Consider the following 72089-nt stretch of genomic DNA (forward strand, 5'->3'; position numbering starts at 1 on the left):
GTTGAATAGATACATAAATGTGAGGTAAATTTTACCCAATTTATTTCAGTATTTCATAGCTTTTTATTTCAGTTATTTTATACTCAATATATGGAATTAAATCTACCCCGAACAAGTCAATGCAAATTGTTACCTCAGATTTATTGGGTAAATTCTATAGGTTACTTTTTTCAGTGCATGATTACTGGGGTGAGGGCCACAGGATGGTAATCATTCAGGCTGGTGACGGGAGACTTCTTCGGCACTGGGATTATTGTTGCAGATTTTAGGCAGGGCGGGATGACTGCCTGAGCCAGGGAGAGGTTAAAGATCCTGGTGAAGGTAGGGGCGAGCTGGTGGGCGCACGCTCTGAGCACCTTACCAGGTACACCATCTGGGCTGGCAGCTTTCTTGGGGTTCACCGCCAGGAGCACCCGTCTGACATCGTGCTCCTGTACAATGAAAGGAGTGGTGCAGGAACTGTGTGGTGGTGGGGGCAGGGCAGGTGCAGATGAGTGCTGCTGAGATGTTTCAAAGAGAGCAAAGAAGCGATTTAGCTCCTCTGCTAGCGGCGCACTCCAGTCTCCTGTTGGCGCATCACAGTCTCTGAAGTTTGTGATGTCCTGAATGCCCTGCCACACCTCCCGTGTGTTGTTGCTGGACAGGTGGGACTCTATGCGCAGCCTGTGGTCCGCCTTGGCTTTATTTATTCCTCTTTTCAGATCAGCTCGAGCGGCTCTGTACAGAGCTCTATCACCTGACCTGAAGGCAGCATTGCGAGCCCTGAGGAGTGAGCGGACCTGGCTGGTCATCCAGGGTTTCTGGTTTGGGAAGGCCCGGATGTTTTTATCCACCGTCACATTCCCGATGCAGAACTAGATATAGTCCAGCACCGTTCCTGTGAATGTCTCCAGCTCCTGGTGTTCGAATAAGTCCCAGTCTGTCTGTTTAAAGCAGTCCTGTAGTTTGGAGAGTGCATTGTCAGGCCAGGTTGTGATAGTCCTTGTGGTGGGCCTGGCTCTGCGTCTGAGGGGGGTGTAGGCTGGGGAGAGCAGGAGGGAAAGATGGTCTGACTGGCCGAGGTGGGGGAGGGGTATGGCTCTGTACGCATGCTTGATGTTGGAGTAAACATGATCCAGAGTGTTCTCCCCTCTAGTAGAACACTTAATAAGAGATTTGGCGTAACTCGAAGGAACAGATTTCAGGTTCTCAGTGACATCGGTAATAGAAAGGAAATGGATGTAGAGACCATCTGGGAAGCTGGAAAAGAAAGTTGCCAGGATGCATGTGAGAACATCATACCTCATCAAAGAAGAAAAGAAAAGACCTGGATATCAACAGAGACATGTGGAATTTGATTGCCAAAAGAAGACGACTGAAAGAAAGGAACAGGAGTCTGAAATCAGAGAGGCTGATGGGGAAGTATGCATCTGAATATTCTGAAGTACACAAGGAAGTCACTTTTTACGCCACAAAAATGAATATCTCTTATCGGCATGCATTATTCTGTTCATGAAGGGTGCCATTAATTCTGGAGCTTTGTATTAAAGCAGGAAACAAATATGAACAACAGGACAAAACTGCGGTGTGTGTTCAGGGTATAAAGAATCAACGAGAGTCACAATAACACACGATAACCTGAAGGAGTGAAAAACATGTGAGACTGAAGAAATAATGTTGATTAATAATATTATATCAGCACAAGTGACTCAGGGGAAATGAACTGCACCTCCTCCGGTTGATGTTTCCATGTAGAAAGTGTTCACAGCCTGTTTCAGCTCCTCCTTTAGCTCACTGTGTGAACAAATAACATCCATGTCACCGTTTCTGCCTTTATGAGATCAGGAGCTCAGTGGGTGAATATTAACTGCAGATGAAAGGGTTAAAGGTCACTCGGGTTCTGCAGAGCTTTAACACTGACTGCGTTGCTCTTTTATTCAACTGTAAAGAATGAATATAGAAGTTAATAGTGTGGACTGATTTGTCTTTAATCATCAACAACAACAACAAAACTTATTTATTCTGGTTTCTGTGTGAGTGTCATGTGACCAGACTTTTTCGTGTCTGAAAGCATCATCACTCGAGTAAATTCAGTATCAGTGCCGGTATAATATCTGTGTAAATATTGGAATCATGATTGATGAATATCAAATGCAGGATTAAAATGAACTCGACTCCAACTCCACTCTATCCAAAGTAATATTACAGAGGAAACTCCAGGTCATTTTTAACTCGCTATATAGTTTAACGGGATAGTTCTGTATTTTCACGGCCCCAAATTAAAGGAACTTAATGTTAGCTATACATAGAATTGTGTAGGAATTTAATCTAATTTTTAAAATATTCTTACAAAAAAAGCCAACTTCAGATATATTTCCTCCTTAAATAATGTTTCCTCGCAGTCTTATTGTCAGAAGGCCAAAGGTCTTTCCACATCCAGCGCGACAAGAATAAACAACACAAAAGTGTGACAAAACTGTTGTTGAATTTAACGCAACATTAATATTGACATTAAATGTGACGCGATTATATGAACATTTCCCAAAAACAATCATGTGACGATGGAGACGTTGAGTGATGATGAGCTGGTGCTCATTCTTTTACAAAAGAACAAAATGGTGAACATTGTATCCTGAGATGTAGATGAGAACATCTGACTGCTTGTTTGAGGAGATCCTGAGACTGATATCAAGCTTCACCACATCACAAAGTACGCTACGGACCATGGACTGAACACCCACCCTTTTCATTGCCGAACTCATATTGTTTTTTTTTCCCAGATGTTGTCTTTAAAGTCGTTTTCGTCATCATTTTTGTTGCCCTTGTCAAACAGCACTGGGTTTTGAGACACAAACTGAATGAGACACTTCGCCAAGCCTGTAGCAGTGTGACGATGTTTCCACAACCTGCGCCCTGATTGGCTGAATGCGCTCCTTTTGCTGATTAAATAATAGAAAACTTGAACCTGCTGCGAAAAAAATAAACGTCACTTTGTCACACGTGAAAGTTCGCCTTTGATGTGAAAGTGTTCGTTTATGTGATAGTTGTTTGAAAAAAAGTGTCCACAGAGTCCACACCACATTCACTCAGCCTCTACACGCTGGGTTCAGGCTGGTTTCTTCGAGATCAACTGTGAGATTGTGTGATCCAAAATAAAATATTAATGATAATGATGTGATGTTTTTTAAATAAAAATGAACAGGTTTTCTTTTATATATCTAGATTAAGTCCAATAAAGATGTAATATGAGTCATTTATGTAGGAGATTTAATATTATAAATGTGACTATGATATAAAAATATAGATCAGAACATTATTTTGAAAAAAAAAACATCTGCATTATCGTAAACAACTGCTATAATTGTTCTAATTTTTTGATTTTCACAGATAATTTTCCAGCTTTACAGTTTTATTAATATTAGATTGATGATCATTGTATCACTTCCACAAACTTATATTGTAATCTCAGAGGAAATGAAAATGAATCGCAGTAATGTGTTGTTCTTCTGTCTGTATCTCATTATATTATCGGTCTACTGACTTTCAATTATAGCAAAACATCAAGTGTATAATATTATTAAATTATTAACATTTCCTCAAATATTTTTCTCTGTGAATGTTGTTGTGGCAGTGGGGGCGTGGTCAAGCGTCGGTCTGTGACCGGAGGGCGGAGTCAGGGAAGGTAAGTGGCAGAATCACTACACCTGATGTCAATTAACCTGTGTTTGTGTGTCTTCCCAGCGACCACGCCCTATATAAGGAGAGAGAGAGCAGAGGAAGTGAGCTCTCCAACCAGACGGTTGATGAGTGTGTGCATGTGTCTGAGTGTCTGGGAGAGTAAAACGCTGAAAAGTGTTGTAATAAAGAGTTTTTGGAAACTCAGTTCTGGCCTGCCGTGCTTCTGTGCTCCACCCACCTGCGCAAAGTTCGACAGTTGTTTTTACTCTAAATCACCAGGTTTGATAATGGAGCTAACAAGCAACGGAAAGTTAGCAAAACAGATTAGCATTGTTCAAAGTGTACATCACCGACATCCTGTTCCAAGCCAACAGCCTCAGACCCTTGTAGTCTGCCCTGATAAATATACCGAGCTTAGTGCAAAGCTTTTCTGATTCACTGCTTCTTGTATTTACAGTTTTGATCGCTGAACTGTAATGGAGTGATAATCTCTCAACATTATCTCAACATTATTACAATCATCCTCTGCATTGGGTTCCAGGGGCTCAGTCACATTCACACCGGAGTCAGCAGGAGATTCCAACTCCCATGAGTTGGAACATTTTTTACTGAGCTTTTACTTCATTTTATTATTTTATTTCTACTATTGTTTAATTCTTATTTTTTTCTCTCTTCTTCCCCCTTTATTTTATGTAATTTTATTTTCTATTGTTTACTGTTTTGCCTTTACCTCTGTAAAGCACATTGAACTGCAACTGTGTATGAAATGCGCTATATAAATAAACTTGCCTTGCCTTGCCATGAGCACACTTCGCATCCAAACATGGCCGACACGGAATCGAATTCCCAAGCTCTTACACGCTCAGCTTCCCGGTGCTTCTGATTGTTCACACCAGTGTCCCATGACCACAAACACCACAGAGACTTCAAATAGACCACATACACAATCACACATGTTGTGAAGCAATTCATACTGTGTCTCTTTCAGCATTTCCTCAATGATAGAAATCAATGATGTCATCAGCATCACACTCTTCTGTCCTCAACCACCAATGGCAGCCATCGCAGAGCTGCTGGGCACATGCGAATGGCTGGTTCACCCCCTCCACAGTGAATGTGCAGAACCACTGATGGTGCTACTCTGGGGTGTGGCCAACCCGATGCATAATGGCTTGTTTCAGGTCGGGGTACTCCAGCATGTTGGCGGTGGGCAACTGCTGTGCCGCAAACTGGGCTTTCCCACACAAGAGCAGCAGCAGCTGAGCTGCTCGCTGCTCCTCCAGCTACCCCAAGCTTCAGGAGCTCATTCAGACCGCTCCAAGAAGGCCCCCAGATCATCCTGAGGCCCCATCTTGGTGAGCGTGATGTGGGGAAAGCCTGCAGCTGCTGTGGAACTGGCTGCTGGAGTAGTTGTTGATGCATTCAGTCTCCGGAGCACCTGCCAATCCTCACGCTGGACATGAAAAAGCACCTGGAACCATGGCTCCTGCTCCATGTGCATGGTGATAAGCAATGGTGTTGGATTTGGTGAGCAGTGGTAAGAGCATGGATGAGGTCTGCAAACGGAAGGACTCCAGGATGGTGCTTCAGCATCCAGGGGCGGAGCTAAGGGGTGGCCGGGGGGGCGTGGCCTCCACTGGGCACGCCTTGGCCACGCCCTGGCCACCCCAGGGCCGGACAATAAAATTTATAAAAACCGATATGTCCCATGAAACGTTAGTTCCGCCCGCTGGATTTTTGTTCCGCCTATTTGGTTTCTGCGGGGATGCATATTACCGTAGCACATAAACATTTTGCATGTTCAAGCAGCAAGTGGTATCAGATAGTCATGCTCTAGTCCGACAACACAACAACCTATGACCTACGTGAACGTGCGATTAATTTGGGATGTAAGTTATTCATCTCTTATACTCTCTTCAAGTTCTCACTTTGTAGACATACAGTTACAATTCTGTCCTCAGACAATTCAGAGTTTCCAGAAATCTCCCGAGTTTCCAGAAATCTCCACTTTGTCCAGGGTTTTCGAAAGTATCCGTTTTCAATGACTGAAACCTTCGTTTACAGTACATGTAAATGCAACCGTATAGATAAATATGTCTTTATAGATATCCGGCTACAGTGGGATTTGTGCTGTGTGCACACATAGATAGATACTAGATAGATAGAAAGCAAAACGTCGGTGGTTTTCACTTGTACGACTCAAAAGAGAAAATTACGTCGGCAAGTTAGCTGTCTGTGAATCACTTTGCTCACTCTAACCGCAGAATACAACTTTTAAAATTAATGTTTGCCTGTTACATGAAAATATAGAGATGTTGTGTGTTACTGGTGGGCAGGGGCGCCGCCAGAAATTTTGGGCCCCATGAAAGATTAGAATTTTGGGCCCCCCCAACTTTGCCCACCCTCATCACAATTGCACTATTGTCATTATTTGACTTTTGATAGCCCATGGACCTTGAGTTTGTGACTTTGTTATTACATTTTATGTATTAACCTACCAGGGACTAGATGAAAACTGGTCAGTGACTAATTCTGGTGCATTTACAATCACAAATGAAAATTCAAGATTTTGCCACATGCCTTCTTGTGCTAGGACAATTGGTAGTGAAATGTGTGATGTGATTGCTAATAAATCATAGAAAAAGTTTTCTACCCAGCATCAAAATACCTATGGAAATCCCATGGATTGTTATGTGTTAGGTAGAAAGCTGTGTGTACTGTTCTGCAAAAAGGGAATATGTTTGATCAACAGTGGCGATCCTAGAGGGATTTACTCCCCGGGCGAAACCCCCTGCCGCCCCCCCGCCCGTCTTTTTTTTTTTCGGGGTTTTTTTTGGGGGGGACCTTTTTTTTTCGCGCCCGTCCTCGTGCCCCCCCCCCCCCCCCCCCCCCCGCGTTGGGCTCTGTATTAGCCAACAGAATGTTAACAGCTTTACATGGTCGTTTAAACATTTCTCGTCGTGTGTTGAACGTCGCGGACACGGCCCGTTATAAATTTGCTGTTACCAGAATGGCAATGATCAAGTCGTAATGTATTACTTAAGACTCTGTGTAATGTCATAGTAGTGTAGTACTATGGTAGTAAAGTCTTTTTGATGACTAGTACAACATTCCGCTGGCGGGATTGTACATATTATGGGGCTACAACAAGTTAGGCACACACACACGCACACACACACTGATGACGTCACCTGCGCAACTTTGGTATTGGGCTTCCCCATCCAAAATGTTCACCCCCCCGCCCATCTTGTTTTTTTTGGGGGGTTTTTTTTGGGGGGGGACCTTTTTTATGGGGGGGACCGTTTTTTTTTTTGTCTCGCCCGCGCTTGTGCCGCCCCCCACCCCCCCGCGATGCCGCCCTGGGCGGCTGCCTGGTCGGACCGCCCCCAGGACCGCCCCTGTTGATCAATTACGTACGTATTTCTTCATATGTTGTAACCTCTATCCCTCTTTTATGTGTGCTGCGCTTTCTCCAGCTCCTCAATTTGAAACCAATTGTTGAGAACGTGTGAACATTCCACACACGTAACCATGTCAAACACTTGACTGGTGTCCGTTATTAGCAACACTTTAATCTAGCAAACTGTATATGGCGCTCGCTCATTAAAAACTTCAATCCTAAAGCATTTATGGGTTGTATTGCTGCTTACCTCCTTCTCCAAAGGGGGGTTCAGTGGTTTGGTAGGGCGGAGGTCCCCCTGAGGCTGAATCTGTGCATATTTAGGGCACCCCATTAGTTATGAAACTGGTTATTAGCACTAGTTATTAGCACCAGCATAACGTAATATTTCATCTTGTTTATCACACAAGTCAGTTCAGTTATTAAAATGGAAAAAATGTCACTGTACAAACTGTAAAAGTGTTCTCTTGATAGGCTAATCCAACCACGTTCATACTGTTCATTTACCATTTGCTAATATTTTGAACACACATGTGAGCGATAGCTACCTTTCTTTGGGAAAAACTCGGTGACCAGTTGCCTGCCTCTCCGGTCCCTCTCAGCTTTCAGCTGCCTTTCTTTATGTTTTGACAGCCACTCTTCATATTTAGCGATCATAGACTGTACGCACTCCACTGCTGGCTGGCTGGCTGCTGCACCGCGACACAGCAGCAAGTAGCGTTGCACTGATCAGCACACAGATTTAACGCATCGCGCTTCTACCAGAACTGGACCGTACCATTTCGCAAAAGGGGGAGGGTTAAATGACAATATGTTTTAGAACTCAAGAAATAGACAACCTTGTTCAATTAGCTCATTTTACCAGATGGAATATTGCATTATTGTTATTTCAAAAGTCTTATTAAAATCATTAAAAGCATATTATCAGCCCCTTAAAGGGCCCCATGGCAGTGCTGGGCCCCTAGAATTGTTCTAACCTTTCCCCCCCTGGTGGCGCCCATGCTGGTGGGAGTACACATTGATTAATAATTGTCACACTCATACATACACAACACTCATGCATTCTCTCAACACACACACACTCTCCCCCTACCCCTCTCTCTCTCACACACACACTCTCCCCCTACCCCTCTCATGCACCACATTTCTATATTTACATGTAACACACTCACTCATACACAACACTTATGCACACTCTTAACACACTGTCTATCTCACTCTCACACACTCTCTCACACACACAATTTGTGCACTACATTTCTATATTTACATGTAACATTCATACACTCTCAACACAGACACACAACTCATGCACTAAATTTTTATATTTAAATGTAACACTCATGCACTGTCTTAACACTCTCTCTCTCTCTCTCTCTCTCACTCATATATGAACACATACTTCACTCTCTTAACACCAGGGGCGCAGATAGGATTTTTGAACTGGGGGGGACTGAGCTGTCAGCAAATGATTCCATTTCGTGTATGCATGTGTATAAAAAAACGTTCAAAAGTTTGGGGTCACTTTGAAATGTCCTTATTTTTGAAAGAAAAGCACTGCTCTTTTCAATGAAGATCACTTTAAACTAATCAGAAATCCACTCTATACATTGCTAATGTGGTAAATGACTATTCTAGCTGCAAATGTCTGGTTTTTGGTGCAATATCTCCATAGGTGTATAGAGGCCCATTTCCAGCAACTCTCACTCCAGTGTTCTAATGGTACAATGTGTTTGCTCATTGCCTCAGAAGGCTAATGGATGATTAGAAAACCCTTGTACAATCATGTTAGCACAGCTGAAAACAGTTGAGCTCTTTAGAGAAGCTATAAAACTGACCTTCCTTTGAGCAGATTGAGTTTCTGGAGCATCACATTTGTGGGGTCGATTAAATGCTCAAAATGGCCAGAAAAATGTCTCGACTATATTTTCTATTCATTTTACAACTTATGGTGGTAAATAAAACTGTGACTTTTCATGGAAAACACAAAATTGTCTGGGTGACCCCAAACTTTTGAACGGTAGTGTGTATACATGTTATTTCACCTCCCTCACTGCCATCACCAGGAACTACCTGCAGGCCAGGACAATGATAACATTTTAACATAGCCTATGGAAATCCAAAGTTTACACATTATCATCACGCACAGAAATTGCAAAACTAGTTTTAAAACCGCTAAGTTCCAACTGTTAAACATAGCGAGAGGCTGGGCTACGTGTGTGTGTGTGTAAAGTGTAACCGGTGCATCCTGACTTTCTAACTATGCCTGTGTGTTGCGTGAGCGGCAGTCAGTCAACAACTCTTTGCAAAGTTTCCTTATGAAACAATATGCTCGCTGAAATTATGGCAGGGAACGCCAGAGTAAACATTAAAACTGCCTTCTGAGCACTGTATCTACAGGCTACCACCGAAAGAAGGAGGCTACCAGAAAGGCATCTCTACTCCGTACGATTTTACTTTCACTACGACATTACTTTGAACAGACTATCAAAAAATTGCAAGGTGATATGATAAAGTAAGGCACAGTTTACTTACAGTCGTTTTTTTTTTTTTTGAAAAAACGATGCAATCGTTTTCTGCCTTTTGGCACCCTTCATCATGCCGTGTTGGGGTCCTGAACTAGGAGGAGCTGTCCCCGATATGCCTGTCAAACTTGTTGTGGGTAACCATAGCAACCAAGCTCAAGCTCGCAACCTGTGCAGTCTGCGCAGTTGCAACTACGTCTGTACTGCTGTGCACCTCAATAAACCGAATGGTAATTAGTCTTTTGATTTTTCCGTGAGGTTTGCGTTATGCAAAGAAAGACAGCATAGACGTTTTTTCCTCCCTATAAGTGGGGGGGACCGAACGAGGTGAATTTAAATCTGGGTGGGACGAATCCCCCCCGTCCCCCCCTCTATCTGCGCCCGTGCTTAACACACACTATGTCTTTCTCATACTCACTATAAGATACAACTCATGCACTCCCAACACACACCCTCTCTTACACACACACACACACACACACACACCACTCATGCATGATGCACTACATTTCTATATTTACATGTCACACACTCACTGGTATACACAACACTCATGCACTCTGAACACACACTCACCCTCACACCACCCATGCACTACATTTCTATATTCACATATAACACACACAACACTCATGCACTCTGAACATACGCTCTCTCTCTCTCACACACACAACTTATGCACTTCATTTCTGTATTTACATGTAACATATCTTCACACACACGCACACACAATCCGTATACTACAGCTCATCTATATCTACATGCAGCGCACATACTTCCCCCTCTCTCTCTCTCTCTCTCACACACACACACACACACACACTTTGTAACTCAACACATTTAGTTTGTACAGTACTTACAATGGACAATATCACATGTTGTAAGTGTTTACATATGTTGTATGTATGAGTTAAGTCTCATCTCATCTCATTATCTCTAGCCGCTTTATCCTTCTACAGGGTCGCAGGCAAGCTGGAGCCTATCCCAGCTGACTACGGGCGAAAGGCGGGGTACACCCTGGACAAGTCGCCAGGTCATCACAGGGCTGACACATAGACACAGGCAACCATTCACACTCACATTCACACCTACGGTCAATTTAGAGTCACCAGTTAACCTAACCTGCATGTCTTTGGACTGTGGGGAAAACCGGAGCACCCGGAGGAAACCCACGCGGACACGGGGAGAACATGCAAACTCCACACAGAAAGGCCCTCGCCGGCCCCGGGGCTCGAACCCAGGACCTTCTTGCTGTGAGGCGACAGCGCTAACCACTACACCACCGTGCCGCCTGTATGAGTTAAGTATACAAGTATTTTCCTTTTCCTGAGCAAAGCACTCTTTATTCAAGCCTGACTAATATCCTTACTACTTCCCAGGTGCCTGGGACAGGTGATCTTTTAGTTTTTACTTCTGCATTTTAGTAGTGATCGTTAAAATCCTGATGCTTAACTAGAGTAAACAAGTTGGATGGTTTCTTTGTTTTGCAGATGCTTTATGTTCCATGAATAAATTAATACATTAATTTCTGACCTCTTGGCTCACATGTGTTTTGTTCATGAGTTAGGCACCAGATATGCCACCAGATACATCAGAATACAGGAAATCAAATCTAGCTACCGTAATTCCTCAATTTATAGCCGGGCCCCTAATAGCAGCCGGCCTCGTTTTGTAACCGGGTCTTATGAAAAATAACAAATATAGACACTGGCCCCGTTTAGTAGCCGGCCCCTTTTAGTAGCCGGTGCGTTTTACGACAGACGTGAACGGGCGTACGGCAAACACAGAACTGCAAACATGGCGCCGAAACGCAAGTTCACTGTGGCATTTAAACTGGAAGTACTGAAATATGCTGAAGAAAATTCAGGAGAACAGACAGCTAGGCATTTTAACATCGATGCCAGGCAGGTGAGGGCATGGAAAAAGCAGAAGGAAGCACTCACCGATGCAGTGAGACTAATTTCTCCGAAGAGAGCCAGACTACAAGGCGGGGGGAGGCGACCTGTCAGTGAGGAGATGGAGGCTACTCTGAGGTGCTGGGTACACGAACGAAGACGGGTTTTAAAGCTCATCTGAAGCAGTCGTATGACGCATGGTTGGCAGAGGAGGGTAATAAAACTTTTACCAAGGGAGGGAATATGAGGGCAGCAGACAAACGGACCATCGTGAGCTGGGTCTGAGCAGCGTGGGCGTCGCTGGATGCAGACCTCATCAAGCGGTCGTTCAAGGTGAGTGTAGTGTGTGTGCAGTGTGTGCCCTTCATTGATAATCATCTGCGGAAGCATACCGTTAATTATGAATGCAACCTAGTTTAAAAACGTGTTTCTTGTGTTCTCTTATAAGGTGTGTGGCATCACTGTGGCTGCAGATGGGACTGAGGATGATATGGTCCACTGTTTGAAGGCAGGGCAATCGTGTGCAGCTGGGAAAGACGTGCTACAGCAGGCCAGAGTGACTGAGGCAGTGGTGGCTATGGAGGAGGAGGAAGATGAGGGAGAGACTTTTGAGAATGAAAACTTGATAGAGGAGGATGGGAGTGATGATGAGGTGGAGAGAAATGAAAACGTTGAAGAGTAGCATCACATTGAGGCCTGATTTTTGTGAAGAGTTCGTTTGCTGGTTCATTAAGGCATTGATACAGGCATTGTCTCTGTGTGTGTGTGTGGCCTGTCTGTCTCTCATGGTATTTTCTTCTTTGTCTTTGAATCTTCGTGTTCAGAGGATGGGATTGAGTTGGTTTCTCTTGTCAATGTTTAGCAAATACGCTTTTTTTTTTAATATTAATTATATTGCAATGTGTTCTGTTGTAATGCAATAACTATTGAATGTAAAATGGGCGAATACTGGTGGATTCTGTTGTAAACCACAAAAAATGAACACTTTAAAGACATGTATGAATTAAAAACAAATGAAATTGTATGAATTAAATAAGTATGAATTAATAAATGTATAAAAACTGAGTTTCGTTTTTTTTTTTTTTTCAAATGACAGTATCGTTGGGATTTTAAAAAGAAAATTAGAAGCCTCCTTCAAATAGTAGCCTGCCCCTATTAATAGCCTGGTCCAAACTAATTTTTTGTTAATAGTAGCCCCGGCTACTATTTGAGGAATTACGGTAATTCAAAATTTCCCAGGGGAGGACCCCTGGACCCCCCCCCCCTTTTATTTAGTCACAGCATGGCCTCCCCCTGGATATCCTTGGCCCCCCTTTGGCCACCCCATGTAAAAAATCCTGGCTACACCACTGTCAGCATCGGTCCCAGGTTTTGGCACCAGTGTGACACATCAGGGGGTTGAGAGACTAACGTGATGGAGCCAAGTTGCCTACATACTTTTACTGCTTTATTCACTTCACTATCAGCGTTCGCTTGTCAGCTATTTTATCGCTTCCCAGTCTCACTCTGAGACACACACAGACACACAGGTACACACAAACAGCTCTGTGCTGGATCTTAAATGCATTCTCTCCCCTCTCGGATCTTTCTCCCCTCTCCTCTTTTAAGGTATGTATACTATTTTCATTTTACTTTATGGGAAAGCATCCACATCACAATATTTGTGATTTATTTTATTTATTAGTCTTAATGAGTCATAAATTTATGAAAACAGAACAATTGTTAAATGGATGTACCGACTGATTTACTTTTAGTATGGAGGTCCTTAGATTATTAATAGATTCCTTGGAAAATGTATGCAAGTTTTGCACAGACCAGTGTACAAGCTTACACATACAGTCGTGAAAAAAATAAGTCCATCAAATGGAAATTAGAAACTTTTCTCAAAATATTTAAACAAGCAAACATTTCACTCTTTTGATACAGTGCCTCCAGATAAAGGTGATATACTTGAACAAAACAGCAGGAAAAATAAGCTCTTTCAATCATTTATTGAATAGAATTATCGATAGATTTATTCAATAACATATAAATAGATGTAATATTCTTCTGTGGAGAAAGTAAGTACACCCTTGGCTTCAAAATCTAGTAGTGCCCCCTTTAACAGAAATAACTTTTTGAAGGTGTTTCTCCAAATCGTCCAACAGTCTCTGATATCAGATTGCTGAAATGTTTGACCTCTGTTCCATGCAAAATTCCTTCAGTTGCAAGACGTTTTAGGGTTTTCTTGTATGTTCTGCCCTTTTCAAATCTCCCCACAAGATTTCAATGGGGTGCAAATCTGGGCTTTGGCTAGGTCATTCCATAACCCTCCATTTTTTCTTTTTCAGCAGTTCCTTGGTTGATTTGCTCGTGTGCTTAGGATCGTTACCTTGTTGAAAGGTCTACCTCTGGTTCAACTTCAACTTTTGGACAGATGGCCTCACATTATCTTCAAGCACTCTTTGATGGGATTCAGAATTTATAGTTAAATCCATGAATGCACACTTCCCAGTCCCTGAGGCAGTGAAGAAACACCAAACCATACCACCATGCTTCACAAATGGTATGAGGTTTTCTGCTGAAAAGCTCTTTGGTCTGTGTCACATGTGCACTCTTACTGTGGTCAAACATCTCTACTATTGATTCGTCTGTCCAGAGCATGTGAGACCAAAAGGCCTTGTCTTTTCCTCTATGTCTGTTAGCAAACTGTAGTCTTCTTTTAATGTTCCTTTTGGACAGCAAAGGCTTTTTCCTGGCATGCCTCCCATCCAGGTCAAATTTGTCCAATCTCTTTCTGATTGTAGATGTGTGCACTTTCACACCAACAGGTGCAAGAGTTACCTTGAGATCCAGTTTTGAAATTTTGGGATTCCTCGAGACTTTGTTGAGCATTAAATGGTCTGCTCTTGGGCTGAATTTGCTGAGGCGGCCAGTCCTGGACAAATTGGCAGTTGATTTAAATCAACACCACTTGTAGATGATTTTCCTTACAGTGGAATTATTAATTTCTCATCGAGATATTTTTCAATCCCTTGCCAGATTCATAGGTACCGGCAACACTTTTCTGAGGTCCTTCGGGAACTTTTTAGATCTTGGCATGATGAAACCGCACACTTAAAAAGCAAAGAGAATACCAGACCCTAGATGGCAGGTTTAAATAAGACAGGTTCCACCTGCACATCCAGCTGCAGGAGGTTCTAATCAACGGCACTTAATCTGGAACACCTGGTTCTAATTTTATGGACTTGAAAGTATGATAAATGTAAGGGTGTACATACTTTTTTCTAGGGTGTCCTGACTTTTTTATTTATATATTTTATATTTAAATTAAGAAAATGTGGATAAAATGTTGATTTTATGTGTTGTTTATTGGAGTATATCATGTTTATCTACAAGCATTGTATCAAAGAGGGTGAAATATTTGCTTGTTTAATGTGTTGAGAAAAGTCAACAATTTCACAGTTTCCATGGGATGTACTTATTTTTTTCACATGGCTGTACAGAATGTTATATTGTGCAGTTTGGAGGTTTATATTTTGCCTCAGAAAAAACTGTGTCCAAGAAATGGTTAACAGAGGAACGTTCATGAACTCTGTCTTTGCGCTCCTCCTCTCTCTCTCTCTCTCTCTCTCCGTCATACACACACAACCAGGAAATGACTTCGCATTTCAGAGGAAAAGAAACTTAGAGACTCTCTCTCTCTCTGTCTCGCAGTGCGTGAGTTCAGGAAAATGGCCGAGGCCAGTATTTCAGTAGATCAGGACCAGTTCATCTGTCCAGTTTGTCTAGATCTACTGAAGGATCCAGTGACGATCCACTGTGGTCACAGTTTCTGTAAGGTGTGTATTAATGACTGCTGGGATCAGGATGAGAAGAGCGGAGTTTATCGCTGTCCTCAGTGCAGAGACACTTTCACACCAAGGCCTGTTCTACACAGAAACAACATGCTGTCTGAAGTGGTGGAGAAACTGAAGAAGACTGAAGTCCAAGCTGCTTCTCCTGCTCACTGTTACGCTGGACCTGGAGATGTAGAGTGTGATTTCTGCACCGGGAGAAAACACAAAGCCGTCAAGTCCTGTCTGATGTGTCTGGCCGCCTTTTGTGAAACTCATCTGAAACCTCACTACGAAGTTCCTGGATTGAAAAAGCACAAGTTAGTCGAAGCTTCTGGAAATCTACAAGAGAAGATCTGCTCTCAGCATGATAAAGTGCTGGAGATCTACTGTCGTACTGACCAAAGCTTCATCTGTTATCTCTGTACGATGCATGAACACAGAGGTCATGACACAGTCGCAGCTGCAGCGGAAAGAACTGAAAAACAGGTGAGAATGTTTTAGAAACATTTTCAGAACGAATTCATCCTAATTTTACTCGTGTCTACAATCAGATGTTTTAATCTGGTTACAAATTAATCGAAGGTTTAAAAATGTTACGATTGTTTGTTCATCAGAAAGATTTGCCAATGAACTAAAAGATTTTTAAAGTGTAATATAACATCATTAAAGGTAGACTGCCTTTCAGATTTTTTTAATTTAGGCCATAAATAGAATTTTCCCTGACACCCAATTATGTTTTGTTAGTGGACAAAAAGCTACTGAACTCGAATCACAGACTTCAAATTTTATTACTTTTTTCCCTAAAAGAACAATTCATGAATTTAGAGCCCTGTGGCCCTAAATTCTCTGCCATTTTTTTCTTGCCTCACCGTGAGCTAAACCAAGATACTACGTCACGCATGACATGGTGGGGTTTCGCCATTCGCAACACATTGTGGGATACAAATTTGCAACCTGAGATAACAATAGAACATGTGACTGCGCGCTTGAAACATGGAAGACCGACTACAGTAACAGGAAGTGAGAAGAAAAGACTGTATTGGGAAGGAAAGGAAACGCCGGACCAAACTAATTGCGTTTAACACCTTTTGATTTAATTACAGCATTCAGTCTTTTGGGGTTCACACCTGCCATCAATTAAAATGACTCTGATTAACCCCAAATAAAGTTCAGACATTTACTCAGTTGCATCCTGCAGTAAAAGCCAGGATTCACAGACAGCTTACAAAGCATCAAAGGGATCTCATTGTTGAAAGGTATCAGTCAGGAGAAGGGGACAAAAACATTTCCACACCATTAGATATACCATGGAGCACAGTGAAGACAGTTATCAAGAAGTGGAGATAATATGGGACAACAGTCAGTGCGTTTACATGCACATCCAAATCGAGCTGCTGTCGGTAATCGAGCTAAGGGTCCCAGCAGGGGTGCCAGAGGAATCCAATCCTACATGCACACAAGGAAATCGAGCTATTGTGTGAGGTACATTGTGCACCCAAGCCACAGGTGGCGCTACACGCCCCATCGTGTTGGTCCACTTCCGGTTGTCGTCATGAAGAAGAGCTATTCAAGAGTATAAACAAAGTTATCAGTTCCGTTTTCACAAGAAGAGTGTTTGTATGTACAAACAGAAGTGTTCCTAATAAAATGGCCACTAAGTTGAAGTTGATCTGTAATGGTGAACATATTAACTGTTAGCCTGCTAACATGCTAATAACTTACCAACTAATTGGAAATGGGTGCGTACATGCCCAGACACAAGTGTTCCTAATAAAGTGGCGGCTAAGGTGAAGTGTCATGCCGACCGAGGCTGTTGTGTTTCCCGCTTGTGGTCTCGTCACTCGTCACTTCCGGAAGGGGCAGTGCTGAAGTAAGTAGCTCGACAGGGTTTACATGCGCTAAGTAGCTCGGCTACAATCGCATAATCTAGGTCGCGTAGCTCGATTACGAAATATCCAGTTCGGTTCGATTTCAGCCGAGCTAAGGTGTTTCCATGGCATTTAGAACTTCGATTTCAGTCGAGCTACGGCAGAAATTCGATTTTCTCGATGTGCATGTAAATGCACTGATTGACAATACCGAGAACTGGACGTCCCTCCAAAATTGATGAAAAGACAAGATGAAAACTGGTCAGGGAGGCTGCCAAGAGGCCTACAGCAACACTGAAGGAGCTGCAGGAATTTCTGGCAAGTACTGGCTGTGTACTACATGCGACAACAATCTCCTCATCTCATCTCATTATCTCTAGCCGCTTTATCCTGTTCTACAGGGTCGCAGGCAAGCTGGAGCCTATCCCAGCTGACTACGGGCGAAAGGCGGGGCACACCCTGGACAAGTCGCCAGGTCATCACAGGGCTGACACATAGACACAGACAACCATTCACACTCACATTCACACCTACGGTCAATTTAGAGTCACCAGTTAACCTAACCTGCATGTCTTTGGACTGTGGGGGAAACCCACGCGGGCACGGGGAGAACATGCAAACTCCACACAGAAAGGCCCTCGCCGGCCACGGGCTCGAACCCGGACCTTCTTGCTGTGAGGCGACAGCACTAATCACTACACCACCGTGCCGCCACAACAATCTCCTATATTCTCCATATGTCTGGACTGTGAGGTAGGGTCAAAGAAAAACATCCAGGCCCGGCTAAATTTTGCAAAAATATATACATCACCTCTCTCAAAAGCATGTGGGAAAATGTGTTATGGTTTGATGAAACCAAGGTTGAACTTTTTGGCCACAATTCCAAAAGGTATGTTTGGCGCAAAAACAACACTGCGCATCACCAAAAGAACCCCATACCCACGGTGAAGCATGGTGGTGGCAGCATCATGTATTGGGGTTGTTTTTCTTCAGCTGGAACAGGGGCTTTAGTCAAGGTGGAGGGAATTATGAACAGTTCAAAATATCAGTGAATTTTGGCCCAAAACCTTCAGGTGTCTGCTAAAAAGCTGAAGATGAATTTCATCTTTCAGCATGACAATGACCCCAAAAAAGTTTTGGAACGGCCCAGCCAGAGCCCAGACCTAAATCCAATTGAAAATCTGTGGGGTGACCTGAAGAGGGCTGTGCACAAGAGACGCCCTCGCAATCTGACAGATCTGGAGCGCTTTTGCAAGGAAGAGTGGACAAATATTGCCAAGTCTCGATGTGGCAGGCTGATAGACTCCGACCCAAAAAGACTGAATGCTGTAATTAAATCAAAAGGTGCTTCAAGAAAGTATTAGTTTAAGGGTGTGCACACTTATGCAACCAACTTATTGTATGTGATTTATTTTATGTTTTTCCCCCCAAACAGATTTGTTTGTTTTTCTATTGAATTGTCCAGGTTATAGGTCACATTAAAGGGGGGAAAGTTTTGAAATGATTTATCGTGGTCTCATTTTTTTTAGATCAGAAAAACCTATCATTTCAACGGGGTGTGTGGACTTTTTATATCTCTATCCTATCACTCCTTCAATCAAACTTTAGGGATTTTTTTTCTCTCCTCGGGATCATGTCTGAAACGGGTGGGTTATACAGGAAATTCACGAGGTTATACTAAAGTCGAGTTTAGGAAAGTCTATTAGTGGCATTACAAAGATAGTGGAGGGTTCGTATTCCCAAAACTATTACTTCTGATCACTATGTTTGGCAAAAACATTAGCAAACACAAAAATCAAAAAGATGAACGTAATGGCTTCATGATATAGTGGACACTGAAACAGGCAGGCGGGATCAATGTCACGTTCATTTATTTTTTAAACTGTCTCTTAACACAAAACACGCTTTTCAGCAGTTTCAAAATAAATTGTGTGTCACAGTACCGATGTGATTTCAGCCAGGGGAAGAGATCCTCACTGCACACACACACACACATACACACAGCACAGGCCTCACTCTCCATTCATAAACCAGTGCTTGACCACACCGCCACTGCCACAGTGAAAAACAACCGTATACTGTCTTGCTCAGTGAAATACAGTGCACAGTATGATAGTGAATCGAGAGGTTGTTCACCAGAAGTTGTGCAATATAGGTGTATCGTCTAATTACACACATTTTCACTCAGCGGTCTTCACCATCGCAATGATAAAAAAAGGACCTTCTACGAAAACTATGTAATGCACAGGAATAATATTTACATTGTGAAATCAATACATAATTTTCGTTTTGCCAAATTATTATTGGCTAGAATACGCTCAATGAAAAACGAGCTTCAACAAGATGAGTGACCAGGCTCAAGTTCACCTCAAAAAGATACATATTTGGTCTAATTGCAGCCTTTTATTCACTAATTATAATATTTACGACAGGGAGAAACAGATGAACCAGCATTTGATGTGTAGGATCCATTGGCGCCGTCATATTTTCTGTCACAACTTGAGCACTGAACTTGCAATGTGAATGTTATGATTAGCTCCTCGTCTCACAGCAAAATGACGTAACTGGGTCAGTGCCCATACGATGAAAACATGTGCACAGCGGTCTATCTACTTGACTGCGCAAAGCGCGCAATTTCATGCACATTATTTGCTTTAATCCCCTCAAATTAAATAACTTCCCAGCCTCAGAAGGGCCTGATATTTTTTTGAGATATTACAGAAATAAACATGAATCACAATGACCAAATTTCAGAGGGAACTAAATTTCACTGATTTTATGAAATCAAAAGTCTGTCTTGCTTTAAGAGAATGTTTAATGTATTGTTGTTCAGAGGGCAAATCTTGGGTGTGGCACCATCATCCAGACTTTTACAGCTTAAGCATGTGCACACAAGTCACAACTATTAAACACACACACAGTACACACTCGCTTTACAGAACAGCTCGAGACACTGCTGTGTAAAATGTGATAAACTCATTAACAGTTAAACCTCCTGAATGATGCAGCAAAAAACATTCACCTTCCAGTCAGGAGATGATGAGTTTAAATCCCATCGATGCTCTACGCCAGCATAACTGGGCCAGATCTCTCCTCTGCCAATTAGAACAACATTAGCCGTGTGGGTGTGAGCTCATGTATATAGAAGGAGCAGATGCAGGAGGAAGTGGAGGAAAAATAACAAACCTCTAAACAGCTAAATGTTCACAGAGTGAGTTAAAGGAGGAGCAGATGAAATCCCAGCAGAGAATCCAGGAGAAGCAAAAGAAGGTGCAGGAGCTGAAACAGGCTGTGAACACTATAAAGGTGAGCAGTGAGCAGAGACAGAGCTGCTCCTAGAAACACACACAACATGGACAACGAGTCATTTACAGTCCCAGTAAGAGAGGGAATGATAGATGAGCTTTAAATCTTGTGTGTGTGTGTGTGTGTGTGTGTCCTAACAGCGCAGTGCACAGACAGCAGTGGAGGACAGTGAGAGGATCTTTACTGAGCTGATCAGCTCCATGGAGAAAAAGCGCTGGGAGGTGACGGAGCTGATCAGAGATCAGGAGAAGGCTGAACTGAGTCGAGCTGAACGACTCCTGGAGCAACTGGAGCAGGAGATTGCTGATCTTCAGAGGACAGTCACTGAGCTGGAGCAGCTTTCACACACACACGATCACATCCATTTCCTCCAGGTAACACACACACACACACACACACACACACACACACACACACACACACACACACACCAGTCTGAATAATCTCATGAATATTTCTCCACCTTTCTCCTTCTCCATGATGTTTTTTCTTTCTCTCTGTAGAGTTTCCAGTCTCTCTGTGTCTCTTCTGGACGTGAGGACTCACCCAGCATCACTGTCAATCAACATCTCTCATTTGATGGAGTGAGGAAATCTCTCTCTGATCTGAAAAAGAGACTCGAGGAATTCTGCCAGGAGGAATTCATCAAAATCCCTGAACCTGGTGAGAGAAATCGTCCTGCTGGGAAATCTTTACTTTCTCTGCAGCACAGTAAAGAGAGACATCAGATTTCCCCAAAACACACAGAAATGATTTCAGATGATGACGTGAACTTCCTGTTATTGCTGCTCTCGACTGGAAAGATGATTTTATACACTTACACTTTTTATTCAGGTCTTAATAGTGTCAAAGCTTCTGTTTTGTTTTCAGTGATTGTACTATTAATAAAGTATAGAGGACACACACACACACATTTATTCACACATTCCTCCAAAGACAGAGAGAGAGAGAGTTCATAAGTCATATGAATAACATTTATTCAGTCATAACATTTATTCTGTAGTCATTAGTTCCAAAGCAGCTCTCTGCTCGTGCTCATGTTATTAATAAAGTTTATTTCTCCGTCGTTCAAAAATCACATTTAAATCCCACACCTAGAGAATGTGTTTTCTAAAATAAAACGCTGATTAAACATCAGGCACAAATTGTATCACTTTAAACTGTTTCCGTCTTTTACAGAACCGGATTTTTCATCTCCATTGTGTTTCTGTGTCTCCACAGCTGCAGCAGTTCAGATGATTTTACCCTCAGAACCAAAGAGCAGAGAAGATTTTCTGCACTGTACGTGTAAAACACACACACACACACACACACACACACACACACACACACACACACACACACACACACACACACTGTCTCACTCTCCACATAAATCTATGCTGTGATTAATATCTAACATGTTCACATTTCTCATGTGTTTAGATTTCTGTGATCTGACTCTGGATCCCAACACAGTACATTATCACCTCATTCTGTCTGAGAAGAACAGAGTGGTGACGTACAGTGAGAGAAAGCAGCCGTACTCTGATCATCCAGAGAGATTTGACTCCTACTGTCAGGTGTTGTGTAAGGAGAGAGTGTGTGGACGCTGTTACTGGGAGGTGGAGTGGGGCAGTAAGGGATATGTGTTCATATCAGTCTCATATAAAGACATCAGAAGGAAAGGACCGGGTAATGAGTGTTGGTTTGGACTCAACAATCAGTCCTGGAGTCTGCAGTGTTCTTCTTCTTCTTCTCCTCTCTCTTTCTGGCACAACAACATTGAGACTGATCTCAGAGTTCCATCCCCCTCCAGAATAGGAGTGTATGTGGATCACAGTGCAGGAACTCTGTCCTTCTACAGCGTCTCTGACACGATGAAGCTCCTCCGCAGAGTCCACACCACATTCACTCAGCCTCTATACGCTGGGTTCTGGCTGCATTATTGTGGATCAACTGTGAGATTGTGTGATCCAAAATAAAATATTAAATGATTTGACATTTTTAAAATTAAGATGAACAGCTTTACTTTTATATAGAGAGTTTAAGTCCAATAAAGATGGAACATGAGGAAAGTATTTTAGATTTCCTAATATTTATTTATATTAGATCATTTTCTGTCTTTTAGGAGATTTAATATTATAATTGTGACCATTATATAAAAATAATCAGAAAATTAAAAAAACCCCAATCATCTGCATTATCATAAACAACTGCTATAATTGCTGGCACATTATTTTTTTTTTAAATATTCAAATGAAATTTTCCAGCTTTACAGTTTTATTAATATTAGATCAATGATCATTGTATCACTTCGACAAACTTATCATATTGTAATCTCAGAGGAAATGAAAATGAATCGCAGTAATGTGTTTTTCTGTCTGTATCTCATTATATTATCTGTCTACTGACTGTCTCAATTATAGCAATACATCAAGTGTATAATATTATTAAATTATTAACATTTCCTCAAATATTTTTCTCAGTGAATGTTGTTTTTTTTTTCTTTCTATAAATCACCAGGGTTGATAATGTACATAGCTAACAAGCTAAGAATTCACGGAATGTTAGCATAACAGCTAACAGATTAGCATCGTGAAAGGATTTTCTGTTTTGTTAAGTTCACCAATTATTAATCTTCCACATGAATCATTAAGTCTGTCCTTGTCCTGTATATTCAGTCACAATTTCCTGTAAACATCTTGTGATAAACTGTAAATCTGTTGTTGGAGGACTGGAATATAATTATTCTGCCCTTGTTAGTTGTTGTGGACTTGGCAGATCGCGAACAGAGTTCTTCAATTGAGGTATTTCACCTGACGTCGCAGGGTCACGTGACGCCCCGGTGTCCGCCATTTTGAACGTCAAGCTACATACTAACGCTGCAGACAGAGAGGGAGAACCGGCTTGAAAAAAAACGTGTTACAGACACCTAGAATAGATTAATTTGTCAGTAAGCACTCTATAAATAACCATGGCGTTTGCTTGTTGTGCTGTGGGCTGCCACAACAGACAGGGACAGCGTGCAGGACGCTCCTTTTACCGGTTTCTAGTGATGGGAATTTCGGCTCTTTTGGCTCTTCTTACTATAAGGAGCCGGCTCTTTCGGCTCCCAAACCGCTCCTGAGATTTTATTTTTGATTTAATTGCTGCAATTAACTAGTTAATTAATTACATTATTATTTATATTTTATCAATAGGATGTTTTCCATTTTATTTTTTAGTTTTTGTAGCCATTGTAAAGCTTTGTAAAGTATAGCAGTGGAACAATGATCTAGCTATAGAAATAAAACTTACCAATTAATAAATTATTTTCTCACAAACATAATGCAAAACTGTGTTATATTACCAATATAAAATACACAGCTGATTTTCCCCTCCTCAGGTGCCTCACAGACTCCTCTCCCCTGCGCTCCACAGCTTTAAGCATTACACCAATTTTCCTATTTTCGCAGCTGTGAATGACATCAACCAAAAAAAGTAGGCGTACACCATGCTACTTTTTTTCCTTTGAATGGTAATAGACAACACAAAGACGCAATCAGACAGCAACTTTTTTTGTGAAAGTCTCTCTCTCTCTGAGGCACCTAAGGACAAAAAAATAATTCGGCTCCCCAACTCGGCTCCCACCGAAGAGCCGGTTCCCGTCATTCACTTCAAAGAGCCGGCTCTTTGAACCGGATCGTTCGCGACCAACATATCACTACCGGTTTCCTACTGACCCAGACAAGAGGGATTACAGCTGTGAAAAGACAGGATTGGGAGCCAACAGAGTACTCCAGACTTTGCAGTGATCATTTCATTTCAGGTTAGTTTATCAGTTAACGCAATTTTGATAAAATATATAGCAAACAGTAAATGGGTCAGTGTTTGTTATCCCATCTGAGCAGTGAAACAAGGCAGTGTTAATTTGTCTAGGGTTGCATGTAGCAGACATCAGACATAAAACGCAATAACAGAGACTAGAAAGAAATGGGACACAGAAATAAACAGGGAAATTAAGTAAAAAGAAAGAAAGAAAGAGAAAAAGAAAAAAAAGAGCGCGGATCTCCAAACACATGAGAAGCCTATCTTACGCACATATCACGCGGACTCCACACACGCATCGCGTCTGAAGTCATAACTCATCAGGGGAAATCGTGTCCGCATTGGCATGTTCAAAAAACAACCTCGCGTCAACAATGATACCACACGCAAGAAAAAAAAAAAACAGTCAGGCTACTCAACAACCAACCTGGCAGCAGCAGTCGTTGTCATGTAAACACAACACTTCGGATATGCAAACGCTTCCCGTTACACATGATTGCTATGTCAATAAACATCATTTTGCCGATATTTTAGAGACCCCCCAACATTTCCCAAATCATGTTTTCAAAGGATCTCATGTCTGTTTCACGGGATCTCGGATCCCCCGAGTAACAAGACAGTGTTGTGAACATAGCCTACCTTGTACCATTTCAAACTGCTGGGGTCATCCTTCATCAAATTGTTGACTTCTGTCGACAACCGTGGCTCCATACCAAGGCTGGGTACAGCGTTTGTGATAAAAGACAGATCCAATTTAACACGAATCACAGCTTACTTTCTTGTTAAAATGTGCAAAGGTCTCCACCATCTCATACTGCCTTGCACTGAAGGACTTAAGCGTGCCGTCCAAAATGGCTGCATCACGTGACTTGGTCACGTGGGTGAAATACCTCAATAGACCAGTTCACACGCATCACCGCGCATGCGCAGGGGTCAAAGGTCGAGGCCTCATCGGAGATGAAAACATGGTGGCAAACAAGCCAAACCTTAGCAAATAGGCCTTATGGAAGAAGGCAGAATTGCAGAGGCATATGAGAGAACGGGGATTGCCAACTACCATGGGGGTAGAAGAGTTAAGGGCGCTTGCATATGCCACAGATATTTTGAAAATCCAGCCTGTACCGTCCAAAGAAGATGAAGAAAAATCGAGGTATGTACCCGGTGATACTGCCACGCCCACTGCAGTTTTTGACAGGTCAACGACTCATAGTTCTAGTTCTATATCTGACACGGAGAAATAATAATATAAGTCGTGCTGCCTACCAGATTACAGTCGTCTGTTTTATTGTATCAGTACTAGTATCACTTACTATACTCATCAGTCATAGATTAGTCCAATTAATGTTAATGCGCCGAATCCATTCTTTCCGTGCATCAGGATTCTGCCTTTCAGTAGGAAAGGTGAACAGCAAGAAAGGTGGAGGGCATGTGCAGGCGCCAACATTGTGCTTAAATCCTAAAATTACATCATATAAATGTGAAAAAGCTAGATTGGATAGATACTGAAATAAACAAGATCTACTAGATCAATTAAACGCACAGATACAAGGGGTTGGGAAATGATGCCTTTGAATAAGGGTGCCCAGCGACAGGAAGTGATCGCATTCATGATAATACTCACTACAGACAATGATTATCGGCGAGAGGGAAAATCAAGGCGGGTCCATGAACATGAATCTGACAGCTGACACGGTCGGGATATAAACAAACTTTTGCGTTAAACTGTGTGCTCGGATTCACATAATTTTTTCTGTATACACTCACTTAAATGTACACTACAGTCTTCTCACATCCACTGTTCAAGCAGTCGACGTCCATTGTGGCAATCAACAACACAACAGTGTCCCCACAGCGAGCCTGTAGCCTCCGCCATTGTTGACGTGCTCTACTTCCGCTCGTTTATGAGGCCTTAACCTTTGACCTTTCCCACAACTCCTTGCGCGTTGCCGTGTTTGTGAACTCGTCTATAGAGGATGTGCAGTCACGTGACCCGCACGTGTGTACTCCGCCATATTGGACGGCATCAGGATTGTTTACCTTGCGCGAGCGTAATGGATCCAGGGAGTAATCCCCAAGAAAATTCGGAAAATACCCCATCTACATCGCGCGATAACTTGTCTAAGTTTGTTCAGCATCTTGAAGGTGACGTGAGGCAGCGTTACGTGGAAAAGTGTTCCAGGTTGGGGATTGCAGAACCGGACAACTTGCCGCAATCCTTGTTCAGGGGAATTCGGAGCTGCGGTCCCGGCGATTTGCCCGATCTGGCCTACCACGACATTTACAATTTTCTTGTTAATCGTGAATCGTGTTACACTGGCAAAGCCCTCAAAGCTTACAAGAGCCTGGAAGCTTATAAATATTTTGTTGCGGGATGGGTATCCCAACTATACCTCTGGAAGGTTCCGAAGAACAATGTCTACTGATAACCTCACGGGTAAGTGGCATAAAGACTTTTATCATAAAGAGACTATGCAGGACGTTTTGTCGTAAGAATGTTCAAAATCTAAACTCAGTTCCAGATAATGACAGGGTTGTAAATGTGTGTTTTTGTCTGAAAAACAGTAAATCAGAAAGCTGCGCACGTTTTCGCGGAAGCTGCGCAAATGTGCGCAGCTTTCTGATTTACTGTTTTCTTCTCACACTTACTGTATACTTCCTATGTTTCATGGACTGTAATGGCATTTGCTCATTTAGTAATTTTAATACAGAATTTACTTTGATGAAATTATTCAGACACTCCAACGCCCCCCCCCCCCCCCCCCCCCAAAAAAAAAAAAAAATCGGATCTGCCCGATTCAGCCGTGAAAAAGGCGCATCCGCCGTTTGCATCCCTGTTTAAACTCATAGGTTAACCGACTTTAACCGGCTAATGAGGCTCGGTGGTCGGTCAAGATTTTTTTTAGTTTTCGCCATCCCTACTATGGATTGGCCTTTCAAAGGCATATATGAGCCAAAAAGATAAAACATTGTCATAGACTAGGCCAGGGTAGTAGGGCTAGGCATCGCCATTTTAAACGTTAGAGACTGTCTAGTTTCTAAGTATGCAGCTATCATTCAATCCGAAAATCAACTTAACAGATGTACTAGGAGTATTGAATTAGAAGATCACACCTACCTGATATGAAGTGTTCACTACAAATTCGGCTGGTAGAACTGGGGTTCCAGTTTTCTCTTCGCACAGCGGACACCCATTTTGCGCGTCTCTCCTCGTCTGCGGGGAATCTATAAAATGACAGGCCCTCCTTTTGGCCCCGTCCATTGGTACAACCAAATGCTGAACAAGATATAACCAGTCTCGAAAGATCTACTCCCACACACTGGATAATTAGAACGGGTTCGTCTAAGTTCTATGCGCGGCCTTGCCGTCCAAGATGGCAGATAAACAAACATCACGTGACCTCGTGACGTCACGTGCACGCTCTCTATAAACACCGAGTCAGCAGGGGAGTTTCTCAAATGTTTACTGTTGAATCGCTGTGAAACTGCAATATAAAAATAAAAAATGTTACATGTTGCTTGGCTTTGTTATTTAACACAATTATCATACACAGGGGTGGTCCTGGGGGTGGGCTGACCGGGCAGCCGCCCGGGGCGGTGGCACGAGTGCGGGTGCGAAAAAAAAAGGTCCCCCCCCAAAAAAAACCCCCGAAAACAAAAGAAAACAAGACGGGCGGGTGTGTGTGTGTGTGAACATTTTGGATGGGGAAGCCCACAGACCCTTTTCACTGACGTCACCGGAAACCAGAAGTAAACAAACCCTGCACCATATTGGAAGACCAACAAACTGGTGATCAGGGGGAAATAACAGCAGCGCGCGGAATTTAAACCCACGAGGCACTTGATTCATCATAAACCTACAATGGTAAACTTTTGTGCTGTGTTAGGGTGTTCCAACAAAGCTGATGGGAAAGGTGAAAAGAAGTCTTTCTTCTGATTTAAGTGATTCTTTTGCCAACTTGTCTACCTTCCCATTGTCCTCAACACCTGTATGTGCTGGAACCCAAGTGAACTGTAAAATGAGTTTTAGCTGAGTTATTCTGAAAATCATCTGGTGAACTTCATCTAAAAGATCCTGTCTGCACGCAGATTTCCCAGTCTGGATGCTTGTTAGGGAGGACATAGAGTCTGAACAGATAACTGTTTTATATGGCTGTATATAACTGTTCTGAAAGCTCCACAATACAGCCGGAGAGCTTTGGCCTGCACCCTGTCCAGTTCAGCTAATGTGGAACAGCTTCACTCCAAGCCCCCTGTCCACGAAAAGGAACTAATCAGCAAGTCTAAAGAGACACACAGCACGGCCAAGTCCACAATGCCCTCACTCCCTTACAGGGCCAGCACAATAATTCTCATCTCATCTCATTATCTCTAGCCGCTTTATCTTGTTCTACAGGGTCGCAGGCAAGCTAGAGCCTATCCCAGCTGACTACGGGCGAAAGGTGGGGTACACCCTGGACAAGTCGCCAGGTCATTGCAGGGCTGACACATAGACACAGACAACCATTCACACTCACATTCACACCTACGGTCAATTTAGAGTCACCAGTTAACCTAACCTGCATGTCTTTGGACTGTGGGGGAAACCAGAGCACCCGGAGGAAACCCACACGGACACGGGGAGAACATGCAAACTCTGCACAGAAAGGCCCTCGCCGGCCACGGGGCTCAAACCCGGACCATCTTGCTGTGAGGCGACAGCGCTAACCACTACACCACCGTGCCGCCCAGCACAATAATTAAATGTGTTAAATCAAGATGTAATGTCTATTTTCGTGTAATTATTTTTTTCTTTGTATGACTATTGGTCTAAGCTTTGCCTTCATGAACACTATTTCTTTGTACTTGTAGTTTAATAATAATATGTTCAACTTATATAGCGCCTTTCTCAAAACCCAAGGTCGCTTTACAATAATAAGCAGAAAAAAAAATGAATGACCAAAAGTGTTAAGGTGGGTTTCTTGGAGGAAAGCAATCCCTACATTAAGTTGATTTAAATGTGAAAATACTTTTTTACGCTTCACTGGATGGTTTAAGGATTTAACATTCCAACTCACAAAGGTGACCTGACAACCACCTGGTTTATTCACATTCACGTTCAGGTGTGGCCTAACCATATTCTGTTATAGGGGACATGCATTTAAAGGTATCATAATATATGATGGACTTGATTGGTTGTACATATACAAAGATAAGCTCCTCTACGAAGACATTAATGGACAACACAGAAAAGGGAAAAAACAAAAAATAAGAGTTGGGTGCAATGTTCTCCCATCCCCAGCCACCAATGGGAATGTGGTGACTACGAAACCCCTCCCAAAAAAATCCACACATTACGTGCTTGTGAGAGGAAACGCTAGTCTCGCAGGTTGCTCTGCTCTTGTCTAAATGTAACAAGTAATTTAAACGATGAAAAAAAATAAAAAGGTGGCGCCCTTTAAACAATAGACATTTCTTGGTCACTCAATATTCTTAAATATAATTGTGAAACAGAGATGACTGAATGTGTAAATGACTAATACAGCAAATTAGATTCTAAACTGCGGTGATCAGCAATAGCAAGTGATCCTGTTTACACTAGTCTCCCGAGCACAATCCTTACCTTACACTGTTCCGCTTTCACCATAAACTTACTCACCAAATGAAGGTCATGGAGAAAATAAAAATAAAAGGCGGGGAAAACAGTTCGCAAAGTAGGCTATGCCTTGAGTATTATGGTAAGTCTCTTCCATAGCACAGTGAGACAGAACCGTCTTTAGAGGATGTTTGCCTTCACATAAGCCATAGCTTCGGTCACGTCATGAAACTGTCTCTCAGTCCCGTTGTGTGTAATCCGGAGCCGGGCTGGATGAAGTATTCCATAACGGATACCGTCCCGTCCTTGAAGCAGTTTCTGGACATCGTTAAATGCCGATCTCGCATGGGCGACACTCAGTGGATAGTCAGGGAAGATGGAGATGGTGGATCCGTTGTACTGCAGTGGACCAGCCTCCCTGGTCCGGCGGAGGACTTCGACGCAGTCTTGATAGTAATGCAGCTTTGCTATTATGGCTCGGGGTTTGCCATCTGATCTCTTTGGTTGGAGAGCTCGGTGAGATCCGTCAATCAGCACTTCTTTATCCATTTTCAGAGTCTCTCTAATCAACTTTGAATCAGAGACTGGAGAGCTTAAGCCGGGCTCCTCTGCCACATTCAGTATACAAATGTTTGATCTTCACATCCTCCCTTCCAAGTACAGAAGACAAGACTTCTTCACAGTGCTGTAGCTGTCATCACATTTCAAAAATATTGTGAATTTTATTTTTTGTACTTTATTACAAGAGCTGGCATCATGAATGTATGGAGATGGATCAAATAAAAAAATGGATGTAATTAAGGATGAACTTTTAGTATCAAGGTCAGTTATTCTGATTGTTAATAGATGCCTTGGAAAATGTGAGTTTTGCAGAGAGTAGAGTACAAGTGTACACGTATACACACAGGATAGAATCTTATATTGTGCAGTCTGGAGGTTTTCATTTTGCCTCAGGAAAACTGTGTCCAAGAAATGGTTAACAGAGGAGCATTCATGAACTCTGTCGTTGTGCTCCTCCTCCTCCCTCTCTCTCTCTCTCTCTCTCACACACACACACAAAAAAATAGGAAATGACTTCACGTTTCAGAGAAAACGAAACTCAGAGACTCTCTCTCTCTGTCGGAGTGCATGCTGGGAGTGAGCGGAAGGAGTGTGTGTGAGCATGAGTTGTGCCCGCTGTGGCTTGAAAGAGTATTTTCTCTCTTCTATCTTTCTTCTAATTTTGTGTGTGTTGGTTAAACTGTGTGTAAAGAAAGAGTTTCCTTGTTTTGCGCTTCTGTACTTTGTGGGTCGCCAATAACCAGTGTTAAAACTGGGAAGCATGGCGACTCCAGGCCCGGAAGTGTTTGAAGCACTCACGGAATTAAAGTGGTGTCGCCAATCAGAGTGGATGAGTGCAGTGTAGCGGTAGGAAACATTGTTGGACATGAAAATGTGCTTGCTGCGTCTAAAATGAATAATGCCATTGTTCTTTTTCTGAGCTCTGCAGCTAAGGCGAATGAGGTAGTTCAAAAAGGCTTGACTCTGAATGGGTCGTTTACCGCCGTGCTCCCTCTCTCCACACCTGCCAGGAGAAGAATGCTATCAAATGTGCCGCCTTTCCTTAAGGATGAAATGTTGGTCAGAGAGTTGGGTCGGTATGGAAAATTGGTATCTCCAGTTAAGAAAATACTTATTGGAACCAAATCAGCACTTGTGACACATGTTGTGTCGTTTAGACGATATACATACATGATTTTGAATAATTGTAATATGGAATCAGATCTTGTTTTGAAGTTTAAAGTCGATGACTTTGATTATACAGGTAGTCGTCGACTTACGACTGCGTTTGGTTACGACTGACCGGTCGTAAACTGATCTGGTCGTAAGTCGGCCTATGTTAAATGAATGTAAGTATATTGTGATGTGCAATGATATTGTAAGCATCTTAAAGTCTTATTTTATCAACATTTTCTTATGATGATGATGCCCTTTATTGTCACTAGTCACATGTACCAGCGAAATTAGCCGTCAACCTGTCCGTACATATACAACATACAATTGACATAGGGTAGACAGGACAGGAAGACAGGGATAAAGATAAAAAGGAAACACAACATGAGGAGAGAAAAGGAAAAAAGAACACCCCCAAACTATGCTCCTGTCAGGAGTACAGTGTGGGAACATTTAAAAACACCTTTGCATAAGCACAACTACAACACAGGTACACTTTAAACACGGGACATGAGGGGAGGGCGTACGGCAAACACAGAACCGCAAACATGGCGCCGAAACGCAAGTTCACTGTGGCATTTAAACTGGAAGTAACTAAATACGCAGAAGAAAATTCAGGAGAACAGATAGCTAGGCATTTTAACATCGATGCCAGGCAGGTGAGGGCATGGAAAAAGCAGAAGGAAGCACTCACCAATGCAGCAAGACTAATTTCTCCGAAGAGAGCCAGACTACAAGGCGGGGGGAGGCGACCTGTCAGTGAGGAGATGGAGGCTACTCTGAGGTGCTGGGTACACGAACGAAGACGGGTTTTAAAGCTCATCTGAAGCAGTCGTATGACGCATGGTTGGCAGAGGAGGGAAATAAAACTTTTACCAAGGGAGGGAATATGAGGGCAGCAGACAAACGGACCATCGTGAGCTGGGTCCGAGCAGCGTGGGCGTCGCTGGATGCAGACCTCATCAAGCGGTCGTTCAAGGTGAGTGTAGTGTGTGTGCAGTGTGTGCCCTTCATTGATAATCATCTACGGAAGCATACCGTTAATTATGAATGCAACCTAGTTTAAAAACGTGTTTCTTGTGTTCTCTTATAAGGTGTGTGGCATCACTGTGGCTGCAGATGGGACTGAGGATGATATGGTCCACTGTTTGAAGGCAGGGCAATCGTGTGCAGCTGGGAAAGACGTGCTACAGCAGGCCAGAGTGACTGAGGCAGTGGTGGCTATGGAGGAGGAGGAAGATGAGGGAGAGACTTTTGAGAATGAAAACTTGATAGAGGAGGATGGGAGTGATGATGAGGTGGAGAGAAATGAAAACGTTGAAGAGTAGCATCACATTGAGGCCTGATTTTTGTTAAGAGTTCGTTTGCTGGTTCATTAAGGCATTGATACAGGCATTGTCTCTGTGTGTGTGTGTGTGTGTGTGTGTGTGTGTGTGTGTGTGTGTGTGTGTGTGTGTGTGTGTGTGGCCTGTCTGTCCCTCATGGTATTTTCTTCTTTGTCTTTGAATCTTCGTGTTCAGAGGATGGGATTGAGTTGGTTTCTCTTGTCAATGTTTAGCAAATACGTTTTTTTTTTATATTAATTATATTGCAATGTGTTCTATTGTAATGCAATAACTACTGAATGTAAAATGGGCGAATACTGGTGGATTCTGTTGTAAACCACAAAAAACGAACACTTTAAAGACATGTATGAATTAAAAACAAATGAAATTGTATGAATTAAATAAGTAACAATTAATAAATGTATAAAAACTGAGTTTCATTTTGTTTTTTTTTTCAAATGACAGTATCGCTGGGATTTTAAAAAGAAAATTAGAAGCCTCCTTCAAATAGTAGCCTGCCCCTATTAATAGTCTGGTCCAAACTAATTTTTTGTTAATATTAGCCCCGGCTATTATTTGAGGAATTACGGTAATTCAAAATTTCCAAGGGGAGGACCCCTGGACCCCCCCTCCCTTTTATTTAGTCACAGCATGGCCTCCCCCTGGATATCCTTGGCCCCCCTTTGGCCACCCCATGTAAAAAATCCTGGCTATGCCACTGTCAGCATCGGTCCCAGGTTTTGGCACCAGTGTGACACATCGGGGTTGAGAGACTAATGTGATGGAGCCAAGTTGCCTACGTACTTTTACTGCTTTATTCACTTCACTATCAGCGTTCGCTTGTCAGCTATTTTATCGCTTCCCAGTCTCACTCTGAGACACACACAGACACACAGGTACACACAAACAGCTCTGTGCTGGATCTTAAATGCATTCTCTCCCCTCTCGGCTCTTTCTCCCCTCTCCTCTTTTAAGGTATGTATACTATTTTCATTTTACTTTATGTGAAAGCATCCACATCACAATATTTGTGATTTATTTTATTTATTAGTCTTAATGAGTCATAAATTTATGAAAACAGAACAATTGTTAAATGGATGTACCGACGGATTTACTTTTAGTATGGAGGTCCTTAGATTATTAATAGATTCCTTGGAAAATGTATGCAAGTGTTGCACAGACCAGTGTACAAGCTTACACATACAGTCGTGAAAAAAATAAGTCCATCAAATGGAAATTAGAAACTTTTCTCAACATATTTAAACAAGCAAACATTTCACTCTTTTGATACAGTGCCTCCAGATAAAGGTGAGATACTTGAACAAAACAGCAGGAAAAGTAAGCTCTTTCAATCATTTATTGAATAGAATTATCGAGAGATTTATTCAATAACAAATAGATGTAATATTCTTCTATGGAGAAAGTAAGTACACCCTTTACTTCAAAATCTAGTAGTGCCCCCTTTAACAGAAATAACTTTTTGAAGGTGTTTCTCCAAATCATCCAACAGTCTCTGATATCAGATTGCTGAAATGTTTGACCTCTGTTCCATGCAAAATTCCTTCAGTTGCAAGATGTTTCAGGGTTTTCTTGTATGTTCTGCCCTTTTCAAATCTCCCAACAAGATTTCAATGGGGTGCAAATCTGGGCTTTGACTAGGTCATTCCATAACCCTCCATTTTTTCTTTTTCAGCAGTTCCTTGGTTGATTTGCTCGTGTGCTTAGGATCGTTACCTTGTTGAAAGGTCTACCTCTGGTTCAACTTCAACTTTTGAACAGATGGCCTCACATTATCTTCAAACACTCTTTGATGGGATTCAGAATTTATAGTTAAATCCATTAATGCACACTTCCCAGTCCCTGAGGCAGTGAAGAAACACCAAACCATACCATGATGCTTCACAAATGGTATGAGCTTTTCTGCTGAAAAGCTCTTTGGTCTGTGTCACATGTGCACTCTTACTGTGGTCAAACATCTCTACTATTGATTCGTCTGTCCAGAGCATGTGAGACCAAAAGGCCTTGTCTTTTCCTTTATGTTCGTTGGCAAACTGTAGTCTTCTTTTAATGTTCCTTTTGGACAGCACAGGCTTTTTCCTGGCATGCCTCCCATGCAGGTCAAATTTGTCCAATCTCTTTCTGATTGTAGATGTGTGCACTTTCACACCAACAGGTGCAAGAGTTACCTTGAGATCCAGTGATGAAATTTTGGGATTCCTCGAGACTTTGTTGAGCATCAAATGTTCTGCTCTTGGGCTGAATTTGCTGAGGCGGCTAGTCCTGGACAAATTGGCAGTTGATTGAAATCGACACCACTTGTAGATGATTTTCCTTACAGTGGAATTATTAATTTCTCATCGAGATATTTTTCAATCCCTTGCCAGATTCATTGGTACCCGCAACACTTTTCTGAGGTCCTTCGGGAACTTTTTAGATTTTGGCATGATGAAACCACACACTTCAAAAGCAAAGAGAATACCAGACCCTAGATGGCAGGTTTAAATAAGACAGGTTCCACCTGCACTTACAGCTGCAGGAGGTTCTAATCAACGGCACCTAATCTGGAACACCTGGTTCTAATTTTATGGACTTGAAAGTATGATAAATGTAAGGGTGTACATACTTTTTTCTAGGGTGTCCTAACTTTTTTATTTATATATTTTTTATTTAAATTAAGAAAATGTGGATAAAATGTCGATTTTATGTGTTGTTTATTGGAGTATATCATGTTTATCTACAAGCATTGTATCAAAGAGGGTGAAATATTTGCTTGTTTAATGTGTTGAGAAAAGTCAACAATTTCACAATTTCCTTGGGATGTACTTATTTTTTTCACATGGCTGTACAGAATGTTATATTGTGCAGTTTGGAGGTTTATATTTTGCCTCAGAAAAAACTGTGTCCATGAAATGGTTAACAGAGGAACGTTCATGAACTCTGTCTTTGCGCTCCTCCTCCTCTCTCTCTCTCTCTCTCTCTCTCCGTCATACACACACAACCAGGAAATGACTTTGCATTTCAGAGGAAAAGAAACTTAGAGACTTCCTCTCTCTTTGTCTCGCAGTGCGTGAGTTCAGGAAAATGGCCGAGGCCAGTATTTCAGTAGATCAGGACCAGTTCATCTGTCCAGTTTGTCTAGATCTACTGAAGGATCCAGTGACGATCCACTGTGGTCACAGTTTCTGTAAGGTGTGTATTAATGACTGCTGGGATCAGGATGAGAAGAGCGGAGTTTATCGCTGTCCTCAGTGCAGAGACACTTTCACACCAAGGCCTGTTCTACACAGAAACAACATGCTGTCTGAAGTGGTGGAGAAACTGAAGAAGACTGAAGTCCAAGCTGCTTCTCCTGCTCACTGTTACGCTGGACCTGGAGATGTGGAGTGTGATTTCTGCACCGGGAGAAAACACAAAGCCGTCAAGTCCTGTCTGATGTGTCTGGCCGCCTTTTGTGAAACTCATCTGAAACCTCACTACGAAGTTCCTGGATTGAAAAAGCACAAGTTAGTCGAAGCTTCTGGAAATCTACAAGAGAAGATCTGCTCTGAGCATGATAAAGTGCTGGAGATCTACTGTCGTACTGACCAAAGCTTCATCTGTTATCTCTGTACGATGCATGAACACAGAGGTCATGACACAGTCGCAGCTGCAGCGGAAAGAACTGAAAAACAGGTGAGAATGTTTTAGAAACATTTTCAGAACGAATTCATCCTAATTTTACTCGTGTCTACAATCAGATGTTTTAATCTGGTTACAAATTAATCGAAGGTTTAAAAATGTTACGATTGTTTGTTCATCAGAAAGATTTGCCAATGAACTAAAAGATTTTTAAAGTGTAATATAACATCATTAAAGGTAGACTGCCTTTCAGATTTTTTTAATTTAGGCCATAAATAGAATTTTCCCTGACACCCAATTATGTTTTGTTAGTGGACAAAAAGCTACTGAACTCGAATCACAGACTTCAAATTTTATTACTTTTTTCCCTAAAAGAACAATTCATGAATTTAGAGCCCTGTGGCCCTAAATTCTCTGCCATTTTTTTCTTGCCTCACCGTGAGCTAAACCAAGATACTACGTCACGCATGACATGGTGGGGTTTCGCCATTCGCAACACATTGTGGGATACAAATTTGCAACCTGAGATAACAATAGAACATGTGACTGCGCGCTTGAAACATGGAAGACCGACTACAGTAACAGGAAGTGAGAAGAAAAGACTGTATTGGGAAGGAAAGGAAACGCCGGACCAAACTAATTGCGTTTAACACCTTTTGATTTAATTACAGCATTCAGTCTTTTGGGGTTCACACCTGCCATCAATTAAAATGACTCTGATTAACCCCAAATAAAGTTCAGACATTTACTCAGTTGCATCCTGCAGTAAAAGCCAGGATTCACAGACAGCTTACAAAGCATCAAAGGGATCTCATTGTTGAAAGGTATCAGTCAGGAGAAGGGGACAAAAACATTTCCACACCATTAGATATACCATGGAGCACAGTGAAGACAGTTATCAAGAAGTGGAGATAATATGGGACAACAGTCAGTGCGTTTACATGCACATCCAAATCGAGCTGCTGTCGGTAATCGAGCTAAGGGTCCCAGCAGGGGTGCCAGAGGAATCCAATCCTACATGCACACAAGGAAATCGAGCTATTGTGTGAGGTACATTGTGCACCCAAGCCACAGGTGGCGCTACACGCCCCATCGTGTTGGTCCACTTCCGGTTGTCGTCATGAAGAAGAGCTATTCAAGAGTATAAACAAAGTTATCAGTTCCGTTTTCACAAGAAGAGTGTTTGTATGTACAAACAGAAGTGTTCCTAATAAAATGGCCACTAAGTTGAAGTTGATCTGTAATGGTGAACATATTAACTGTTAGCCTGCTAACATGCTAATAACTTACCAACTAATTGGAAATGGGTGCGTACATGCCCAGACACAAGTGTTCCTAATAAAGTGGCGGCTAAGGTGAAGTGTCATGCCGACCGAGGCTGTTGTGTTTCCCGCTTGTGGTCTCGTCACTCGTCACTTCCGGAAGGGGCAGTGCTGAAGTAAGTAGCTCGACAGGGTTTACATGCGCTAAGTAGCTCGGCTACAATCGCATAATCTAGGTCGCGTAGCTCGATTACGAAATATCCAGTTCGGTTCGATTTCAGCCGAGCTAAGGTGTTTCCATGGCATTTAGAACTTCGATTTCAGTCGAGCTACGGCAGAAATTCGATTTTCTCTATGTGCATGTAAATGCACTGATTGACAATACCGAGAACTGGACGTCCCTCCAAAATTGATGAAAAGACAAGATGAAAACTGGTCAGGGAGGCTGCCAAGAGGCCTACAGCAACACTGAAGGAGCTGCAGGAATTTCTGGCAAGTACTGGCTGTGTACTACATGCGACAACAATCTCCTCATCTCATCTCATTATCTCTAGCCGCTTTATCCTGTTCTACAGGGCTGCAGGCAAGCTGGAGCCTATCCCAGCTGACTACGGGCGAAAGGCGGGGCACACCCTGGACAAGTCGCCAGGTCATCACAGGGCTGACACATAGACACAGACAACCATTCACACTCACATTCACACCTACGGTCAATTTAGAGTCACCAGTTAACCTAACCTGCATGTCTTTGGACTGTGGGGGAAACCCACGCGGGCACGGGGAGAACATGCAAACTCCACACAGAAAGGCCCTCGCCGGCCACGGGCTCGAACCCGGACCTTCTTGCTGTGAGGCGACAGCGCTAATCACTACACCACCGTGCCGCCACAACAATCTCCTATATTCTCCATATGTCTGGACTGTGAGGTAGGGTCAAAGAAAAACATCCAGGCCCCGCTAAATTTTGCAAAAATATATACATCACCTCTCTCAAAAGCATGTGGGAAAATGTGTTATGGTTTGATGAAACCAAGGTTGAACTTTTTGGCCAAAATTCCAAAAGGTATGTTTGGCGCAAAAACAACACTGCGCATCACCAAAAGAACCCCATACCCACGGTGAAGCATGGTGGTGGCAGCATCATGTATTGGGGTTGTTTTTCTTCAGCTGGAACAGGGGCTTTAGTCAAGGGGGAGGGAATTATGAACAGTTCTAAATATCAGTGAATTTTGGCCCAAAACCTTCAGGTGTCTGCTAAAAAGCTGAAGATGAATTTCATCTTTCAGCATGACAATGACCCCAAAAAAGTTTTGGAACGGGCCAGCCAGAGCCCAGACCTAAATCCAATTGAAAATCTGTGGGGTGACCTGAAGAGGGCTGTGCACAAGAGACGCCCTCGCAATCTGACAGATCTGGAGCGCTTTTGCAAGGAAGAGTGGACAAATATTGCCAAGTCTAGATGTGACAGGCTGATAGACTCCGACCCAAAAAGACTGAATGCTGTAATTAAATCAAAAGGTGCTTCAAGAAAGTATTAGTTTAAGGGTGTGCACACTTATGCAACCAACTTATTGTATGTGATTTATTTTATGTTTTTCCCCCCTAACAGATTTGTTTGTTTTTCTATTGAATTGTCCAGGTTATAGGTCACATTAAAGGGGGGAAAGTTTTGAAATGATTTATCGTGGTCTCATTTTTTTTAGATCAGAAAAACCTATCATTTCAACGGGGTGTGTGGACTTTTTATATCTCTATCCTATCACTCCTTCAATCAAACTTTAGGGATTTTTTTTCTCTCCTCGGGATCATGTCTGAAACGGGTGGGTTATACAGGAAATTCACAAGGTTATACTAAAGTCGAGTTTAGGAAAGTCTATTAGTGGCATTACAAAGATAGTGGAGGGTTCGTATTCCCAAAACTATTACTTCTGATCACTATGCTTGGCAAAAACATTAGCAAACACAAAAATCAAAAAGATGAACGTAATGGCTTCATGATATAGTGGACACTGAAACAGGCAGGCGGGATCAATGTCACGTTCATTTATTTTTTAAACTGTCTCTTAACACAAAACACGCTTTTCAGCAGTTTCAAAATAAATTGTGTGTCACAGTACCGATGTGATTTCAGCCAGGGGAAGAGATCCTCACTGCACACACACACACACACACACACACACACACACACACACACACAGCACAGGCCTCACTCTCCATTCATAAACCAGTGCTTGCCCACGCCCCCACTGCCACAGTGAAAATAATTGTATACTGTCTTGCTCAGTGAAATACAGTGCACAGTATGATAGTGAATCGAGAGGTTGTTCACCAGAAGTTGTGCAATATAGGTGTATCGTCTAATTACACACATTTTCACTCAGCGGTCTTCACCATCGCAATGATAAAAAAAGGACCTTCTACGAAAACTATGTAATGCACAGGAATAATATTTACATTGTGAAATCAATACATAATTTTCGTTTTGCCAAATTATTATTGGCTAGAATACGCTCAATGAAAAACGAGCTTCAACAAGATGAGTGACCAGGCTCAAGTTCACCTCAAAAAGATACATATTTGGTCTAATTGCAGCCTTTTATTCACTAATTATAATATTTACGACAGGGAGAAACAGATGAACCAGCATTTGATGTGTAGGATCCATTGGCGCCGTCATATTTTCTGTCACAACTTGAGCACTGAACTTGCAATGTGAATGTTATGATTAGCTCCTCGTCTCACAGCAAAATGACGTAACTGGGTCAGTGCCCATACGATGAAAACATGTGCACAGCGGTCTATCTACTTGACTGCGCAAAGCGCGCAATTTCATGCACATTATTTGCTTTAATCCCCTCAAATTAAATAACTTCCCAGCCTCAGAAGGGCCTGATATTTTTTTGAGATATTACAGAAATAAACATGAATCACAATGACCAAATTTCAGAGGGAACTAAATTTCACTGATTTTATGAAATCAAAAGTCTGTCTTGCTTTAAGAGAATGTTTAATGTATTGTTGTTCAGAGGGCAAATCTTGGGTGTGGCACCATCATCCAGACTTTTACAGCTTAAGCATGTGCACACAAGTCACAACTATTAAACACACACACAGTACACACTCGCTTTACAGAACAGCTCGAGACACTGCTGTGTAAAATGTGATAAACTCATTAACAGTTAAACCTCCTGAATGATGCAGCAAAAAACATTCACCTTCCAGTCAGGAGATGATGAGTTTAAATCCCATCGATGCTCTACGCCAGCATAACTGGGCCAGATCTCTCCTCTGCCAATTAGAACAACATTAGCCGTGTGGGTGTGAGCTCATGTATATAGAAGGAGCAGATGCAGGAGGAAGTGGAGGAAAAATAACAAACCTCTAAACAGCTAAATGTTCACAGAGTGAGTTAAAGGAGGAGCAGATGAAATCCCAGCAGAGAATCCAGGAGAAGCAGAAGAAGGTGCAGGAGCTGAAACAGGCTGTGAACACTATAAAGGTGAGCAGTGAGCAGAGACAGAGCTGCTCCTAGAAACACACACAACATGGACAACGAGTCATTTACAGTCCCAGTAAGAGAGGGAATGATAGATGAGCTTTAAATCTTGTGTGTGTGTGTGTGTCCTAACAGCGCAGTGCACAGACAGCAGTGGAGGACAGTGAGAGGATCTTTACTGAGCTGATCAGCTCCATGGAGAAAAAGCGCTGGGAGGTGACGGAGCTGATCAGAGATCAGGAGAAGGCTGAACTGAGTCGAGCTGAACGACTCCTGGAGCAACTGGAGCAGGAGATTGCTGATCTTCAGAGGACAGTCACTGAGCTGGAGCAGCTTTCACACACACACGATCACATCCATTTCCTCCAGGTAACACACACACACACACACACACACACACACACCAGTCTGAATAATCTCATGAATATTTCTCCACCTTTCTCCTTCTCCATGATGTTTTTTCTTTCTGTCTGTAGAGTTTCCAGTCTCTCTGTGTCTCTTCTGGACGTGAGGACTCACCCAGCATCACTGTCAATCAACATCTCTCATTTGATGGAGTGAGGAAATCTCTCTCTGATCTGAAAAAGAGACTCGAGGAATTCTGCCAGGAGGAATTCATCAAAATCCCTGAACCTGGTGAGAGAAATCGTCCTGCTGGGAAATCTTTACTTTCTCTGCAGCACAGTAAAGAGAGACATCAGATTTCCCCAAAACACACAGAAATGATTTCAGATGATGACGTGAACTTCCTGTTATTGCTGCTCTCGACTGGAAAGATGATTTTATACACTTACACTTTTTATTCAGGTCTTAATAGTGTCAAAGCTTCTGTTTTGTTTTCAGTGATTGTACTATTAATAAAGTATAGAGGACACACACACACACATTTATTCACACATTCCTCCAAAGACAGAGAGAGAGAGAGTTCATAAGTCATATGAATAACATTTATTCAGTCATAACATTTATTCTGTAGTCATTAGTTCCAAAGCAGCTCTCTGCTCGTGCTCATGTTATTAATAAAGTTTATTTCTCCGTCGTTCAAAAATCACATTTAAATCCCACACCTAGAGAATGTGTTTTCTAAAATAAAACGCTGATTAAACATCAGGCACAAATTGTATCACTTTAAACTGTTTCCGTCTTTTACAGAACCGGATTTTTCATCTCCATTGTGTTTCTGTGTCTCCACAGCTGCAGCAGTTCAGATGATTTTACCCTCAGAACCAAAGAGCAGAGAAGATTTTCTGCACTGTACGTGTAAAACACACACACACACACACACACACACTGTCTCACTCTCCACATAAATCTATGCTGTGATTAATATCTAACATGTTCACATTTCTCATGTGTTTAGATTTCTGTGATCTGACTCTGGATCCCAACACAGTACATTATCACCTCATTCTGTCTGAGAAGAACAGAGTGGTGACGTACAGTGAGAGAAATCAGCCGTACTCTGATCATCCAGAGAGATTTGACTCCTACTGTCAGGTGTTGTGTAAGGAGAGAGTGTGTGGACGCTGTTACTGGGAGGTGGAGTGGGGCAGTAAGGGATATGTGTTCATATCAGTCTCATATAAAGACATCAGAAGGAAAGGACCGGGTAATGAGTGTTGGTTTGGACTCAACAATCAGTCCTGGAGTCTGCAGTGTTCTTCTTCTTCTTCTCCTCTCTCTTTCTGGCACAACAACATTGAGACTGATCTCAGAGTTCCATCCCCCTCCAGAATAGGAGTGTATGTGGATCACAGTGCAGGAACTCTGTCCTTCTACAGCGTCTCTGACACGATGAAGCTCCTCCACAGAGTCCACACCACATTCACTCAGCCTCTATACGCTGGGTTCTGGCTGCATTATTGTGGATCAACTGTGAGATTGTGTGATCCAAAATAAAATATTAAATGATTTGACATTTTTAAAATTAAGATGAACAGCTTTACTTTTATATAGAGAGTTTAAGTCCAATAAAGATGGAACATGAGGAAAGTATTTTAGATTTCCTAATATTTATTTATATTAGATCATTTTCTGTCTTTTAGGAGATTTAATATTATAATTGTGACCATTATATAAAAATAATCAGAAAATTAAAAAAACCCCAATCATCTGCATTATCATAAACAACTGCTATAATTGCTGGCACATTATTTTTTTTTTAAATATTCAAATGAAATTTTCCAGCTTTACAGTTTTATTAATATTAGATCAATGATCATTGTATCACTTCGACAAACTTATCATATTGTAATCTCAGAGGAAATGAAAATGAATCGCAGTAATGTGTTTTTCTGTCTGTATCTCATTATATTATCTGTCTACTGACTGTCTCAATTATAGCAATACATCAAGTGTATAATATTATTCAGTTATTAATATTTCCTCAAATATTTTTCTCAGTGAATGTAGCTTTTTTTTTCTTTCTATAAATCACCAGGGTTGATAATGTACATAGCTAACAAGCTAAGAATTCACGGAATGTTAGCATAACAGCTAACAGATTAGCATCGTGAAAGGATTTTCTGTTTTGTTAAGTTCACCAATTATTAATCTTCCACATGAATCATTAAGTCTGTCCTTGTCCTGTATATTCAGTCACAATTTCCTGTAAACATCTTGTGATAAACTGTAAATCTGTTGTTGGAGGACTGGAATATAATTATTCTGCCCTTGTTAGTTGTTGTGGACTTGGCAGATCGTGAACAGAGTTCTTCAATTGAGGTATTTCACCTGACGTCGCAGGGTCACGTGACGCCCCGGTGTCCGCCATTTTGAACGTCAAGCTACATACTAACGCTGCAGACAGAGAGGGAGAACCGGCTTGAAAAAAAACGTGTTACAGACACCTAGAATAGATTAATTTGTCAGTAAGCACTCTATAAATAACCATGGCGTTTGCTTGTTGTGCTGTGGGCTGCCACAACAGACAGGGACAGCGTGCAGGACGCTCCTTTTACCGGTTTCTAGTGATGGGAATTTCGGCTCTTTTGGCTCTTCTTACTATAAGGAGCCGGCTCTTTCGGCTCCCAAACGGCTCCTGAGATTTTATTTTTGATTTAATTGCTGCAATTAACTAGTTAATTAATTACATTATTTATATTTTATCAATAGGATGTTTTCCATTTTATTTTTTAGTTTTTGTAGCCATTGTAAAGCTTTGTAAAGTACAGCAGTGGAACAATGATCTAGCTATAGAAATAAAACTTACCAATTAATAAATTATTTTTTCACAAACATAATGCAAAACTGTGTTCTATTACCAATATAAAATACACAGCTGATTTTCCCCTCCTCAGGTGCCTCACAGACTCCTCTCCCCTGCGCTCCACAGCTTTAAGCATTACACCAATTTTCCTATTTTCGCAGCTGTGAATGACATCAACCAAAAAAAGTAGGCGTACACCATGCTACTTTTTTTCCTTTGAATGGTAATAGACAACACAAAGACGCAATCGGACAGCAACTTTTTTTGTGAAAGTCTCTCTCTCTCTGAGGCACCTAAGGACAAAAAACTAATTCGGCTCCCACCGAAGAGCCGGCTCCCGTCGTTCACTTCAAAGAGCCGGCTCTTTGAACCGGATCGTTCGCGACCGACACATCACTACCGGTTTCCTACTGACCCAGACAAGAGGGATTACAGCTGTGAAGAGACAGGATTGGGAGCCAACAGAGTACTCCAGACTTTGCAGTGATCATTTCATTTCAGGTTAGTTTATCAGTTAACGCAATTTTGATAAAATATATAGCAAACAGTAAATGGGTCAGTGTTTGTTAACCCATCTGAGCAGTGAAACAAGGCAGTGTTAATTTGTCTAGGGTTGCATGTAGCAGACATCAGACATAAAACGCAATAACAGAGGCTAGAAAGAAACGGGACACAGAAATAAACAGGGAAATTAAGTAAAAAGAAAGAAAGAGAAAAAGAAAAAAGAGTGCGGATCTCCAAACACATGAGAAGCCTATCTTATGCACATATCACGCGGACTCCACACACGCATTGCGTCTGAAGTCATAACTCATCAGGGGAAATCGTGTCCGCATTGGCATGTTCAAAAAACAACCTCGCGTCAACAATGATACCACACGCAAGGAAAAAAAAAAAGAGAGTCAGGCTACTCAACAACCAACCTGGCAGCAGCAGTCGTTGTCATGTAAACACAACACTTCAGATATGCAAATGCTTCCCATTACACACGATTGCTATGTCAATAAACATCATTTTGCCGATATTTTAGAGACCCCCCAACATTTCCCAAATCATGTTTTCAAAGGATCTCATGTCTGTTTCAGGGGATCTCGGATCCCCCGAGTAACAAGACAGTGTTGTGAACATAGCCTACCTTGTACCGTTTCAAACTGCTGGGGTCATCCTTCATCAAACTGTTGACTTCTGTCGACAACCTTGGCTCCATACCAAGGCTGGGTACAGCGTTTGTGATAAAAGACAGATCCAATTTAACACGAATCACAGCTTACTTTCTTGTTAAAATGTGCAAAGGTCTCCACCATCTCATACTGCCTTGCACTGAAGGACTTAAGCGTGCCGTCCAAAATGGCTGCATCACGTGACTTGGTCACGTGGGTGAAATACCTCAATAGACCAGTTCACACGCATCACCGCGCATGCGCAGGGGTCAAAGGTCGAGGCCTCATCGGAGATGAAAACATGGTGGCAAACAAGCCAAACCTTAGCAAATAGGCCTTATGGAAGAAGGCAGAATTGCAGAGGCATATGAGAGAACGGGGATTGCCAACTACCATGGGGGTAGAAGAGTTAAGGGCGCTTGCATATGCCACAGATATTTTGAAAATCCAGCCTGTACCGTCCAAAGAAGATGAAGAAAAATCGAGGTATGTACCCGGTGATACTGCCACGCCCACTGCAGTTTTTGACAGGTCAACGACTCATAGTTCTAGTTCTATATCTGACACGGAGAAATAATAATATAAGTCGTGCTGCCTACCAGATTACAGTCGTCTGTTTTATTGTATCAGTACTAGTATCACTTACTATACTCATCAGTCATAGATTAGTCCAATTAATGTTAATGCGCCGAATCCATTCTTTCCGTGCATCAGGATTCTGCCTTTCAGTAGGAAAGGTGAACAGCAAGAAAGGTGGAGGGCATGTGCAGGCGCCAACATTGTGCTTAAATCCTAAAATTACATCATATAAATGTGAAAAAGCTAGATTGGATAGATACTGAAATAAACAAGATCTACTAGATCAATTAAACGCACAGATACAAGGGGTTGGGAAATGATGCCTTTGAATAAGGGTGCCCAGCGACAGGAAGTGATCGCATTCATGATAATACTCACTACAGACAATGATTATCGGCGAGAGGGAAAATCAAGGCGGGTCCATGAACATGAATCTGACAGCTGACACGGTCGGGATATAAACAAACTTTTGCGTTAAACTGTGTGCTCGGATTCACATAATTTTTTCTGTATACACTCACTTAAATGTACACTACAGTCTTCTCACATCCACTGTTCAAGCAGTCGACGTCCATTGTGGCAATCAACAACACAACAGTGTCCCCACAGCGAGCCTGTAGCCTCCGCCATTGTTGACGTGCTCTACTTCCGCTCGTTTATGAGGCCTTAACCTTTGACCTTTCCCACAACTCCTTGCGCGTTGCCGTGTTTGTGAACTCGTCTATAGAGGATGTGCAGTCACGTGACCCGCACGTGTGTACTCCGCCATATTGGACGGCATCAGGATTGTTTACCTTGCGCGAGCGTAATGGATCCAGGGAGTAATCCCCAAGAAAATTCGGAAAATACCCCATCTACATCGCGCGATAACTTGTCTAAGTTTGTTCAGCATCTTGAAGGTGACGTGAGGCAGCGTTACGTGGAAAAGTGTTCCAGGTTGGGGATTGCAGAACCGGACAACTTGCCGCAATCCTTGTTCAGGGGAATTCGGAGCTGCGGTCCCGGCGATTTGCCCGATCTGGCCTACCACGACATTTACAATTTTCTTGTTAATCGTGACTCGTGTTACACTGGCAAAGCCCTCAAAGCTTACAAGAGCCTGGAAGCTTATAAATATTTTGTTGCGGGATGGGTATCCCAACTATACCTCTGGAAGGTTCCGAAGAACAATGTCTATTGATAACCTCACGGGTAAGTGGCATAAAGACTTTTATCATAAAGAGACTATGCAGGACGTTTTGTCGTAAGAATGTTCAAAATCTAAACTCAGTTCCAGATAATGACAGGGTTGTAAATGTGTGTTTTTGTCTGAAAAACAGTAAATCAGAAAGCTGCGCACGTTTTCGCGGAAGCTGCGCAAATGTGCGCAGCTTTCTGATTTACTGTTTTCTTCTCACACTTACTGTATACTTCCTATGTTTCATGGACTGTAATGGCATTTGCTCATTTAGTAATTTTAATACAGAATTTACTTTGATGAAATTATTCAGACACTCCAACGCCCCCCCCCCCCCCCCCCCCCAAAAAAAAAAAAATCGGATCTGCCCGATTCAGCCGTGAAAAAGGCGCATCCGCCGTTTGCATCCCTGTTTAAACTCATAGGTTAACCGACTTTAACCGGCTAATGAGGCTCGGTGGTCGGTCAAGATTTTTTTTAGTTTTCGCCATCCCTACTATGGATTGGCCTTTCAAAGGCATATATGAGCCAAAAAGATAAAACATTGTCATAGACTAGGCCAGGGTAGTAGGGCTAGGCATCGCCATTTTAAACGTTAGAGACTGTCTAGTTTCTAAGTATGCAGCTATCATTCAATCCGAAAATCAACTTAACAGATGTACTAGGAGTATTGAATTAGAAGATCACACCTACCTGATATGAAGTGTTCACTACAAATTCGGCTGGTAGAACTGGGGTTCCAGTTTTCTCTTCGCACAGCGGACACCCATTTTGCGCGTCTCTCCTCGTCTGCGGGGAATCTATAAAATGACAGGCCCTCCTTTTGGCCCCGTCTATTGGTACAACCAAATGCTGAACAAGATATAACCAGTCTCGAAAGATCTACTCCCACACACTGGATAATTAGAACGGGTTCGTCTAAGTTCTATGCGCGGCCTTGCCGTCCAAGATGGCGGATAAACAAATATCACGTGACCTCGTGACGTCACGTGCATGCTCTCTATAAACACCGAGTCAGCAGGGGAGTTTCTCAAATGTTTACTGTTGAATCGCTGTGAAACTGCAATATAAAAATAAAAAATGTTACATGTTGCTTGGCTTTGTTATTTAACACAATTATCATACACAGGGGCGGTCCTGGGGGCGGGCCGACCGGGCAGCCGCCCGGGGCGGCAGCACGAGTGCGGGCGCGAAAAAAAAAAGGCCCCCCCCCCCGCAAAAAAAAAAAAGAAGACGGGCGGGTGTGTGTGTGTGAACATTTTGGATGGGGAAGCCCACAGACCCTTTTCACTGACGTCACCGGAAACCGGAAGTAAACAAACCCTGCGCCATATTGGAAGACCAACAAACTCGTGATTCAGGGGAAATAACGGCAGCGCGCGGAATTTAAACCCACGAGGCACTTGATTCATCATAAACCTACAATGGTAAACTTTTGTGCTGTGTTAGGGTGTTCCAACAAAGCTGATGGGAAAGGTGAAAAGAAGTCGTTCTTCAGAATACCAGCTGTGATTGAGACACAAGGGGAGCAAACCAAGGAGCTTTCTGCCAGGAGACAGAGAATAAGTGCATTACTGAGTGTCTCTGAGCAAAGGAGAGCCTGAACGTTGCAACCTCCCTATTGGCTGTTTATTGGTAAAAACGTATCAGTTGTTGCCCTTCCCACGGGAATCACCGCGGGCTCGAGAGACGAGACCTGACGAGTTAGTTCGTTGGTAGCAGAACAAAATGTCTGGACACAAATCGGGTTTTCAGAAAAGTAAAGAAAATAAACGGAGGGTCGAAAATACAAAAAAGGAGGCAGAAAATGCAAAACGAGTTTTAAGGTAGGACAAATGGTTACTTTTCTGAGGCAGCCCGCCGTGGCTGCCTGCAGGCTTATTTATTATAGCCCATTTAGTTAAAATAGTTAATATAAAATGTTTATAGTTATAGTTATGTGATGGTTGTTCTGATTTAGACTGGTGGGTTTTTTTTTTTTTTTGGGGGGGGGGGGGGGGGTTGCGCGATGTTGCACCCGGGTCCAGATTAGGGCAGAACCGGCCCTGGCTACATTTCAGGTGTAGTTTGTTTTATGAATGTATGTACTTGCATAGATGTGTACTTGGTCTTCCAATATGGCGCTTTACAAAACCTTGCAGCGCAGTGACGTCATGCGGTAGCCCTCGATACCAAAGTTGCGCAGGTGACGTCATCAGTGTGTGTGTGTGTGCCTAACTTGTCGTAGCCCCATAATATGCACAATCCCGCCAGCGGAACGTTGTACTAGTCATCAAAAAGACTTTACTACCATAGTACTACACTACTATGACATTACACAGAGTCTTAAGTAATACATTACGACTTGATCATTGCCATTCTGGTAACAGCAAATTTATAACGGGCCGCGTCCGCGACGTACAACACACGACGAGAAATGTTTAAACGACCATGTAAAGCTGTTAACCAGCAGGGGGTTTCGCCCGGGGAGTAAATCACTCTAGGATCGCCACTGATCATACACAACACAAATACACAAACAAGTTCAATTTCTCATTAACTGACCACAACGAACAATTAGCAATTAACTTAATGGTAACGTTACACTGAAAAACCCATTGACAGGCTAGCGCATTAGCATCGCTCCATTTTTAAAGTTTTCCCACATCAAATATGAACTGTTTCTGCAACTTTAACAGGTAAGTTCAACACAAAAACAACCAACACTCAGACAGATGCATTCCAGGGTTCAGATGAGAAAATGAAGGAATAAAAACCAACAACAACTACAGCTTCACTCTTCTTCTTCTGTGATTTTTATTGGCAGCTTGCAAGCTTAGTGCATTACCGCCATCGACTGGACTGAGGTGTGATCACATTGGGACATCAGTAAATAAATTAGCACAAAAAAAAAAGCTAAATTCTTCTTGCTAGTTGTGTTTCTTTCAGAAAATCTATTCCTGCTTTGGCTGTAAACTGTGTTCCAGGTAGACTCATTAGGTTGCTCAATGTGGCCGAGTTCTTTGTTCCCCTCTTAAGATGTTCTCTCTCTTCAGAGTGCTGCCTACATGTCAGAAGTACATGCTTCACGGTTTCTGTTTCTCTGCAGTATGGGCACGTTCCCGTCTCATGCTTCCCTATTGTGTATAGACTGCTGTTCAGTCCTGTGTGTCCTATTCTTAGCCTGGTGAACCAGGTTTCCTCCTGTCGTGTGAATGAGCTGATCTTTTGAACTGTTACCGCTTGTTGAATACCATATAAATGCCTACCTTTCTCCCCCTTATCCCATTTGTCTTGCCAAAGTTTCGGAATACCTTCTTTGATTATTGCTTTAAATTCTGATTTGCTAAGTGGAACCTGTACTTCTACTTGCTCTGATTTAAGTGCTTCTTTTGCCAACTTGTCTACCTTCTCATTGTCCTCAACACCTGTATGTGCTGGAACCCAAGTGAACTGTAAAATGAGTTTTAGCTGAGTTATTCTGAAAATCATCTGGTGAACTTCATCTAAAAGATCCTGTCTGCACGCAGATTTCCCAGTCTGGATGCTTGTTAGGGAGGACATAGAGTCTGAACAGATAACTGTTTTATATGGCTGTATATAACTGTTCTGAAAGCTCCACAATACAGCCGGAGAGCTTTGGCCTGCACCCTGTCCAGTTCAGCTAATGTGGAACAGCTTCACTCCAAGCCCCCTGTCCACGAAAAGGAACTAATCAGCGAGTCTAAAGAGACACACAGCACGGCCGAGTCCACAATGCCCTCACTCCCTTACAGGGCCAGCACAATAATTCTCATCTCATTCTCATTATCTCTAGCCGCTTTATCCTGTTCTACAGGGTCGCAGGCAAGCTGGAGCCTATCCCAGCTGACTACGGGCGAAAGGCGGGGTACACCCTGGACAAGTCGCCAGGTCATCACAGGGCTGACACATAGACACAGACAACCATTCACACTCACATTCACACCTACGGTCAATTTAGAGTCACCAGTTAACCTAACCTGCATGTCTTTGGACTGTGGGGAAAACCGGAGCACCCGGAGGAAACCCACGCGGACACGGGGAGAACATGCAAACTCTGCACAGAAAGGCCCTCGCCGGCCACGGGGCTCGAACCCGGACCTTCTTGCTGTGAGGCGACAGCGCTAACCACTACACCACCGTGCCGCCCAGCACAATAATTAAATGTGTTAAATCAATATGTAATGTCTATTTTAGTGTAATTATTTTTTTTCTTTGTCACTCTAAAAAATAAAGGTGCTTCAGTGGTTCTTCAAATCTCTGGATGGTTCCATGGAGAGTCAAAACTCTGTGATGAACCATTACATTATGCGAAAGGTTCTTCACATTGGAAATGGTTCTTCAGAGCCTGGCATTTTCTTACTATTTGCTGGTCAATGCACATAGGCTATTTTTACACAAATCTGTCTTCACTGCTCAAACAACAATAATTTTCTAGTTATTTGGATCTATCTACGCCTACTTGCGGTGTCATGATGCACACTGAACACACCTACGCACAAATTAGGCATTGGGATACTGTGATCAGGTCACCAGCAATAGTTGTTTAGTATTTCTAAAACAGTTTGTGCATAATTTTTCCTGCACAAATAATGCCTAAAACGCAAATTATTTCAAAGACATTGAGTGTCAGAGCAGCCTCTCTGAGCCGAACATTCCAGAATCTGCTCTGAACATTCTCGCGCGCGACCGCCGTCTCGCGGAACGTTCCCTCCACTCTGCCTTTTCGCCTGAATTTCTGCTGGAGGAGGAGGTCGCGTTTTGTGGAAGCTGCCAGAAGATTTTATTAACATATTAACCTTTCGGTAAGTGTTTGTAAGAGTGCTTGTTCTACACCAGTTTAGTCTCCTTATCAACCAAAACCATTAGCCATTTGTGGGGGTGACGAAACGAAGTTTATATCCCAATATTACAAAATGAAAAGTTGAATATTCTTAGCTATCGCTAGCTATAGCAAACAGGTCGGGCGCCATTTTGTGAGTAGCTGAATAGCTGCATTTCAAAACCAAGCAACGTTTTTCTAAGTTATGCTGCTGCTTACATGTTTTTGGTATTCATAAGTAAATTGAATGGTTTTTCTAATTCATGTTTATATTTTCAACAGGTATGGCACATTTATGGTCAGTGTCACAAGTTTGTGAATGGCTTGAAGAAGCTGGACTAGGGCATGCAAAGGACAGTTTCATTGGTAGGCCCATATGAATGGACAACATTTTTCAGTGCACGTTTTGTCCAATCAAAAAACCCACTCACAACAAACTTTTAAAGCACCTGAAGCTTTTTCACGAAAACCTAGAGGCATTTTCAGTTACCTGTGGACTTGATGGCTGCCCACGTACATTTTCAAGAGTGAAATCATTACAGAACCACATCCGCAAAAAACACAGAAACTCTCAAGGATATTTGGAAGCAACAGAGACTCCTCCCAGTGGAGAAATTGAACAGGCTTCTCAAGTATCTACATCAGAACTTTTAAATGCACTAATTGAAACACTCACAAGACGGTTGGCGATATTTGCTTTGTATCTTCAGGAAAAATGTTATTCAAAAATGTGTACCAACAGATGTTATTTATGGGTTTGAAACACTGCTAATCTTTTTCCAAGGTTCTTTCACAGAAATATTTGAAAAATCCTTAGAAGAACGTGGAGTTGATGTTAGTACTTTGCCCCTGTCTATGTTTAGTGAGGATACTCTATTTGAACAATGTTTTAACGCAGTGAATACTCCCTACAAACTAGAAAAATACTGCATTGAACATCTAAATTTGATTGAATCTGTTGAATGCACTCTTAATATTGAAGAAAATGGTAAAAAAGCATACTTATCAATATGCTCCCTTGTTAGAGACACTGAAAGTAATACTAGGAGAAAAGTCCACTCTAGAGCACATAATCAATCGGACCGTAGTTGATGATGGATGTTTGGAAGATTTCTGTGATGGGACTATATGTAAGGATTCTCATTGGGATAGTGATTTCTTTTTGAGACTTCACTTTTATAACGATGAATTTGAGATTGTTAACCCTCTAGGATCTAGGAAAACAGTACACAAAATTTCTGCATTTTACTTTACTCTGGGAAACGTTCACCCAAAATACAGGAGTAATTTAAAGCATATCCATCTTTCAATCCTTGTTTATAATAGCTTGTTGAAACAGTACGGGTCAGCCAGAATTTTGGAGCCCCTTATTTCTGATATACAGAAGTTGCAAACTGATGGCATTGAAGTGCTATATGAAGGAAGACACCTTCGCTTTACGGGCACAATAGTTACAGTATCAGCAGACAACCTCTCTGCACACTCCCTTGCAGGTTTTCGTGGTTCCTTTAGCAGTGGGCGTGTTTGCCGGTATTGTTTATGTCACTATAAGGACCTTTCACAGAAAACAAATGAAGATGAATGTGTTTTACGGACACCAGATGTACACAGTTACCACCTACAATGTGTAGCTGAAGACCCAAATACAAGCTCATTGTATGGAGTGACCGGTCCGTGTGCCTTTAGTGAGATACCAAGCTTCAGTGTAACTAACGCATTCCCTCCGGATGTTATGCACAACTTTCTTGAAGGAGTTGTTCCTCATGTCATAAAATTACTTGTGAGAAGTCTTCACCGAGAAAAAGTAGTTGGTGTGCAGGATATTTCTGTTGCTCTGGCAGGGTTCACTTTTGGACAGAATGATGCTTCAAATAAGCCTGCCCCAATTTCTGAAAGACTTGTGTTAGATGGTAGACTTGCAGGGAAAGCAATTGAAAAGTGGACATTATTCCGAACACTTCCCTTTATTATTGGAGACAAAATTCCAAAAGACAACAAGACATGGCAACTTTTTCTGTGCCTTAGGGAAATTGGAGAAATAATCTTGGCACCTACTATAAGTGCTAGTTGGATCAGTTATTTGGACTTTTTGATTTCCTCCTTTTTGGTTGATTTCAGGAGATTGTTTCCTAATAAGATCACTCCAAAGGTACATTTCTTGCTTCATTACCCTCGATTGATTGAGGAGTTTGGTCCACCTAGAGCACATTGGTGCATGCGTTACGAGGCAAAGCACCTGTACTTTAAACAAGTTGCTGAAATAAACTGTAACTTCAAGAATATCTGTCTCTCTCTCGCTACAAGAAACCAATTCAGGCAGTGTTGGGACTGGCTGTCGGGCAACAAATTTGAGAGACAGAGAAGCTCAGCAGTCTCACCTTTGAAGTATCATGAACTTGACATTGTTGTGAAGGAAAAACTCAGACTTGCTAATGTGACAGAAGAGGAAACATTCTGGACCTGCAAAGAGGTTGATATAGACACTCACTACGTTTACATGCACATAGAGAGAATCGAATTTCTGCCGTTGCTCGACTGAAATCGAAGTTCAAAATGCCATGTATACACCTTAATTCGGCTGAAATTGAACCGAACTTGATTTCTCGGAATCGAGCTACACGACCTAGTTTATGCGATTTCTGCCGAGCTACTTTGTGCATGTATACCCTATCGAGCTAGTTGTCGAGCTACTTCCGGAAGTGACGAGTGACGAGACCACAAGCGGGAAACACAACAGCCTCGGTCGGCATGACAACAGTAGTAGCGAGCAGCAGAAGAGGTCAGGAGGAACAAACGAAGAAGAGAAAATGGCAATGTAGAGCTCTCTGAAGTGTGGGTGGAGCACAGAGGACGGCAGGACAAAGCTTCTGGTACTAATAGGCTTTTTATTGTCAGACTTTTCAGTTTAACAGCCTACTTTTATTCTTGAGAGAAACACACACACGCGCGCGCGCGCGCACGCTGTGTTCTAGTCCCGGGATGAGCTGTCCCCTAGTCCCGGGATGAGCTGTCCCCTCTGCTCTCCCTCTGCCTCCTTAAATAGGGCGCGGTTACTGGGAAGACACACAAACACAGGTTAATTACCGTCAGGTGAAGTGATTCTGCCACTCACCTTCCCTGGCTCCGCCCTCCTGTCACAGACCGGCACTTGACCACACCCCCACTGCTACAGGCAAGCAGAAACGTGCACTTCTGGAGCAATGAGGAGACAGAGTTCATGCTCATTCAGCTTAAGGAGTTGAATATATTAAAATTCATGGACGGGAGAAAAACGCGCAATGGAGAACACAGAACTGATAACTTTGTTTACACTCTTGAATAGCTCTTCTTCATGACGACAACCGGAAGTGTACCAACACGATGGGGCGTGTTGCGCCACCTGTGGCTCGGGTGCACAATGCACCTCACTCAATAGCCCGATTTCAGTTGTGTGCATGTAGGATTGGATTTCTCTGGCACCCTGCTGGGACCTTCAGCTCGATTACCGACAGCAGCTCGATTTGGATGTGCATGTTAACGTAGTCACTATGACCTACTCTGTTGGTGACCGTTTCATCCTGGATTTGTTCCAGGATGAAATTCCTCTTTTTATAAAAGTCACACAGATTTTGAATGCCAGAGCAAATTGGTTTATTATCGCTGAACTTCTCAATACCTTGTCCTTTGATGCCCATTTTCACGCTTATGAAATAAGCCCAACAGCTAATCACATTCTCTTTAAACCTGGTGAAGAGTTGGATTATCACCGGTTGGATCTTTATGAACTAGCTGGCAGGCAGTTCATAACACTAGTCCATCGGCCACATAAAACATTTGTTTAGTGGTAAGATAATTTTTTTTTCTTTTTTAATTGAGAATAAAAATGTCTATATGTCATGTAAACTAAACCCAATTTTTTTCTCACTCTATCCAGAAAATGAAGTCAATGGCGTCACCCTTACTAAAATGACGGAACGAATGAGCGAACGAATGTTTCCTAAAATTAAGGACCAAGTTCAATTTATGGCTATTCTAGATAAACTTAAGTTGTAAGTAATTAAATAAAATAAAATTAAGTAATTCTTGAATTTCCTTCAGGATGAATAAAGTACTATCTTATCTTAAACAAATTTCAATATGTTAATTGCCAAGTTGTCAATGTGAGCTACAGTACAGTTATTTACATTTAGGATAGGCATTGAATTAGGTAATCTCAGGAAGCCATTGATGTCTCAGAATGCAATGTGTTGTTACAGTATATGAAATTTATTGTAAATGTATATTTTTTCTAATTGACAGGGAAAACAGCCATGAAGTTCATGTGAGATATGAGACGTCAGCGATGACAGTGACGCCAGTTTCCTGTGATATCATCCTCCCGCCTTTTCTCAAAAGTGCTTTAATTTCACAAGATCCACAGTTCAAATATCCAGGGAAGAACAAACTGAAAAACGCCCTCATTCAGGCTTTGTTCGACCACCTCTGTCAAAAAACTATGTAAGTGTCACTCATCCTTCATTATATTTTGAATTACAAAATTATTTATGTAGGTAGAGTTTCTGTGAAGCCTGTTTTCCCTACACGATCTTCCGAAGAAGCCAGATAAATCGTTTGGGTTACACTTTACTTGAGGTTTGAACATAAGAGCGACATGAACCTGCCATAAACATGACATGACACATATCATGAACATGTAATGACACTTCAGGATGTTTATGACTGTTGTCATTAAGTGTCATTCGGTTTTTGTAATGTAAAGTCTACCCTGTTTGGGGGTCAGACATTACAAAAACGAATGAAACTTAATGACAACAGTCATAAGCATTCTGAAGTGTCATTACATGATACGCGTCATGTCATGTTTATGGCAAGTTCATGCCGCTCTTATGTTGAAACTTCAATTAAAGTGTTACCATAGTTTGTTTAGTCAGTGTGTGGGAAACACTGAACACTGTTTTGTCAATGTCCTTAGGTATCCCTCTCACACTCAATATGTTCTAACACTGAGATCAACATTGATTCGCTTCCCTTTTCTCAGGGAGAAATATGGCTCTGGATATGTAAGTAACAAAATTAGTTTAGGGTTATGAGGTCTGAATACAGTGGAAACCAGAGGTTTTTTCCCTGACTGTCAATCATTAAATCAGAATAAAGGATTTCTGTTTTAGGTCAGTTAATTTTAAAATGTTTATTATTATTATTATTATTATTATTATTATTATTATTATTATTATTATTATTTGTTAAATTTCAGAATAAAAAGAGCTACCTTTTTCAGTATTGTCCACAATTTTTTGATAGGATTGAGATGAGGGCTTTGCACCCAGGCTTTAACTTGCTGGCTGTTGTCTTGAGATGTTAGGACCTCTGTTCCCATGTACAGCTGCAAATTGTGGTTTTGAAGCAATGGTTACATGAGGGTGTCAAGATCATGTTGTGGAAATGTTTTGCTGCAAGAGAGACACCAGATTCATTCACATAGTATAATTTCAGAAAAGTGACTGAAACTGTTTTCTTTTCCTTAGGATGCCTTGCTCGAATCACTTCGAAACAAATTTAAGAAAGAAAGAAGACCACTAATCAACTCTGAAGAAGTTTCCAAAATGAAAGAGAAGTACTCGGCACGCCATTCAGGACGAAAGCGGGGAGGTGAGACTGAGGAGGTTTGCCTGCAGAAGAGGAGCTGTGAACAGGTAAGAAATGGAGCGCCAGCATTTGTTGAGGCAGGTTAAATGCATAAATTGAACTCAGATCACCGCTTCCCTCTGTTCTTCTGGTATGTAAAATCAGCGTTGATGATGACAAAGGTAACAGTTTGGCTTTTTTGTTTTTGGTTCTGCACTGTAGGTTTCCTTGGATTCTGCAGAAGACTTGAGATCCATCCTGCAGCACATTGAGGTTTTGCAGCAGGAGCATCATAAGGCGAGGCCAAGTTTTGACATAATTCTACAGAGACTCGACAGAACCAAGACCTATCGCCAGCACTACATTCAAAACCACACCACTGCAGAAGTCCTTAAAGAATTTCCCTGTCTCATGAGACCAAATCTTGCAAGTATATGTATTGGAGAATATAAATACATTTTTATTTATTTATTACATGGCTCTTTGTAATGCTGTAGAATGCTCCATTCACTTCAGTGGGCTTTCCCAACGTTCTACGGTCTGATATTTCTTGATAACGGACCGTTGCTAAGTATAACAGACCCCGGAAGCTATTATCCATCTTAATCATTAAAATGACAATGAAAGCAATGATAAACAATGCTTCATTGCCATGTTATTGATATCTTCAGTAGGTAGCCGTGTAATAAGCAGGATAACATTCTGCGAGGTGGTCATTATCATGGAATATCTCCCTTCAGAGTGATGCCACAGGTAGGCCTCGGGCTGCGCTGCTTCACCCTGTTGGGAGTTATTCCACAATAATGACCGCCTTGCAGAACGTTATCCCTTACTTATGTATTTAGACATTTTATCCAAAGTGACTTCCGCCGTGCCTTGCTCAAGGGTGGCAAGTGGTGGCAGCTGAGAATTTTCACATCTTTTCTGGCTACAGCTTGCTAACCCATACACTAAGACTACACTGCCACTGCTCCCTACAGTAAATCTGCCATTTGTCTAGCTCAAGAACAACCAACTTTGTTTGTACAATCATCAATTTTCTTCTGTGTCTACTGCAGCTCCTTGGAGAGATGAAAAGAATCCACCAGATTGACGCTGATAAAGCCATCCTAGCCAAAATGGGAGAATTTGCACCAAAGTTGTTAGAAAAGGCCCCTAAAGGTACAGTTTTTTCCCTTAAAAAAAACGTGTAGCCATTGAGCACAGTTACATGCAGGGATTATTCCGAATCTAAACTAATAGTGGTGATATTCGGTTTGCACAGAAGTCATGTAAACTCGATTGATTGACATCAATCAATTACAAATACCAGAATACGGTTTGGCCGTATTCTGGTATCTGGCATAACCCAAATGTCGCCAATATTCCGTTTAAAACCATAATAGTCCTTGCATGTAACTGTGGTCAGTGAGCACAAATTCAATCACAATGTGAGCCAGTGAAGTCTGTGAGGGCTCAGGTCTTACAGAGGATTAGAGAGGATTCAGCAACTGACATATAAATTGTGCTTGTTTTCAAACCGTTTAGCATTGTTGATTTCTGAATCACTGATTTTCTACAGGTGCTTTAAAAGACACCTGCCCTCAGACACTGCAATCATGTGAAGATGAGCAGGAAAGAAAAGGTGTGTATGTTTTTCATTTAAGGAACACTATGCAGTTTTCGCTGTAGAAACTTCTAGTCCTTGAGCCAGACGCCCAAATTTGGCCCATCTGTACCACTAAAGGGCAGTGAGTCTCGATGTTTGCATTGCATTTAGCGTAACTTTTAATGTTTTATCAGGAGGTTTATGTCTATAATACAGTATATATATCCATGGAGAGCTATATTAGAGGGGAATAGTTTATAATTCAACTTATAGATAGCCACACAAAACCTCATCTGATTATTCACATTGACATCTTTTGTATTACCAGTTTTCTGAAATGTTGTGTACAAGTATGCAAATGAAACCTAATGCAAAATGTATTCAATAATTATCAAGGAACCTTGATAATGTAATGTAATGTTTAAAAGTAAAGTGAGTTCTATTTAGCAGAATGCTATGTAGTGACTAAACAGTATGGGGTTCTGGAATTGAAAGGATGTCTGTTTTTTATTTTGTTTTGTTATAGCCCATATGGTCAATGCAGCCATTGTCTTGCTGCCATCATTCTTCAAAGAAAATCCTGCATTCCTTTTTGTCAACGACCAGGTAATGCCTCCTTAAAAAATAGGCCGTATACAGAATGGGTCTTGTTCATTACCTCAGGAGCTCGCTACTAAACAAAGCACATGTGGAGCGAATACTTTTGAATGCAGTAATATGATCTAGAATAGTGCAATGGGAATATTATATACCAGGATAAAAGGTTTGATGATTATTGTTGTAAAAAAATCTCTCCTCTGCTTTTCTCTTTCAGGTCGTCCCTCAGTAACATCGACACGCCCTGACTGGAAATGAGAAACTTTTCAAAAATAAACTCCTCAGTTGAAAAATGCTGCACAAATGGTGTGTGTCTCTCTCATAGTGAATAAATGTTGGTGTAAACGACTCACACAGAAACAGCAGTAAAGGTGCTGCGCTGTAAATCCGCTCAAATAATCAGCTCCAAAATTCCCCCTCAATCAAATGGAATTTTAATTTGACATTAAACACTGAACACCATCAAAAGCTCAATGATTAACATGGATTAGTGATGAGTGAGTGATGTTTATAGAAATACAGGTGATGTTTGTGACAGTAAACTGCTCAGAGAACACAGCAGACTCAGGGGGAAGAACACACGGGAGATTTTAAAGCGTCTGTGCGCTGCATCAACTGTCTCGCCCCTGACCCGTAAATCCGCCACGTCAGAACCTCAGCCTCCAGACTGATGAAGACCACGCCCACAGGATATGACATCATTAATTAAACTGCTGTAGAAGGAGAGTAATGGATGATGATGATGTAATGGGGAACTGGTTCAGTCGCGGCTCCTGTACACTGTAAAAAAAAATTCCGTAAAAAAACGGATAAAGTCCTGGCAGTAAATTACCAGTAACTTCTCCGTTTACATTACGGCCCTTCCGTTTATTCTGTAACGGAGAATTCCGTATTTTTAGAGTAAATTCTCTGTCCATTCACAGGTATTTCTGTTCATCATAAAAAGGAGAATTCCGTAGATTTACAATACATTCTCTGTTCATTCACATGTACTCCCGTTCATTATAGAAAAGGAGAATTCCGTAGATTTACAATAAACTTTCTGTTCATTCACATGTATTCCCCTTCATTATAAGAAAGGAGAATTCTGTGGATTTACAGTAAATTCGGTTCTTTCACAGACACTTCTTTTAGTGGAAAACTGATAACCCCTTAGATATAAAGTCGATTTCTGTCCAAACTAGGAAAAAATGTCTTAAGGACAAATATATGAATCTGAATATGCATTACCAATATGTGATAGTTTAATATATATAAACAGAGATTGTTTTTGTCATCTACACAAAGTTAAGTCTTTTAATACAGTACATTACACACGTCTACACAAGGTGAGATGCCATTTTAGTAGTTTATTTCAATAATTCATGCTATGAATTCAGAGATGTTATCTTCATCAAATATTCATTATGACTAGCACACTGACATTTTTAAGAACATACAAAAAACACAAAATGATTTGATATTTGTACCTTTTAAATTGGATTGAAGGGACAGGTCTATGGGAAGTCATGCTGTTAATTCACAAATAATTAATTCAAGAATATTTAACACCACCACAAATTTCATCAAGTATTCATTATGACTAGCACCCTGTCATTTTTAAGAACGTCATGCAACATACAAAACCCACAAAATGATTTGATATTTGTAACTTTTAAATTGGATTGAAGGGTGAGGTCTATGATTCCCAACAAACAGGTTTCAAAGTCTCTTAAGAAAGAACAAAAAAAAGAAACACGCACCTAAACGATTAAGGGGTGGGAGTTGAGGGGCATTCCAGACCTCAGCAGAAACTCAGCTTTGTGTGTGTGTGTGTGTGTGCGCGCGCGCATGCGTGCACATGCGCATGCGTGCACATGCGCATGCGTGCACATGCATGCAAATGTTCACATTTCCATCCGGGGGTTTTCAAAACTGTTCAGTTCACACAAGAACTTCAGAAGTCTTGGGGGCAAGTGAGGGTGTTTCTTTCCCTTCTTCTCAGCCTTTGACCCTCGTTCTGGATTTATTCCCAGGAAAACTCTAAAAGAATATTTAAAGTATTTTTAGATATGCAGTTGGAATGATGTTATGACTTAACACATAGAATTTGCTTATGCAAGCTAGTTGAATCATACACTTTGGGGCCTGACCCGCATGGATTTTATTGAAACTTGAAACTTTTATTGAAACTTGGTGTGCCTTTTTACTGGGAAGGTAGAATCCCAGAACTACGTTTGCCTGAGTCTGGCATCAATAAAAAGGGAGAAAAAGCTAAGAATGTCTAATTAAGAGGGTGGTACACTGTACATTCATCCTTGTTTATGTCAATCAATCACACAGAGATTGTTTGGATGATGTCTTATCTGGCTCTACAAATAGCTCAAAGAGCAGGGAATACAGCGAGCAACAGAATATGAATTATGAGATGTTAATATACTAAATATTGAATATAGAAAAAGTTGTATTTTAAAATTAGTCAGTTTTTGCCTAGGACAGGATAGGCAGGATATCATGTCAATTTCATCAACAGAAAGTGTGGTCTTGGTCTCTAGAGTCATTGCAGAGATAATGCAACTTCTAGAGTGAAATGAGTTGTAGTAAAGTTGTAATAGAGTAGTGTCAGAGAAGAGTACCCCAACTGACAGGAGTTCCCCATCTGACACTCCACCCAAAATGCTCATGCTATTTTGGGCGGAGTGACAGGTTGGGTACGTACCATATATCAGGTGGGCTAACCTTCTCTGATACTACTGTACTACTACAACTACTTTATTACAACTTATTTCACCCTAAACGTCAAATTATATGACAAGGACCAAAGACCAAACTTTCAGGAGATGTTATAATACCCCAACTTAAGTAGAAAAATGACTCATTTTAATGTAGCTTTTTAAAATTCAAATGACAATATTTTAATATCTCATAATGTATCATAATATTCTGATGATTGTTGTATCCCATGTTGGTTGTGTAATTTGTAGAGCCAGAAAAGAGCTTCCAAGCTAAATCAAAACCATTTCTATGTGACTTACCCTGACAGACATAATCAAGGATAAATGTATGGTGTCCAACACTATTAATCAAAACTTTCTTAGTCTGTTTCTACCTTAAAGGCGCACTGTATTTAATACTGTATTTCCAGAATTAATTCTGCCCATTCACAAATGTCACCTTGTTCACAAATACTTACCACCACCATGAAATTTTAAGTATTCATAATGACTAGGAAAATTGCACTTTTCATTCATGAAAAGTGGGATCTTCTTCATGTCCGCCATTTTGAATTTCCAAAAATTCTACATTTTAAGCTGCAAAACTTATACTATACTATACTATACTATACTATACTATACTATACTATACTATACTATACTATACTATACTTTGGTACATTGGTTTATTACTTACGTAAATATTCATTAAAATCAAGTTTCATTAAAATCAGCCCCAAAGCGTCTGATTGCACATGAAATGAGCCTAATGGATTCATTGCAAAACAAATTGTAAATAGTTAGTACAATATTTAACCCTTTGAGACATGGCCTTATACATTTGCTGTTACCAGAATGGCAATGACCAAGTCGTAGTGCAGTACTAATGGCCCTCTGTTAGTAGTGTAGTACTGTCCAGTGAAGAAAATCACCGGAGCATCTCAGATGTGGAAAAATCTTTTTCTGCTTTTATTGAGCAGTGCCAAACTAACGTTTCGACGTTACCACGTCTTCATCAGAGTCGTTCATCGTTTTTTTTTCGACTCTGATGAAGACGCGGTAACGTCGAAACGTTAGTTTGGCACTGCTCAATAAAAGCAGAAAAATATTTTTCCACATCTGAGATGCTCCAGTGATTTTCTTCACTGATTAGAACTCAGTCCTTTCCCGTGACGCACCAGATAGTGAGGAACAGGAGTGCGGTGGATCTACTTTTCTAGTGTAGTACTGTGTTTGTTAACTTTACAATGACCATTACAGCGTTCCACTAGTGGAACGGTGTGCATTATGGGGCTGCACTTTATTTTCAATTCTCACAAAATCAGAATTGGCAGAGGCTGAAAGTTGAAAAACTTTGAGCTTTTGAATTATGTGTGAGGTGTCAAAATAGAACTTGTTGAAAAGAATCAGGGGACTGTCTAGAATGTGTGTGCCAAATTTCACCACTTTCTTTCACATGGTCCTATTGACTGCCATATACATTATGGAAAAAAGATCTGTCACAACCATTTACCATACATTTCCATAGGCTGTCATAGACAAAGAATGTGGAGGAAAGATGCTGAATAAACCATATAGTACGAAGGATGAGCGACAAAAAAGGGCCAAACCGTGCCCTTTTGAGTAAAAGCATAAAAATCGGTACACATAGCTTTCATGATATTCTGATTAATATAAGATGTGGAGGCGTTGCGAAAAATGCTGAATTTTCAAGATGGCTGCAAAATCCAATATGGCAAACCCATATTAATGAAACTACTGGGCACTTTGTAGTAAAAGCATGGAAAGTGGTACACAGTTACTTCTTCATGTGCTGATTAATAATAGAAATGGAGGCATTGCGAAAAATGCTGACGTTTCAAGATGGCCGCTAAATCAAATATGGCTAACCCATATTAGTGAAACCTCCCGGCACTTTGTAGTATAAGCATGGAAATTGGTACACAGTTCTTGATATGCTGATTAATAACTGTCACAAAAACATCACAAAAAAAGCTGAATTTGCAAGATGGCCACCAAATCAAATATGGCCAACTACTAGATTGCTCAACATATGAAGTATATTTGTGCTGATTTGCATGCTCCTACTGCAAAGTGCATGGTGGTTATACTAATATGGGTCAGATATATTTGATTTGGCGGCTATCTTGAGAAATCAGATTTTTTTTCTGCTATGCCTCTACTTCAAATATTAATCAGCATATCAAGAGCTAACTGTATCAATTTTCATGCATTTACAACAAAATACCTGATAGTTTCATCAATATGGGTTGGCCATATTGGATTTGGTGGCCATCTTGAAAATTTAGCATCTTTAGCATCGCGACGCCTCCATATCTAATATTAATCAGCATACCAAGATGGATATGTGTACCAATTTGCATGGTTTTACTCAAAAGTCGCTCGAAGTCGCTCGTCTGCCGTACTAAACAGTAGCCTTCACAGCAAAACTGCTTGTGCCCCCCCAAAAAAAAACAAAAAACCAAAAAAAAAAAAACATAACAGTAAGAGTTGCTTACCTTTGAATGAACTCCAGCGTGAGAGCCATGTCTTTTGGGTACTTTATGTTAAAAACATAAAATGCAGCAAAAGTGTAGCTCAGAGCTACAATCATGGAGCTGATGTGGTTGTTTACGACTTCTTGGTCCACGGCGATTTTGTAATGATGATCACCTTAAACATGTAAAATTCATAAGAGAATATATTAACAAATGAAAACGGGTGGAACACGATACTTAATTATGAACTCCACGGCCACCTTGAAAGTGCTGGCTTCCAAACTTCTATTACTTCATGCACCGATCATAGAGTTTTAGCACACAAGACTTGATGGAAATAAGCCCACCCATTAAAAAGTTATTTCACAAACAAAACAGAGTGAGTTTCTGAAAACAGAACAGACAAGAAGGGAGAAAGCGAATGGGGAAAGAGGAAGAGACAAAGAAGGGAGCGAGAAGCAGGAGAAAAAGACAGGAGAGAAGAAGCATGTGAGGAATGAGGAAGATAGACAGTGAAATCAAATCCATAACACATTTTTTTTTTAATATCAAACAGATTACAAACCCATGGTAAGGATGCAAGGTGTGCTTTGCAGTGGTAGTGCGGCAGCAGCAGATTCCTGTTGTTAGGAAATAAAAGAAGAAATACTGAATAGCTGAATAACTATTTTTCCATCCAGAACAGTATGCCCCATACAAATACATTGTAGTTCATCATGAATAACACAGTGATAAAACATTTATAAACCCACCTCACTTGGGTGGAAGAGTTGTTCAGGCTTTTCTCTGAAGAATTTTGCGATCCCAGAGATCAGCTGTACTAGATCGTTACTGGGTGCCATCTTTATCCCCCTGGACTGTAGAAAGTCTTTGATGCCCTTTCCCTTTCTGGACACCTCCTCTGCCAGCTTTGTTTGGACTTCCAAGCCAAGAAGTGTGTGTGTGTGGTCAAACATGCATGCAGCTTCAAAAAGGAAGGGCCACTCCTCCATTAGAGTTTTCACAGTGCTTCCATTGTTGATTGCAGTTCGTTGGATGGAGTATGTGTCAGTCATCAATTTGCGAACAACTGATTCCTCCAGCTGGCGGGTCTTGAAATCGTTCTTCAAGTCATCTTTTTTAGACTCTAGTTCAGGAGTGTTCTCAACAGCAGGCTGCCACTCCACACATCCATATCGATCCGAGTGGCTGGACTTCTTTCTTATCTCATCTAGCCTTTCTGCTGCTGGCCTCGAGTTGAAGGTACATGGCCTACTAATGTTCTCAAGTCTGTTTTCAAGCTGTATGAACACTGAATCATACCCAGTTCCAATTACCGTGGTTCCATTCATCTCTCTGTCTTGGAAAGAGGAGGGATATTGTTGTACTATCTTCTTGGCAATCTCACGCAGCTTTCCTCTTCCAGGTCTTCTACGTTCTTTAGCTAGTACATCGTCAATAACTATACGGATCATCTCTCGTCTCTCTTTAGGTATTGGTCTCTTCTTTTCACGTAAGGCAAGCATAAGGTTTGGAGGCATTTTGTGCCATGGTACAAGAGTCTCCCGGGATGAAGACTCCTCCATGGGACCAGGTGTCAGAGGTGGATTTTCAGGCAGATGGACATTCGGTTGCAGAGACATTGAGCCAAGTACAGCTTGCAAGTCTATGGATAAAAAACAACAATTTAATCAAATAAATATGGTTACACTTAGATTCACACCAGGGCTTGACGTTAACTTTTTTGCTTACCGGCCATTTTGGCTAGTGGTTGTCCTGACTCACTAGCCATTCAGTCTTTTCACTAGCCATAATTTACATAATAACAGCTATTTACATCATAACAGCTATAATGTAATATAATGGGCTATAATATAATAGGTCATAATATAATAAGCCACAATATAATAAGCCACAATATAATATAATATAATATAATATAATATAATATAATATAATATAATATAATATAATATAATATAATATGGGCGGCACGGTGGTGTAGTGGTTAGCGCTGTCGCCTCACAGCAAGAAGGTCCTGGGTTCGAGCCCCGGGGCCGGCGAGGGCCTTTCTGTGTGGAGTTTGCATGTTCTCCCCGTGTCCGCGTGGGTTTCCTCCGGGTGCTCCGGTTTCCCCCACAGTCCAAAGACATGCAGGTTAGGTTAACTGGTGACTCTAAATTGACCGTAGGTGTGAATGTGAGTGTGAATGGTTGTCTGTGTCTGTGTCAGCCCTGTGATGACCTGGCGACTTGTCCAGGGTGTACCCCGCCTTTCGCCCGTAGTCAGCTGGGATAGGCTCCAGCTTGCCTGCGACCCTGTAGAACAGGATAAAGCGGCTAGAGATAATGAGATGAGATAATATAATATAATATAATATAATATAATATAATATAATATAATATAATATAATATAATATAATATAATATAATATAGGCCTAATACTGTGATATTGCACTTAAATGCCATTGGCCCATGCAAGAAAGAACTGATCTGCCAAGAATACCATTTGCTGTACATTGACCAGAAACGCCAAGCACAATGAACATACCCTGTTGTGCATCAAATTCTATGTAGTCATTATGACTGGGAAAATTGCACTTTTCATACAAGAAAAATGGGATCTTCTCTGTAGCAGTCGGCAACACAAGTTTAAGAAAACAAAGGGTTACAAATTTATGGAAAATGTATTGTTTTTGTTTGCAGAAGAGGTTTGTTGTGAATGCATATAATATGTATAAAATGTAAAATATATGTGCATAAAAACATTGGTTGTCTTTGGGTCACGTGCCAAGGTTAAGGGTCACGGCCTCGGCCTTATGGGTAGAAGATGGGTGTGGCCGTTGAGAAGAAGATGGTGTGCTGCGTAACATGAAAATATTCTTCACTGGTTTCATTGAGGCGCACACGGTAATTGTTTTATTTGGTTATATTTCTGTTTATTGGTTAAGGCATGAACAATGTAAATTTATTTAATGTATATATGTTTGTGTTTTTTTTAATATGTCAGATGAATATGTTAGCTTAACTTTGTTTTTTACCTTTTAGTTTACACGGTGTCTAAGAGAGAGAGAGAGAGAGAGACAATAAAAGACAAAAAGACATCAGTATGTTTCGTGGCCTTCTTTAACGGAACCAGTGCAGCTAAAGTGTAAACGTAACGCCAACACGGCCGAGAGTCCAGAGCAGAGCACCGCCGGTCCGCGGGGAAGCACAGCCATAAAGAAGCGGAGCCGCAAAGGAGCGTGTAGCCGGTCGCCGGAGCAGACGTCGGAGACGGAGCTTACTGACAGACTACACGGGAAAAGTCACGGGAATCGCCTGCCGTCGGGCCGAGAGCGGCGCAACTTCAGCAACAGAGCGCAGCGTTCATCAGCATCAGATTCAGCTCTGCAAACATCCTCACCACAGGCTCAGCGTGCAGGACTGATTCATTCACCGCTGCGGGGAGAGCAGGAGACAACGGGACTGCAAACGGCGCCAGGTTTGACTGTGTTACCTCTGCAACTAAACGGACATTTGTTTAAGACTGGCTTATGGTGAAAAGTAACTGATTTAATGGTATTGCTGAAAGTTTTCTACTTTATTATTGTTATCAAGGTTTGAATGGTTTTCTTAATCTGAGAGTTTAAAGCATGTTTTAAGCAGTTATTAAGAGGTTTGCCTAGATTTGACTAGATAACCACAGAACATTAAGGTTTGAATCACACCAGTAATTGCATGGTTGCAAATGTTAAAGCAATAACTGATATTACTGATACTGCATCATTTCCAATGTAAGCATAATGTCAGATCATGGAGAAAAGTCACAGAGTGGGGAACTTGAGCTCTTACAAGCTGAGCTGACTAGGTTAAGTGAACTATTAGAATCACAGACTGATGATGCTGAAAGGGAAAGATTGGAGACACTCATAGGTGATATTCATGCCACTACTGAAATACATAAAGTAACAGTAGAACCCACCTCAACCACAGTTAAGAGTGTTATGCCTAGGACATCTTCACGTGAGAAGAAGTTAACCCCAAAAATGCTGGAGCTAAAGCAAAAGGAGGTTTCTCAGAAGGAGAACAAATTCATCACAAAATATGAATGCTGGAAAGAAAAAGTTAGAGATATACGCTCAAAACTTAAAGATGAGTGCTCAGATAAGGACTTGTGTGATATGATGGACATTGTGGAAGAGCTGGAAACACAAGTGAGGGATCTTTATGATAATGTGAGATCTCTTTCGGCACCCTCTACTGAAATTAGAAGGAAAATGGATTCTTGCTCAGCTGTAACTACAGACCTAATGGGACTAATGAAAGTACGCATGAGTGAGGTTGGTCAAGAGGAGTTTAATGCCAAGGCAGAACATGCCAGACTTCATATGGTGCTTGACAGAGAATATGCACAATCCATATTTGGGAAGTCAACAGCCTCTAAATCTACTGAACATAGTCATCGCTCAAGCTGCCCATCAGAACAGCAAATTCTTACAGTTAAAAGAGCGGACTGTGCTGCACAGCTTGCTGCAAAAAAGGCTGAAATTGAGATGGAAGCAGCAATTGCTGCACAAAGGCAAGAACTCAAAAAACTGGAAAATCAGAGAGATCTTGAAGTAATATCTGCAAAGCTAAAGGCGTACTCAGATGCTGACTCTGGAGAGAACTGTGAGAAGGATTCAGTTGCATACAGTTCAATGCACAATTGTTCTCCAGCCCCTCCTAAACAAATGGAAAGAGATCAAACATGTAAGAACAGTAAAAATGAACAACCAAACAACACTATCAATGATGCATTTCTAACACAAGCCGTACATGACACAATGGTTTTGAGCAGACTTCCAGCACCTGAGCCCTCAGTCTTCACAGGAGACCCACTTAAGTTCATAAGTTGGAGCACAAGTTTCAAGACTTTGATAGAGCGACGTTGTACAAATCCCGCTGATAGGTTGTTCTACTTACAGAAATACATCAGTGGTGAGGCACGATCTGTGTTAGAAGGAACCTTTTACAGAAAAGACGATGAAGCTTATGAACAAGCCTGGAAGGCCCTAAACGCACGTTATGGCCATCACTTTGTAATCCAGCGTGCCTTTAGAGAAAAGCTGAAAAACTGGCCAAAAATTGGCTCAAGAGACTCTGTTAAACTAAGACAATTTAGTGATTTTCTAACAGCCTGCAGTAATGCTATGCCTCATGTCAAAGGCCTGCAAGTGTTAAATGATTGTGAGGAGAACCAAAAGATGCTACAAAAACTCCCTGATTGGGTGACCTCCCACTGGAACAGACATGTAACACAGCAGCTGCGACACACAGAAGAATATCCCAAATTCAAAGAGTTTGCAGATTTCCTGGCCACAGAAGCAGAAATTGCTTGCAATCCTGTGACATCACTCAATGCCTTGAAACCCACTGACGAAAAGCAGTCTAGGGATATAAAACGCACAAAGGCTAATGCATTCATCACAAATGTGAAGGCATCTGATAAGACAAGTACAGAGCTGGAATGCAGTGCTGCAGAGAACAGCATAAAGGTTTCAAACAGAGCAAGGAAAGTGAACCCATCATTCACATCAAGTGCAGTCACATGCATGTGCTGTGGTGAGACTCATTCCATTCACAAATGTCAAATATTCACCAACAAACCTGTAGAAGACAAGAGGAAGTTCATACATGACAATAACCTGTGCTTTGGCTGTCTTAGGAGAGGACACAATTCAAGGGACTGCAAGAACAAAGCTACATGTGGAATATGTAAGAGACCTCATCCAACACCACTTCATGAAAACCGTTCTGTTGCTGCTACAGACACATCCTCCTCCCATGCCATGCAAGCGGAAGAGAACACGTCATCTCTCTCTTGCTCTGTGGACAAAGGCGATGGTGGGAGTACATCCATGATCATGCCTGTATGGATTTCATCCACTAGCGCACCCGAAAAGGAGACATTAGTTTATGCTCTGTTGGATACTCAGAGTAGCAGCACCTTTGTGGACCAAGAAGTATGTGAGAAAATGGGAGCCGGTTTAGAGCCAGTCAAGTTGAAGTTAACCACTATGATGGGCAAAGATGCCATCGTTCAGAGTGACAGAGTAAGTGGTCTTAGAGTTTGAGGATTTTCCTCACCTAGCTTCATTAACTTGCCACCAGCCTATACCAGGGATTTTATTCCCCTTGAACGTTCTCACATACCTACCACTGAAACTGCCAGAAGGTGGAAACATCTGAACTGCATAGCCAAGGAAATACCAGAGTTGATGGATTGTGGGGTCGGACTCTTGATCGGCTATGATTGCTCCAGAGCATTGGCACCTCGTCAAGTCATCACAGGAGGTGATGATGAGCCATATGCTGTCAAAACCGATCTGGGTTGGAGTATTGTCGGCAGCTCACCACAAGTAGCAAAGTCATCAGAGGTGACAGGTCTGTGTCACCGTGTGTCCGTGAAAGAACTTCCTCCATTGACACCGGCTACGGTCATCAAAGCTCTTGAGTCAGATTTCAAGGATACCAATCCTAGAGAAAAGAGCATATCACAAGATGACATACAGTTCATGAAAATACTAAATGAGGCAATACATCATGATTCAGATGGGCACCTGGAAATGCCGCTTCCCTTTAAGACGCGTCCAAAACTGCCAGAAAACAAACGACTGGCTCTTGTGCGACTGAATCAACTGAAAAGAAAGTTTGAGAAGAATGCCGAGTTCAAAGATGACTACACCAAGTTTATGGAAGGCGTCTTCAAGGATGGAGACGCAGAGGAAGCTGAAAGTCAACCTAAAGCAGGACATGTGTGGTATATCCCACACCAAGGGGTCTACCACCCGAGAAAACCTGGAAAAATTAGAGTCGTGTTCGACTGCTCAGCCAAATATGAGGGCACAGCTCTGAATGATCACTTGTTAACTGGACCTGATCTCACAAATGGTCTGACAGGAGTACTCTGCAGAT

General features: G+C 41.7%; 4 protein-coding genes across 4 annotated transcripts; 3 read left to right on the plus strand and 1 right to left on the minus strand.

The window, feature by feature from the left end:
• Window positions 1-15105: 15105 nt before the first annotated feature.
• LOC132881426 (E3 ubiquitin/ISG15 ligase TRIM25-like) lies at window positions 15106-22529 on the plus strand. The gene is made up of 6 exons (XM_060913880.1): window positions 15106-15781; window positions 20374-20469; window positions 20610-20843; window positions 20973-21132; window positions 21691-21750; window positions 21895-22529. The coding sequence occupies exons 1-6, from the start codon at window positions 15191-15193 to the stop codon at window positions 22431-22433; spliced, it is 1680 nt and encodes a 559-aa protein (XP_060769863.1). The 5' UTR covers window positions 15106-15190; the 3' UTR covers window positions 22434-22529.
• A 13328-nt stretch (window positions 22530-35857) lies between these two features.
• Window positions 35858-43919, plus strand: LOC132881425 (tripartite motif-containing protein 16-like). The gene is made up of 6 exons (XM_060913879.1): window positions 35858-36540; window positions 41152-41247; window positions 41380-41613; window positions 41721-41880; window positions 42439-42498; window positions 42605-43919. The coding sequence occupies exons 1-6, from the start codon at window positions 35950-35952 to the stop codon at window positions 43141-43143; spliced, it is 1680 nt and encodes a 559-aa protein (XP_060769862.1). The 5' UTR covers window positions 35858-35949; the 3' UTR covers window positions 43144-43919.
• A 12645-nt stretch (window positions 43920-56564) lies between these two features.
• On the plus strand, window positions 56565-60211 carry LOC132868874 (uncharacterized). The gene is made up of 8 exons (XM_060902125.1): window positions 56565-56666; window positions 57142-57229; window positions 57695-57862; window positions 58017-58181; window positions 58853-58955; window positions 59356-59418; window positions 59909-59988; window positions 60197-60211. Coding segments are annotated over exons 1-8 (684 nt in total). The 5' UTR covers window positions 56565-56664.
• Window positions 60212-61843: 1632 nt separating this feature from the next.
• LOC132868881 (uncharacterized) lies at window positions 61844-66908 on the minus strand. The gene is made up of 5 exons (XM_060902139.1): window positions 66902-66908; window positions 65923-66815; window positions 65736-65790; window positions 65192-65345; window positions 61844-62001 (listed from the first exon to the last, which is right to left on the minus strand). The coding sequence occupies exons 1-5, from the start codon at window positions 66906-66908 to the stop codon at window positions 61866-61868; spliced, it is 1245 nt and encodes a 414-aa protein (XP_060758122.1). The 3' UTR covers window positions 61844-61865.
• Between the last annotated feature and the right edge of the window lie 5181 nt (window positions 66909-72089).

Source organism: Neoarius graeffei, chromosome 2 (assembly GCF_027579695.1).
Source record: "Neoarius graeffei isolate fNeoGra1 chromosome 2, fNeoGra1.pri, whole genome shotgun sequence".
Classification (NCBI taxonomy): domain Eukaryota; kingdom Metazoa; phylum Chordata; class Actinopteri; order Siluriformes; family Ariidae; genus Neoarius; species Neoarius graeffei.

What these genes read in the sequence shown, in the direction of transcription:
- LOC132881426 (XM_060913880.1), top strand. Translation starts at nt 15,191, where the DNA reads ATGGCCGAGGCCAGTATTTCAGTAGATCAGGACCAGTTCATCTGTCCA. An exon ending in CGGAAAGAACTGAAAAACAG is followed by an intron (nt 15,782 to 20,373) that starts GTGAGAATGTTT and finishes AAATGTTCACAG; the next exon opens with AGTGAGTTAAAGGAGGAGCA. An exon ending in AGGCTGTGAACACTATAAAG is followed by an intron (nt 20,470 to 20,609) that starts GTGAGCAGTGAG and finishes GTGTCCTAACAG; the next exon opens with CGCAGTGCACAGACAGCAGT.
- LOC132881425 (XM_060913879.1), top strand. Translation starts at nt 35,950, where the DNA reads ATGGCCGAGGCCAGTATTTCAGTAGATCAGGACCAGTTCATCTGTCCA. An exon ending in CGGAAAGAACTGAAAAACAG is followed by an intron (nt 36,541 to 41,151) that starts GTGAGAATGTTT and finishes AAATGTTCACAG; the next exon opens with AGTGAGTTAAAGGAGGAGCA. An exon ending in CAGAGAAGATTTTCTGCACT is followed by an intron (nt 42,499 to 42,604) that starts GTACGTGTAAAA and finishes TCATGTGTTTAG; the next exon opens with ATTTCTGTGATCTGACTCTG.
- LOC132868874 (XM_060902125.1), top strand. An exon ending in AGAAATATGGCTCTGGATAT is followed by an intron (nt 57,230 to 57,694) that starts GTAAGTAACAAA and finishes TCTTTTCCTTAG; the next exon opens with GATGCCTTGCTCGAATCACT. An exon ending in AAAACCACACCACTGCAGAA is followed by an intron (nt 58,182 to 58,852) that starts GTCCTTAAAGAA and finishes TGTCTACTGCAG; the next exon opens with CTCCTTGGAGAGATGAAAAG.
- LOC132868881 (XM_060902139.1), bottom strand. An exon ending in AACTCTTCCACCCAAGTGAG is followed by an intron (nt 65,791 to 65,922) that starts GTGGGTTTATAA and finishes TCCTAACAACAG; the next exon opens with GAATCTGCTGCTGCCGCACT. An exon ending in ACCTTGCATCCTTACCATGG is followed by an intron (nt 65,346 to 65,735) that starts GTTTGTAATCTG and finishes TACATGTTTAAG; the next exon opens with GTGATCATCATTACAAAATC.